At 44.7% G+C, this 72,089-nt stretch overlaps 3 pseudogenes; 2 read left to right on the forward strand and 1 right to left on the reverse strand.

Annotated features, from left to right (window-relative positions):
• Window positions 1-31,232: 31,232 nt before the first annotated feature.
• LOC123481300 lies at window positions 31,233-38,884 on the forward strand (annotated as a pseudogene).
• Window positions 38,885-39,439: 555 nt separating this feature from the next.
• Window positions 39,440-53,188, reverse strand: LOC123480994 (annotated as a pseudogene).
• Window positions 53,189-61,062: 7,874 nt separating this feature from the next.
• Window positions 61,063-70,448, forward strand: LOC123485812 (annotated as a pseudogene).
• The last annotated feature ends 1,641 nt before the right edge of the window (window positions 70,449-72,089 follow it).

Raw genomic sequence — 72,089 nt, forward strand, 5'->3', positions numbered from 1 at the left:
CAGCATCATGCTGTGGGGGGTGCTTTGCTGCAGGAGGGACTGGTGCACTTCACAAAACAGAGTGGCATCATGAGGAAGGAAAATTATGTGGAAATATTGAAGAAACATCTCAATACATCAGTCAGGGAAGTTAAAGCTTGGTTAGGAAATGGGCTCCAAGCATGCTTCAAAGTTGTGGCAAAATGGCTTAAGTGACAACAAAGTCAAGGTATTGGAGGACCATGACAAAGCCCTGACCTCAATCCTATAGAAAATTTGGGGGGCAGAACTGGAAAAGCGGCCACAAACCACAAACCTAAAACCTACAAACCTGACCAGTTACACCAGTCTGTCAGGAGGAATGGGCCAAAATTCACCCAATCCCTATTGTGGGAAGCTTGGGGAAGGTATGGAACGCTTGACCCAAGGGTTAAACAATTTAAAGGCAATGCTACCAAATATAATTGAGTGTATGTAAATTCTGACCCACTGGGGAATGTGATGAAATAAATAAAAGCTGAAATAAAATCATTTCTCACTATATTTGACATTAATTTTAAAATAAAGTGGAGATCTAATGACCTATGATAGGGAATATTTATAGGATTAAATGTAAAAACTGAGTTTAAATGTATTTGGCTAAGGGGTATGTAAACTTCCGACTTCAACGTATGTTCCCTTATTTTGGTTTTCTTTACAGATAGTTAAAGTCAGACTGTTGGAAAAGGTAATATACTTTTTATGTATAGTGGCAATTAACCTTTATGCCTACTGATCAAGAATGCTGTAGGTGGGTGTAGTGGTGGAATTGGGTGCAGGACATCAAAGTATAGGTCAAAAGATTTTAGTTCACAAGAAATAGAAGAATAACGGAGGCTGCATGACAAAAACAAAATTGACTAAACATGTGGTAGTAACGTCAACAAAAGTAGTTAACTGAGGATAAGCAAATAATATGACAACACAATTAGTGAAATAAATATCACACACAACACTAGACAGAAACACAACGAGAAACTTATAGGATGTACAATACGTAAACGAGAACAGGTAATATCACAACAAACAGACCAAAGTAAACTAACATGAAAACATACAACGGTGTGGAAGAAGTAGTGAACGGAGACAACGATAACGAAGTGCCCAACAAGGAAGAGAAGCAGCTCGGCACGTAAACGACAGTACCAGGAGGATTGCTCGGGACGAGGAGTGGAGAGGGTGCGCGGGTGCCCACGAGAATTCCGCCAGGAGAGAGGTAAACAGTCTCTCGGCACTCCAGCAATCGTCTCCTCCAGGGACCATATTCTCCCACTTCACTCAGATATTGGAGACCCCAACGAGCTCCTGAATCAAGATGGACTCACGGAGGTACGCCGGTGCCCCCTCGATGTCCAATGGGAAGGGGAGGAGTCCCTGATCTCACTTTCTTGGAGTGGGGCTAGTTACCAATGCCTGAGAAGGGAGACATGGAACGAGGGGTTAATACTTTTATATTAATAGGAGTGGATTTGTAACAACCAACTGTCAACTTCTCCAGGATTTAAATGAGCTATAAAACTTCGGCCTAGCCGACAGTGGGGAAAGGAGAAGGAGGGCAGGTTAGAGAGCCAGACTTCCCGATACAGTGGAGTACCGGTCCTCTATGCGGGGAGATAGGGGTATGACGCCGGAGGGCCGCATGCAGGTGGACGGTGATGGAGTCCGAGCCACGCCACTCATCCACCTCTGCAGGAGCTCGATCTGGCTGCTGCTAAGGTGCCAGAACCGGCTGGTAACTCTAATTACACACTGAAAGGGGTTAGGTTAGTGGAGGAAAATGGGTAGGGGAATTTGGGCATCTGGCCAGGAACGTACCTTGCCCACTTCTCCGAGGTCCTGGCAGATGTTTAAGAAACCCAACCACATCCTGTTACGTGCTCCACCTGCCCAACTCTCCGGGGTGGTAACCCGAGAGAGAGGCTTCACCGAGACCCCCAACTGCTCCATAAATGCTGCTCCAGACCCCTGGAGTGTAAATGTCCGATAGACACAATATCAGAAGCGGAAACATGGGTGAATAGTGTTGGGCAGTGAGGGAGAGGAAGCGCAGGGGGAGAAATGGATAGGCCTTTAGGAAAACTCGGGTCACAAATACTAGGCAGTGTAGTGTTATTCGTGAAGGATTTGAAGGTCAGTAAGGAAATCACGAAGGAGACATGGTGTTGTGGGAACGGGCAGGGTAGTAACTTACTCCAGGATGTTTAGGCGCCACACTGAAGGCGCACACCAGTAGGAGGAAACATAAACCCTCACATCCCAAAAGGGTTACTCAGTATTGGGCACTAAGACAGTGTAACTGTCCGGCCGATACAGGGTGTCAGAGGAGGGTGACGCGTGAGCCCAATAGATCAATCGATCTCGAACTTCGAGCGTGAACGTACCACCGGAGTGTGATAAGGTGGTGGAACGCCCGCGAGCTCAGCATCACCCACACTAGGTGAGCACCAGATAGACCCGGCAGTATGGGGATGTGGGTAGGACCCTCCGTGGCATACGCCGAGACAGGATCTACCTTACCGCCTGGTGACCCAGGGATGTAGGATCTTGTAAACCGGGTAAAAACATATTCATTTAGCCTGACGAGGGTAGCGCTTGCCCGGATGTAGAAATAAGAAAGGGGACAGGTTACGGGTGGTCGTGCAAACTGAGGAAAGGGTGCTGAGCCCCAAGCCAGTGCCTCCACACCTTAGGTGTATACGGAACGTAAAATTATTGCGTGGATGAGGGAATAAAAAGATTAGGGGGGGAGGTTTAGGTGGACGGATCAGACGTTGGCCCACCTCTACCTGAAATGGCAAAGAGGGATCCGGATGGGCAGCAGCCGAGGTAAAACAGGTCAGCCTCCCAAACGCCTGTCACTGGCAGACCACTGCAGATGCACCAGACCCTTTTCAAAAGAGACGTGATGGAGCCTGTCCAAAACTCCGATAAACCTCCAGTGAATTTTTTGCAAACCCCAAAACTGCTGCACCTTCTTCACAGTGGTTGGTGTTTGCCTATTACGGCACTGGTTGACACCGGCAAATCTTTACCCTGACGCAGACAATTGATAACCAAAAAGGAGACTCGACCTGGGAAAACAGACACTTCTCAGCTGTAACATACAGGTATTACACCTCCGCAACACTTCATGCGCATTTTAGGGCACACATGCTCGACACGTAGGCGATACACGAGAATGTATATGCAGTACACAACTACCCCCTGCCCCCGCATGTCCCTGGAAGATCTCATCCACGAATGATTGGAAAACTGGACGGAGCAACATCAAGTATGGTATGACAAGATACCCGTAATGGCCCGAGGCATGTTATAAAGGGTTTTCATTCATCGCCCTCTGATGCTAAGCACTTGGTAATGGCGAGATTTAATAGTGAAGAAAAACCTCATGCAATGAATCAGTATGGTGAATAGTGGAGGGATAATTGTATTACATGAATCTGATTTTGAGACCACGGTAATCATGGTGCACTGTGGGCAAGTAAACCACCATTCCTTTTTTCACAAAAAAGAAATTGAGGACGCAGGGGAAGTGGGAATCAATGTATCCTTGTCTGAGAGATCGCATGAAGCATAGCTTTTTTTCCTGAGACAGAGGATACACATGGCTCCGGGGATTGAGCTCCTGCCTGGGAGGTCTATCGACAATCTCCCCTGCCCATAAGCGCGGCAAACGCGCCGCCTCGACTTACTAAACGCAATAGCCAAATCCCTACAAAGGGGAATGAATGCGTGGCACCTGGTTTGGACTTCCACCGAGGTAGCCCCCAGGAAACGCCAAACATCGACAAACTGGAGACCACTCATCGGAGCTCCGCAATGAAATAGATGGGTTATGGGTATCAACTAGGGCATGCCGTTTACAGATAGAGGATAATAGAAATAGGTGAATCATCTCAGATGACCCCTGCGCAACATCTAAGTGGGGCATGTGAGGACTTCTCCTGACTCGGCACCAACGGATATTAGGATGAACGGGGAGAATCAACAGAAGAAGGGACCAAGCTAAACAAAACTTCTTATCAACAAAATTTAAAAAACAGAGAATCTATAGAACTATGGGGAATGAGGGTAGGAAAACGACAGTATACAGGAAACAGGCAACAGAGAGCTCTGGGTGAGGGGGCGCCTACTCACTCTGGAAGGAATCTCAGGCGGGGACTTGTGCTCTCTAGAGGCCACATCTCAGCACTTGAAGCGGGGGCCGACTCACAGTTGGTGCAGTGAGATGACCCCTCGTAGGAGGATTGGGAGGAAGCGGATGACGGAACGGTAAGCAGGTTATTCAGGCCTGATGGACATGTTTGACCAACTGGTGAATGAGAGGCCGGGTGCCCTACAGGCAGCTCTGAGGAGCCGGAAGACTACATTTAGATTATTTGAAAGCCGTATTCCCACCCTGATCTGGGCGCTAGAGTAGGAATAGGGAACCTGGGCAAAGAGTGAAGACTAGACGCTCGGGGAAACACCGCCCTGAAGGGGAGGAATGCCGAGTGATGGTATTGGTAATCCAACGCCTTTCCCGGAAAGGCAGGAGATCAGGGGGAATAGCCTAGGAGGGGCCGGGGCATTGCGGTTGGGGTACAGTTCCACCTGGAGCATGAATCCCGAACGGCGCGGTCCATCAGGGTGGTCTCGGGAGCGAGAGTGAACTCCTGGGTCCGGAACGGGAATGGGCAGATCACTGGCCGATGGTGCTGGTAGGGAGGATGGCGGGGAGGAGTCCTTGTGGCCTCGGATGGTGGTGATCACCTCCCTGCAGAGCGGACTTCATCTGCAGGATCTGGTCACTTTGTTCACGGACCTTGTCCTCCAGCTGTGCTTTGGGCATGCTGGGGCTCCTGCTGATTCCATTCTTGATGGTGTGGTGATTCTGGGAGGAATGCTGTAGGTGGGGTGTAGTGGGTGAATGCTGAGGACACGGAGCATAGTCAAAAGACTTTAGTTAAATAAACAAGGAAAATATTTAAAAAATTCTTGCCCGAAGGCGAAACTACTTTCATGGTAAGGATACACAAACAAAAGGCAGACGAAACATGTGCGTAAACGTCCAACAAAGGGAGGAACAACCGAGCGAATAAAATAGAAGCACAATACACGACAGAAATAAATAATAACACAACACTAGACAAACATAACGAGAAAACTGAAGAATGTTACGCGAAACGAGAACAGGGTCACAACAAACAGACTAAATAAAACGAACATGAAAACATACAACGGTGGTGCAGAATCGGAGGACAATCAAACGAATAAGGAAGAGAGGCAGCTGGGCGAAATCAGTGACACCTACTAGTAAAAGAGATGTTTAACAAAATAATGAAACTGCGAAGAAAAAACTAGCCTACATGTAACAGAAATGACTAACTGTAAAGAAAAACCACTAGTACAGTAACAGAAAATGACTAATCATGTAAAGAAAAATCATTAGCTACAGTAACAGAAATGACTAATCAGTAAAGAAAAACCACTAGCCTACAGTAAGGAATTGGAAACTGACACACCTGAAAGATTGGACAACAGGTGTTTATCTGGCGGATGGCAAATTAACAACAGTGTAGGTAAATCATTCACTTCGAGGTATAAATCAATATATTTAATCAAAATGTTTAAAAATATTAGGATGAAGTACAGCAACCAATGAATAGTACAACCAATGCTACTTTCTGATATCAGAACATTCTCAAGTGTTTTTTTGGATTAAGTAAAAGGATTTTAAATTAGGTGAGAGTGTGATATAGTATGGTATAATGTAGGCATTGGCATGGTTTGAATGTTTGACCAACTTAGAATGCTTGGTTCAAACGATACATTTATTAATTTAACAAAAAGATAATAACCGAATGGTCTCCTTAACGTGTCTGCATTGTGCTTCCTCTAATACCTGGTATCTGTCCTGAACTATGGTGATAGAAAGACACCTGGTAGGAAAGATGTAAGCATTAAATGAGCATATAAGGCTACATTCTACTGGTTTTAATACAGAGAGAGAAACTCCTGCTTTGAAATAGACTAGAGGAAAAACCTGGGGCCCCTAGTTCTGAGACAGAAAAGACAGAAAGAAATATCATATTGGGACAGAAAAGACAGAAAAAAACTCTGGGCCCTAGTTTGGGACAGAAAAGACTGAAAAGCAAAGCTGGAACAATCAGTATTGCATGAGGTCGAAATGGTCCAATTCTTAACCTTTGTGCCTGGTATGAGAAATAGGTTTAGATGGTGATTTGTAGGTAAAATGACTAAATGAGTCAAATACTATCCTACAGTAACGGGAATTGGAAACTGAGTACTGCAGTTGCAACTGATGTGTGGTGTGTTGTACACTGTCGAGGCAAACAACAACAACACTGTCAGCATAAATTAGGATAGGCTACATGACAGTGACTGTCAGAAAAATCTTGGCAGGTATGGATTCTAAGACATATAAGTATGGGTATAAGCTAATATAGTTACTAATAATTATGGTATTCAAAGTGATTAGGCATGAAATCCACCAACAACCAACGAACATCAGTAAATATTGGATTAGTCTCAATGGATATTAGGTAGGTGTTGATATTTGAAAAGAATCTGTTTAGACAAATAGAACACACACACACACACACACACACACACACACACACACAAAAGTACACATGCACAAATGCCAACAATATGCTGTTTTCATATCTGACTTATCTTTTATTTTCTAGTGTTGACTACTTTGGTGGTGCTGGCACTGGCTGCAAAGGTTAACTTTTAAAGGCCCAGTGCAGTCAATATTCAGCTTTTTCGTGTTTTATATATAAATGGGTGAACTTTCACTGGGGGATAAAGCCAATTGTCCCCCCCCAGTTTTATCATTGGAATGTGATACGAAACGAGGCTGGGTGTGCTTTGGACCATGTGGACGCCTCCGAGCGGTCGAGTAGGCTGTTTGGAGTAGTTTATCAGACTTGATAAAAACACAAATATAAGAATATTATTATTATGTCCCATTTCTAAAACCAAAGTTGCGCTCCTGTATTGTACAACAACAGCTGATGAAACGATCAGCGTTATTTCCTGGCATAGTTGCTGGTTGAAAAATATAATCTACACAGGACCTTCTAATCAGCAGGTTTGCATGGAAGCGGGAGTTTCAGCTTTCCATGGTGACATCACAATGCAGTAAATTGATTAATAGACAAAGAGAGTTCCAAACTTCTCTGCGCAATAACAGCTAAGTTTTTCAGTTTTCCCCTCCCCACTTAAACCACTCCCAAGCAGAATTCTTGCTGAGAAATAGTCTTGTGTGTGTGCGTGTGCGTGTGCAAAGTGCGAGAGAGAGAGAGAGCGAGAGAGAGAGGAGAGAGAGAGAGAGAGAGAGAGAGAGGAGAGAGAGAGAGAGAGAGAGAGAGATGCGTGGGTTCTTTTTCAGTGGTCTGGTGAGATTAGCCTGTGATGTAGAGTCTCAGGCCTGCTCACGTGTGTACACAGAGTATCCTAGACCAAATGACCAAATGAGAGGTTAGGCATACACACACACCCAAGAGGAATTGGATGCTGATTAAAGATTGGTCTCAACAGCCAGGGGCTGTGACCTGTGATTATTGGAAAAGAGGTGAACAGAGGTGTTCTATCAGACAACGCCTCCCCATCACATCATCCTCTGGCGCGTGTATGTGCGTGTGACGCTTCCGCAGTGGTTACCTCTGTCGCTCGGCTCATGTCGTGGTCGTACATATTACAGTGGTCAACATATTACAGTAGCTGCATGATGTCAGCAAACTCTAAATCAAGCCCCCGCGTCTATCACCCCGAATTATAGCCCACTTCACCCGCCCAGTAGTTCCACAAGCCCCCGGGAACCACCTGCAGAGGCTCGGCTGTATCTCCATCCCTTCTGATTGTTTCAGCACCATGGCCAGCGTTCTACTGACTCTTCCTCGCCGCCCTCCCTGCTGCACGTGTCTCTGTCTCGCTGAAGGGCGACACCTCATTGGAGTTTGAGACTGCGCTCTAGAGTTTCCCCACAAATCGCAAAGAAGAGAAGGATCTGGTAAGTTTTAATTTTTTATGTTTGTGAAGTTGATTTGGTTTGTGCGTTTGTCAGTGTGTTAGTTTAGCTATGCATCCCTCTCTTTTACTTGTTTTCTAGCTATATCTATATCTGCCCATCGTTTTGTTTTCTCTTTCATGTAGATTGAAGCTTTGCAAGAGGTTCTGGAGAAACTGAAGAACAAACAGATGCCGTTATCAGAGAAGAAGCTCGGCTGGCTGCCGTCGGTAAGAATAGACCATGGTCCCAACCATTTTAAAGTGGTTAAAGTCCCATATTATCAACCGTTTTTGAAGTAGTTAACCTGTCTGTGTCAGGCATTTTATTTCTTCATTGAGTCTAGCCTTATATTGCGTGTTTTTCTATATAGTTTAGGGAGTTGCTAGGATTAATCTGGTTCTGGGAAGTCCATCGGAGATGTGTCAGAATCAAATAGTAGTGGAGACAGATGCCACACCATCATCATCATCATCATCATCATCATCAAATTAAAAAAATTAACTGTTGCTGTTTGTTTTCAGTGTGACGCGGGCGAGCAGTGCGCTGTCCGCAAGGGTGCACGTGTCGGAACGCTGTGCGGGTGTCCGCATGGGACGACCTGCAACTTCTATGTTCTTAAGTGTTTGTAAGAAGAGGAGAGGAGAAGGAAGGATAAAACAGCGAAATAGGAGAGAGAGAACAGAAGCTTTTGCCTCATTCAGCGGAGCAACATTTTTCCAGATTGTGGAACGTTGTATTGTATGATGAACAAACATGTTCTATCTGACATGTAGAGTAAATAGGAATCGTGTCAGCTTTACTTTCAGTATGTTGCCCCCTCCTGTCCTGAACGTGACCCTGGTGTGTGTAATGGGGGGTTTGTTGTCTAACATAGTAGTAGTATCCCAAATAACAATCTATTCCCTTATAATGCACTATTTTGTGCCAGAAGCCCTGTGTCAGTCCTACGTTGCTCTGGTCAAAAAGTATTGCACATAGGGAATAGAGTGTCATTGAAGACGCAGCTCAACTTGTTCCCTTCATCTGTGCATTCTGTCTCGTCTATTTTGACTAAGTACAAAAGAAATTCAATGTGATTAATGAAAGTCCTTGTTTATAAGATGATTTACAGGTTTATTTATCGCTTTGGTGCAATTTCCACAAGTAGGCAATGTGGTACATTTTTACTACTCTTTGTACAAAACTCAAAACAGATCATCAAAAAGGCAGTTGTTTCAAAACTTTAAGTAGATTTTTCAATTGACTAAGTATAACACACAAAATCATACAGTCTCATTTTCACCAAACTTAATCAGTGTTTCATCTAGAAATATGTTTCACATTGCAATACATGTTCGTATAACGTAAATTGCCTTTCACAATATAATGCTAACTTTTTATATGATTTCTTCTCTTTGTTAACATACATTTTACTATTACTTGATATTATATTTCTTATTATTATTATTATATTATTATTACTTAATCAGACTGATCTAAATTGATGATCAGTTGAGTGTTTGGCAAAACCTATACCTTACACAACTAGCTCTCACAGTCTCACTTCAGATTTAGACGTTCATCCATGTTTCACAAACGTCAAATTTCGGTTGTTTGCGAACCATCAAATTTCAAGGACTTACAGGTTAAGTTTAGGCATTAACTCACGGAAATATTAAGGTTAGGCATGAACTCCAAAATGGTTAAGGTAAGGGTTAGGGGTTTGGGACAGGCTGGAAACAATCTCAAAAACAACTTTCTATTGCTGGATTTTGAACTTCAACCTTTGGAATCAGAGTGGCAGAGTTGCTTACGAAAACCGAAACCTACTTGAAGGTAACAGTGTCACTGTTGCCCCTAGTGGCCGGTTCACGTCACTCACGACATCCTCAGACATGGATGGATGTCGAATACTGACTGGTATCACGGGTGACCTGGCTGACTTTACATGAACTTTTTTGTCTACTACAGATTTCCGAGAACTACTTAATGAAAATGTATGTCTGTAAAAGTAGAAACATAAAAAGTATGATATATACTTTCGAATGTACTACTAATGATGATGACTATTATGATTTTACTTCACAGTAAGATTGAAAAATATCTGATATTGACAAGATCAGAGGACGATACTATTAGTGTAACAAATCAAATCACAATCAAATCAAAACATGTATTTACAAAAAGGAAAGGTTTTGAATGTAAGACTGGAGTGCATTAAAAGTGTTAACAGTTTGGAGTTTTTGTTCACAAGAGTTTAGAAAAATTCACCACATTTTTCACGTGTCTGTCTGGAAGTTGGTGTGTGTGTGTTTGCATTTGCAGTGTGTGTGCATGCAGAAAGGAGTGTTAGCACTGGAAAGTAGCAGTTTGATAATTGGATTCAGTTATTCACACGTTTTATGAAAGAGACAACCCAACGCAGCCAAAAGTAATACATAAAACACATAATACTCCTGTACAAGAAAAGATTGGAAAGTAAAAAGGTATGACAAATAAAACCAAAATAGGGACTAGAATGCAGAAACAAACAGTCACCAAGAGACATATAGTAATCATTCCAATACATATATGTATACCCTTGCAATGATGTAATGTCATAGTATTGTGACAGGACAGAGGGAGAGTCACGAGATAAGTGGTTTGGGGTCATGAAGTCTCATTCCTTATGTCAAGGTAGATTAGTGATGTTTAGGATAGCATGAGTGATGAGCAGGAGTAGTGACTTGGGGGTAAAGAGTAATGAACATCAAAGACAGGGAGTGCCCATGGGAGACTTACCAGATGTATGCCAGGAAGAGGGAATGTGGAAGGTATATAAGGTAGAGTGTTTCCTTTGTTCAAGTTAGTTCAACTGACGAAGGGCAAAGCCATGTCCGTTGTTAGATGAACCTACGAGCTCATGATCCAATAAATACTTGGTATAAAATCTCCACAGAATGTCTAAGTAAATTCTTGCATCTTGAACTTCTCAACATCATAATAACCCTCAATCTGTCCTCTTTGCTGTCTCTCCCTCCCTTCCACTCTCTGTCAGACGTCTCCCCCGGGCCTCCTGGGGGGCCCATGACAGTCTCCTGGAACTCCAGGCTGAGAGGGAAGGCCATGGAGAGAACGCCCATCGCGAGGCTCTCCCCCTGGGTAGGCTGCTGCTCTCTGCAGGCCTCCGGCTGACCAGTATGGAGCTCACAGTCTTACTGAGCCAGCTGTTCCTAGCTGTCTGGAGATCACGTTAGCAGCACCCCTTCTGGGTGACTCTAGCTCCTACACAGGGGACAACACAACACATCATATATCACTTTATGGAGTGTGTACTGTGCACATAAACGTGTGTACTGTGTGCATGAAGGAGTATGTACTATGAAGTACAGTGGGGAGAACAAGTATTTGATACACTGCCGATTTTGCAGGTTCTCCTACTTACAAAGCATGTAGAGGTCTGTATTTTTATCATAGGTACACTTCAACTGCGGAGAGACGGAATCAAGAAAGCAGAAAATCACATTGTATGATTTTTAAGTAATTAATTTGCATTTATTGCATGAAGTATTTGATACATCAGAAAAGCAGAACTTAATATCTGGTACAGAAACCTTTGTTGCAATTACAGAGGATCATATGTTTCCTGTAGGTCTTGTCCAGGTTTGCACACACACTGCAGCAGGGATTTGGCCCACTCCTCCACACAGACCTTCTCCAGATCCTTCAGAGTTTTGGGGCTGTCGCTGGGCAATACAGACCTTCAGCTCCCTCCAAAGATGTTCTATTGGGTTCAGGTCTGGAGACTGGCTAGGCCACTCCAGGACCTTGAGATGCTTCTTACTCCTTTGTTGCCCTGACTGTGTGTTTCGGGGTCGTTGTCATGCTGGAAGACCCAGCCACACCCCATCTTCAATGCTCTTACTGAGGGAAGGAGGTTGTTGGCCAAGATCTCGCGATACATGGCCCCATCCATCCTCCCCTCAATACGGTGCAGTCGTCCTGTCCCCCTTTGCAGAAAAAGCATCCCCAAAGAATGATGTTTCCACCTCCATGCTTCACGGTTGGGATGGTGTTCTTGGGTTGTACTCATCCTTCTTCTTCCTCCAAACACAGCGAGTGGAGTTTAGACCAAAAAGCTCTATTTTTGTCTCATCAGACCACATGACCTTCTCCATTCCTCCTCTGATCATCCAGATGGTCATTGGCAAACTTCAGACGGGCCTGAGACATGGCTGGCTTGAGCAGGGGACATGCGTGCGCTGCAGGATTTTAATCCATGATCGGCGTAGTGTGTGTTACTAATGGTTTTCTTTTGAGACTGTGGTCCCAGCTCTTCAGGTCATTGACCAGGTCCTGCCGTGTAGTTCTGGGGCTGATCCTCACCTTCCTCATGATCATTGGATGTCCCACGAGGTGAGATCTTGCATGGAGTCCCCAGACCGAGGGTGATTAACTGGTCATCTTAGAACTTCTTCCATTTTCTAATTATTGCGCCAACAGTTGTTGCCTTCTCACCAAGCTGCTTGCCTATTGTCCTGTAGGCCCATCCCAGCCTTGTGCAGGTCTAACAATTTTTATCCCTGATGTCCTTACACATCTCTCTGGTCTTGGCTATTGTGGAGAGGTTGGAGTCTGTTTGATTGAGTGTTGGACAGGTGCATCTTTTATACAGGTAACAAGTTCAAACAGGTGACAGTTAACAGCAGGTAATGAGTGGAGAACAAGAGGGCTTCTTAAAGAAAAACTAACAGGTCTGTGAGTTTGCGAATTCTTACTGGTTGGTAGGTGATCAAATACTCATGTCATGCAATAAAATGCAAAATGAATTACTTAGCAAATCAGTACAATGGATTTTCTGGATTTTTGTTTTAGATTCCGTCTCTCACAGTTGAAGTCGTACAGACAACAATTACAGACCTCTACATGCTTTGTAAGTAGGAAAACCTGCAAATCGGCAGTGTATCAAATACTTGTTCTCCCCACTGTATGCCACTGTGAACATGTGCAATATGAAGTGTGTAGTGTACACTCTGAAGTGTGTAGTGTGCACTCTGAAGTGTGTAGTGTACACTCTGAAGTGTGTAGTGTGCACTTATGATGTGTAATGTACACTCTGAAGTTGTAGTGTGCACTATGAAGTGTGTTGTGTGCACTAAGAAGTGTGTAATGTCACTCTGAAGTGTGTAGTGTACACTATGAAGTGTGTAGTGTACACTCTGAAGTGTGCAGTGTACACTCTGAAGTGTGTAGTGTACACTATGAAGTGTGTAGTGTACACTCTGAAGTGTGTAGATGTACGCTATAAGCTGACCTGGATCTTGCACTTGGCCTCCACCATCTGTAGTTTAGTCTGGGCCAGCTCCTTCTCCAGCTCTGTGACCTGGCCACTCAGACACACCTTCTCCTGGTCTTGTTCCTGCTACCAGTAGTCTGCTGGTCTTGTTCTGTTTCCTGGTCTCTCTGCTGGTCTGGTTCTCTGGTGCTGATACTTCTCTGGTCCGGGGCTGTGGAACCGGAGCCCTTCATGATAGGAGAATCTAGAGCCTGTCGGCAGCGAGAACACGCCAGCACAGCATTCTGAGAGAGGAAGGGAGAGGGGTGGGAGGGGTGTGACAAGAGAGAGTTCAAAAGTGTTTTATCATGAACATGCAGAGGAGGGGTGATATCCATACAGAACCAATTAATCATTAAACTTCTGCGGTGTGATTGTCAAACTGTGACATCATCAGATGGTGCCATACAGTATTCATCCTCACCCTGAGTTTGTCCAGGTCCTCTTGATGTGCTGCCTGCTGTCTCTCCACCTGACTCGGTCAGCTGGGAACAGATCTGACAGACAGAGGAAACAACATAGTATTAGGATTGTGTGTGTTTGTGTGTGTGTGTGTGTGTGTGTGTGTGTGGGTGCGTGCGTGTTGTACCTGTTTGTAGTCTGAGATGATGCCTGAGCTCCTCTTCACCTCTGGATCGGCTTTGTCCAGCTCTTTCCCTTAACACCTCCTTCAACTGTGAAACGGTAAATAGATGTCCATACATGGAATTAAATATTTCATTATTACCCATAAATAGAATACAATATTACATTATTACCCATAAATAGAATACAATATTACATTATTACCATAAATAGAATACAATATTACCATAAATAGAATGCAATATTACATTATTACCATAAATAGAATGCAATATTACATTATTACCATAAATAGAATACAATATTACATTATTACCATACATGGAAGTAGTAAACATACAGGACGGATGGATAGAATAGAAGAGATTACCTGAGCAGCCTCCTCCTCCTTCCCTCCCTCTTCTCTACCTGCTCCTTCAATCTCTTTCTGGTCTTCAGCCGCTCTTTGGTCTCATCCCTCTGCCCTCCGCCTGTGGGTACACCTGCCAACACTCAGAGGCAAGGTATGTCTCTCTCTCTCTCTCTCTCTCTCTCTCTCTCTCTCTCTCTCTCTCTCTCTCTCTCTCTGTCTGTCTGTCTGTCTGTCTGTCTCTCTGTCTGTCTGTCTGTCTGTCTGTCTGTCTGTCTGTCTGTCTGTCTACACAATTGCCTATGGAGATAGGGGGCCAGGGAGTATCTAGAGGTAGGCGCTAGATTAGATTACATTCTTAGTAAAAAGGGTGCTATCTAGAACATTAAACAGGAGAAGCCTTTGAATAACTATTTTGGTCCAGGTAGAACCCTTCGTGGTTTCCATGTAAAACCCTTTTCACCTGGAGCCAAAAGGTTCTCCTGTGGGACAAACGAAAACGTTTTTGGAACTCTTTTTCTAAGAGTGTGGAAAATGTTATTGTCCATAGGGAAAGTGCAAATGAGGTAGGAGGCTAGGGGAAGTGCCTACAGTTAGAGGGCTGGGGGAGTGCCAAAAGATAGGGGCTAGGGGAGTGACTAGACGTATGGGAGCTAGGGGGAGTGACTAGGTAGGGGGCTAAGGGTTAATGTGGGGTTGATGTGGGTAGTTGAGTGGTGTACCTGGTCCAGTTCGGTCCTCAGGAGATCTTGCTGGTGATCAGTCTGTAGGGCCAGAACATCATTCTCCTTGCTCAGACGGACACTGGCCAGCTGCAGCTGACAGTTCTCCCTCTGCAGAAACACACAGAACGAGAACACAAAGTTAGGTTCTACCTCCATAGAACGCAACAGAACATGGAACACAGTTAGGTTCTCCTATAGATTGCTCTAGAAGTGTGGAACAAACAGTCCGGTGGATTTGAGGGTAAAGAGAGAGATGTTTGGGGTGTAAGGGAGGTGCTGGTGGTGCTACCTGTTTAGGTTGGGGGAGGGGGGAGGAGAGTGGGTGGGGTTCTGCTGCACCTGGTATCTGTGTATTGTTGGGTGGTGTGGGGTAGAGGTGGGAGGGAGGGAGTTAGGTTTGACACGTATCATAGTGCTAACGGTTTGGTCCTACCTGGTATCTGTCTATGTGGTCATTCTGTTGTTGCTGGTTCTCTCTCAGCTTGGCCTTCTTACTGGGAACCTGTAGAACAGCAACAGTCAAGGTTAGTGAAAGAAAGGTCCACAGGCTCATCATACATAAACAGAACCAAGTTTGATTGAGAGAAAGTTATATCACACAAACAGAGATGGAGTGGATATGAAGTCTGAGTGACAGGAATCTAACTGGTTCAGACAGAGAGAGAGAGAGAAAAAACAAATATACACTAACAGTCAAAAGTTTGGACACACCTACTCATTCAAGGATTTTTTCTTTTTTTTTTACTATTTACATTTAGAATAATAGTGAAGACATCAAAACTAATGAAATAACACATATGGAATCGTCGTGGTAACCCAAAAAGTGTTAAACCAATCAAAATATATTTAGTAGCCACCCTTTGCCTTGATGACAGCTTTGCACACTCTTGGCATTCTCTCGTAACCAGCTTCATAAGGTAGTCACCTGGAATGCATTTCAATTAACAGGTGTGCCTTATTAAAGTTAATTTGTGGAATTTCATTACTTCTTAATGCGTTTGAGCCAATCAGTTGTGTTGTGACAAGGTGGGGGGTAAATGAAGATAGTCCCTATTTGGTAAATACTTGACCATATTATGGCAAGAACAGCTCAAATAAGCAAAGAGAAAGACAGTCCATCATTACTTTAAGACATGAAGGTCCCGTCAATATGGAAACTTTCAAGAACTTTGAAAGATTCTTCCAAGTGCAGTCGCAAAGCCATCAAGCACTATGATCAAACTGGCTCTCATGAGGACCGCCACAGGAATGGAAGACCCAGAATTACCTCTGCTGCAGAGGATAAGTTCATTAGAGTTACCAGCCTCCAGAAATTGCAGCCCAAATAAATGCTTCACAGAGTTCGGTAACAGACACATCTCAACATCAACTGTTCAGAGGGGACTGTGTGAATCAGGCCTTCATGGTCAAATTGCTGCAAAAGAACCACTACTAAAGGACATCAATAAGAAGAAGAAACCTGCATGGGACAAGAAAAAGCGAGCAATGGACATTAGACCGGTAGAAATTTGTCCTTTGATCTGTAGTCCAAATTTGATTTTTGGTTCCAACCGCCGTGTCTTTGTGAGACGCTTTGTGGGTGAACGGATGATCTCTGCATGTGTAGTTCCCACTGTAAATCATGGAGGAGGAGGTGTTATGGTGTGGGGGTGCTTTTGCTGGTGACACTGTCTTTCGATTTATTTAGAATTCAGGCACACTTAACCAGCATGGGCTACCACAGGCATTCTGCAGCGTCGCCATCCCATCTGGTTTGGGGTTAAGTAGGACAATCATTTGTTTTTCAACAGACAGTGTACCCAACACACCTCCAGGCTGTGTAGCAGGGCTTTACCAAGAAGGAGTGATGGAGTGCTACATCAGATGACCTGGCCTCCACAATCCCGACCTCAACCCCGTTGAGAGTGGTTTGGAGATGGTCGGACCGCAGAGTGAAGGAAATGCAGACAACAAATGCTCAGCATATGTTGGAACTCCTTCAAGACTGTTGGAAAGCATTCCAGGTGAAGCTGGTTGAGGAGAATGCTAAGAGTGTGAAAAGCTATCATCAAGGGCAAGGTGGCTATTTAAAGAATCTCAATTATAAAATATATTTTGATTTGTTTAACACTTTTTTGTTTTCTTACATGATTCCATATGTGTTATTTCATAGTTTTGATTTCTTACTATTATTCTACAATGTGCGCAAAAATAAAGAAAAACTCTTGAATGAGTAGGTGTGTCCAACAACTTTGACTGGTAGTGTAATTATTTGCACATTGGAATAATTTACAAAAAAACAGGCAAACTAGAATTATATTTGGCCCTAAACAGAGAGTACAGAGTGGCAGAATACCTGACCCAAAGTGAAATCTTTGACTATGTACAGACTCAGTAGAGCATTGCCTGCTATTGAGAGAAGAAAAGACACCTCCTAAAAGCTCCTTCCAAATATATGACCAAATTAGAACCACGTACTTCCCTCAGATTACGTGACAGACACACAAAGAATTCGAAAACAAATCCAATTTGATAAACTCCCATATCTATTTGGTGAAAAAACACAGTGTGCAATCACAGCAGCAAGATTTGTGACCTGTTTCCACAAGAAAAGGGAGCAACCAGTGAAGAACAAGTCCATCGTAAATACAACCCATATTTATGTTGATTTATTTTCCCTTTTGTACTTCTAACTATTTGCACTTTGTTCCAACACTGTATATAGACATAATATGACATTTAAAATGTCTCTGTTATTTTGGAACTTGTGTGAGTGTAATATTTACTTTTATTGTTTATTTCACTTTTGTTCATCTGTTTCAATGTAAACATATGTTTCCCATGCCAAGAAAGGCCCTTTGAATTGAATTAAGAGAGAGAGAGAGAAGAGCTAGAGAGAAGAGCGAGAGAGAGAGAACGCATGGAAGGAAAATCATTTTTCATATGTAACAGTCACACCTCCTAAAAAAGATAACAACAGGTTCAATCTTTACACCTGGTGCAAATGCTTGGTAACCCTGGTCCTTGTTGTGAATGTCATCCTTTAGAGCAGGGAGATGGTACAAGAGTTTAGTCTGCATCCAACAGAGGGCTGTCCTATAGATACTGCAGTAGAGGATTGTTCTTATTGTTGTTGTTGTTGTATGACCACATGCTCTACGACACAGCAGCAATTGTGTTGTGGTTGTGTAATGGTTGTGGTCTTACCATGTGTTTGGGTATGGTTGTGTTATGGTTGTGGTCTTACCATGTGTTTGGGTATGGTTGTGTTATGGTTGTGGTCTTACCATGTGTTTGGGTATGGTTGTGTTATGGTTGTGGTCTTACCGTGTGTTTGGCGTATGGTTGTGTTATGGTTGTATATGCTTGTGGTCTTCCCGTGTGTTTGGGTATAGACTCGGCCATCAGGCAGGCGAGTATCTCCTCTCGGCCATCTGTTCTACGATGTGGGCGTCAAACGCCACCCCGTGATAGACACTTCTTCCATCATCTGGACACACGCCACACAACACACACAGCTGGAGGATGCAGGTCTCTACTCTCAGGTAAGTGAACCAGTAGGAGAGAGAAGCTTCAATTAATTAGTTGGTCAGAATTCCAACAGGTGTTCCAGTCAGACAGGTAAACTCCTTCACACAGGTAAACTCCGTGCAGAGAGAAGCGCTTGTTGATACACAGCTGAGCTCCCTCTGACAGGTACTGAGCTCCCCTAACATAGTACTGAGCTTCAAGCCTCTAACAGGTTCGCTGAGCTCCCCTCAACAGGTACTGAGCTCCGGCTCTAACAGGTGCTGAGCTCCCTCTAACAGGTGCTGAGCTCCCTCTAACAGGTACTAGAGCTCGCTCTAACAGGGCTGCTGAGGCTCCTCTAACAGGTAATGAGCTCAAAGCCTCTAACAGGTACTGAGCTCTCTAACAGGTACTGAGCTCCCTCTAACAGGTACTGAGCTCCCTCTAACAGGTGCTGAGCTCCTCTAAATTTCAGGTGCTGAGCCCTCTAACAGGTGAGCCTGAGCTCCTCTAACAGGTGCTGAGCTCCTCAAAGTAACAGGTGCTGAGCTCCCTCTACAAGACAGGCATTGAATTCAACAGAAAGAGTTGAGAAAGAAATAGAGGTAGTAACCAGTCGGTCAGATGAGAAGAGGCCTAACACCGGAGACAGCTTAACTCAGCAGGTATGAGACGGTACCTTTGAAAACCTGGTGAGCCAGAAGACAGTGGTGAAAGCCAGGTAAATCTACCTCAGGTAAGAAGCAGGGAAAGTCTGCTAGCTAAAACCCAGGTACGTCCAAAGGTAGAAAGTCAGGTCATAGTCCAACATGTGTATGAAACCACATAGCACAAACACACTCCAGCTAGCAGGCAGGTACAGCAGTGGACTACACACACAGAAATACATATGAAGAGTGGAGGTTTGCAGGGTTAAGAAGAGTGAGAGGTGTGTGTGCAGTGAGGCAGACACCTGCTTCTGTCCTCCCCGCTCTCATTCTCTCACCCTCCTCTCGGTCCCTCTCTATTGCTCCCTGTAAAAGAGATTCACACTTCTCCACCCTGAAACCCCCCAACCCAGTCAGCACACACATATTCAAGATGTCCTGGTTCGTTGTCAACTGAGAGGTTTGCTGTTCTACTGCCTGGTTTTAGGATATTTACCCGGGTTGTGAGGTTGTGTCGTGTGTGGGGGGGGGGGGTGTGTGTGTGTGTGTGTGTGTGGTGCCTCTCCTCACAGTGTGCTACTTGTCCTCCAGAAGGAAGGGAAAGGGGTTTGTCAGGAGTTCTAAACTGGTCCTGCCAGTCAGTAGTACTTACAATATTATATTTCAACACAACACAGAGAAGATGCAAACCAAAAGCTCTCTTCTCTCTTCTCTCTCTCTTTCTCTCTCTTCTCTCTCCCTCTCTCTTCTCTCTCTCTCTCTTCTCTCTCTCTCTCTCTCTCTCTCTCTCTCTCTCTCTCTCTCTCTCTCTCTCTCTCTCTCTCTCTCTCTCTCTCTCTCTCTCTCTCTCTCTCTCCTCTCTCTCTCTAATTTTCAATTTGATTTACTTTATTGGCATGAAAATGAGGTATGTTTACATTGCCAAAGCAAGTAAAGTAGAGAATAAACAAAAGTGAAATAACAATAGAATATTAACAGTAAACATTACACTCGAAGTTTCAAGAATAAAAGACATTTCAAATGTCATATTATGTATAATAAGAAATGTGTAAATAATGCAAGTAGTTAAAGGTACAAATGGGAAAAAAAATAAACATAAATATGGGTTGTATTTAAATGGTGTTTGATTGGTTGCCACTATTCTTGTGGGTCACAATTTTGCAGCTGTGATGGCAGACACGGTTTTTCACCCAGTAGATAAGTGGATTTATCGAAATTGGGTTTGTTTTCCCAATTCTCTTGTGGATCACTGTAATCTGGAGGAAATATCGTGTCTCTATCGTCACATTTGGCAGGAGGTTAGGGAGTGCAGTTCAGTTTCCACCTCATTTTCTGGCGAGTGTAAACATAGCCTGTCTTCTCTTGAGTTTGGCCGGTTCTGCCTGACGGCCTTTCTCAATAGCAAGGCTTATGCTCACTTGAGTCTGTACATAGTCAAAGCTTTCCTTAAGTTTGGGTCCAGTAACAGTGGTCAGGTATTCTGCACATGTGTACTCTGTTAGGGCCAAACTAGCATTTTGAGGTTTGCTCTGTTTTTTGTTTGTTCTTTCCAATGTGTAAAGTGAGAATTCTCTTTAGTGTTTTCTCTGATTTGGTCTGGGTCTAATTGTAAGTTGTTGTTGTTGTTGTTCCTAGGCTGTGTGGGGTCTGTTTGTGTTTGTGAAGAGAGGCCCAGGACAGCTTACTTAGGAGACTCTTCTTCCGTTCATCTCTCTTGGTGATCTTTGTTATGGAAGGTTTGGGAATCTGCTTTTTAAGTGAGTTATAGAATTTAACGGCTTCTTTCTCTGGATTTTGATAATGTAACGGGTATTGGCCTAATTCTGCTCTACATGCATTATTTGGTGTTTTCGTTGTACAGTTCAGGGATGTTTTTTAGCAGAATTCTCTCTTCATCTCACTCTCTCTCTCTCTCCTTTTGTCAGTGTGCAGGGTAGTGAACTGCGGTCCAACAGGTAGTGGAACTAGTCCACAGGTAGTGAACTAATCAACAGGTAGTGAAACTAGTCCAACAGGTAGTGAACGGTAGTCCAACAGGTAGTGAAACTAGTCCAACAGGTGCAGTAACACAACAAACACAGAGATGCAGAATGTTAGACTCTACAACCTAGCCCTTCTGCTCTTTCTGATCATTCTCTCTCTCCTCCTCTCCTCAATTCTCTCCCTTCTCATTATTTTCCATTGTCTCATTCTCTCTTCTCCAGCTCTGCCCACCCTGTTCTCTTACTGTCGATATCTCAACACAGTAAACGACTTGTAGTCTACAGAGCGTTGTATAGATTGATCACATCTCTAAACTACAACACAGGGACGGCTCTCCAGACTAACCATAGAGCCTCTGAACAACAGAGAAACAAAGACAAACATATGGAAATTGTCTTTACTTATTTTTTAATCCATTTGCGATCCTTTGTTCTTACTGTTGTTCGACATTACCAGTTTTAAAACTGCCTATTCTGACTCCGGGTTGCAGTAAGGTCTTTGGTGACCCATCTCACAACAGAGGAGACAGGATGATCGCGAACAAGTCTTGTTCACACCCTAACTCGCTGGACACTACACCATATTACAACTACTTTAGAAGAAAACCCACTGGATATCGGTGGTTTTGTCAATGCATCAAGTAACACTGGCATCAGATTAGCATTGTGTTGTTGTTCATTTCAGAGACGGAAGTAGGAAGACCCGCTTTGCGTCAGAAGACGTATATGTATTGAATCATATTACACTGCTGTTACTCGGCTGTTTATTATCTTATAAAAGCATGGTCACTTTACAAATTAACTCCACTAACCTGGGTACCCCCGTATATGACTGTTACTTCTTGTATATAGCCTCGTTGTTATATAGCAGTTATTGGTTGCACTTGTTTTATTGTTTTTTTTTTTTTACTTTTGTTTTTTTAGCAAATTTTCTTTTTAACTCTGTTCTTGAAACTGCATTGTTGGTTAAGGGCTCGTAATCGACTTATTTCACGTAAGGTCTTACACCTATTGATCCAAAATGATGACATATAGAATTTGATTTTTTGATTTGACGATTTCTTGAGTCTGCTTTTATTTGTAGAGTCTCAGTTGGTAGAGCAAGTCTTTCAACGGCAGAGTAGTTGGTTCGATTCCGGGGATAATAAAGTGATGCACACAAGCATGACTGGGAATCGCTTTGATAAAAGTTGTCAAGGAATACTAGATGGCGATAAATAAGGCCAGAGGGATTTGGGAGCAGGGCCCCATTATACTGCAGGCTAGCTTTGAACAGACAAATGATTACAGTGGAAATAGTATGCAGCATCATTCCAGATATGTGCACAGAAAAGTTCAGCATTCACCTTCTGCCCATTTCTGTCAACCCGTTTACTGAAGTTCGACCCATCCGGTCGATAATGAACGATACCACGACAGAACGGACGGCAACTGACTCTGCAACGGTAATGCTGCAAGTGGAAATTGGCGTGTCAATGTACTTCTTGTGTACAAAATGCAATGACGCTTGGGTGTGAATATCAAAGCGTAAAGAACTGTTTCTCCTCTTGGAGTGCTGGGAGGACATCCCCTTAGCCGTGAGATATGTAGCTTACATATACCACAAACCCCCAGGTGCCTTATTTATATATAAGATGGTTACAAAAACAATTAGAGCAGTGAATATTTGTTTACCCAGTAGTATACGGTCTGATAGCACTATGACTGTCAAGCTAATTCAGTACATTCAGGGATCAACCACCCAGTTTAGATGGTTAATTGTTGGGTGAAGAGACACAGACGGAGTCCAAGCTGATATAAATATTTATTTATCTTCCAAAAGGAATACATTGTGTGTTAGATCGGAATTTATCTTCAGAGCATTTTTGGGTAGACTTAATTCCACTTGACAAGTCATCATACACTACAGGACAACTTCTGTTTAGAGACATCATCAAACAGCAAAATGCTAATCTCGTCACTGGCTCTTCCCAATATGGGCATGTGCCCTCAATGTAGCGAAAGTGCAGAATATCTCTGTAAGCAGGAACTTGCCCTGCTGTGTATGATGAACATTTTAGTCCACTTTTAGTATAAAAATATACACAGTACCAAAGAAAAGGTTGGACACACCTACTCATTCAAGGGGTTTCTTAATATTTTAAATATTTTCACATTGCTTAGAATAATAGTGAAGACATCAAAACTATGAAATAACACTTATGGAATCATGCCAGAAACTGCAGAAAGTGTTAAACAAATCCAAATATATTTTATATTTGAGATTCTTCAAAGTAGCCACCCTTTGTCTTGGCTGAGACAGCTTTGCACACTCTTGGCATTCTCTCAACCTAGCTTCACCTGGAATGCCTTTCAACCCAGTCTTGAAGGAGTTCTGCCATAGCTGAGCACTTGTTGGCTGCTCCTTTCCTCTGCAGTCCAACTCATCCCAAACCATCTCAATTGGGTTGAGATCAGGGAATTGGGGAGGCTACAGGGCTATCTGATGCAGCACTCATCACTCTCCTTCTTGGTCAAATATCCCTTAAAGCCTTTGAGGTGTGTAAGGTCATTGTTCTGTTGAAAAACAAATGATTGTCCCACCTAAGCCCAAACCAGATGGGATGGTGTATCGCTGCAGAGTCGCTGTGTGCGATAGCTCATGCTGGTTAAGTGTGCCTTAATTCTAAACAAATACTACAGACAGTGTCACCAGCAAAGCACCCCCACACCATCACACCTCTTCTCCAGTGCTTGCACGGTGGGAACTAGCAACATGCGGAGATCATCTGGTTCACTCCACTACGTCTCCAAAGACACAGTGGTTTAGTTGTGAACCCAACTCCAATTCAGACCAAAGGACAGATTTCACGTCGAATGTCCATTGCTCGTGTTCACATTGGCAATGGAAGTCTCTTCTTCTTATTGGTGTCCTTTGCAGGTGGTTTCTTTGCAGCAATTCAACCATGAAGGCCTGATTCACGCAGTCTCCTCTGAACAGATGATGTTGAGATGTGTCTGTTACTTGAACTCTGTGAAGCACTTATTTTGGCTGCAATTCAGAACAGGTGGCTCTAGTGAACTTATCCTCTAGCAGCAGAGGTAACTCCGGGTCTTCCTTTCCTGTGGGCGGTCCTCATGTGAGACAGTTCCATCATAGTGCTTGATGGTTTTAAACAGCACTTGGAAGAAATGTTCAAAGTTCTTGACCGACCATGTCTTAAGTAATAATGGGCTGTCGTTTCTCTTTGCTTACTTGAGCTGTTCTTGCCATAATATGGACTTGGTCTTTTACCAAATAGGACTATCTTCTGTATACCCCCCTACCTTGTCACAACACAACTGATTGGCTCAAACGCATTAAGAAGGAAAGAAATTCCACAAATTAACTTTAACAAGCACACCTGTTAATTGAAATGTATTCCAGGTGACTACCTCATGAAGTTAATAGAGAATTGCCAAGTGTGCAAAAGCTCGTCGTCAAGGCAAAGGGTGGCTATAGTTTGAAGAATCTCGAAATAGAAAATATATACTGATTTGTTTAATATTTTTTTTGGTAACTACACTGATTCCATATGTGTTATTTCATAGTTTTGATGTTCTTCACTATTATTTTTACAATGTAAAATAAAGAAAAACCTGTGGAATGTGAGTAGGTATGTCCAAACTTCGACGGGACTGTATATTATAGTAGAATTAGTGAATTTAATATGAAAGTTATCTTCATTGCCAGACTACAGGCAGCAGTGTCTTTGTGTGAATATCTGACTAGAAACATAGCAGTGAACACAAACTTTGGAGTGGTCTTTTACAGTAAACCAACACATGAACAGATAGATGTCCATTTCCCCAAACTCTCTAACAAAGAATCGCAAAAGGACGAGAAGTGAGGAAGATTAAGATGTGAGGACTAGGACCCAAATGACGCACCTCATTCTAGATAGTGCACTATTTTTGACCAGACCCATATGGGCCCTGGTCAAAGTAGTGCACTTATAGGGAACTAAAGTGCCATTTGGGATAAAACCTGTGGTAGAAAAGGGGAAAGTGCATTGTGTGAAAACAGAAAACATCATCTTTTTTATCAATACTAGTCTCTATATTATCAACAGTGTCACCAATTAACAACTTTTAGTAAGTGGTACAGTAACTCTGTTTTTTGTTTGAAGGACTGAAGGGTAAGCGCTAGTGGAAACATGATTGAATTGGACAAACAGATGCTCCTGGATTGAGAAAAATGTTAGTGTGTTTTTGTATTGTTGTAGCCAGGATGATACATAATGCATCCTTACAAAAAAAAACATGAAAAAAATCAAATGTGAAACTTCAAATTTGACATGTTTTTTTTCCTAAAGGGTCGTAAGGAGCAAACAAGGGAAGATATTTCAAACTCTTTCTGCTTTTAAAAAGACATATTTGCGCTTTAGTGCCGTTGAGAGTGTACTGATTAATTAGACATTCCAGACGAAACCAAACCTACAATGACATATAGCCCTCATGGTTGAGTCACCTCTTTCACATTATCAGGTTTCAGGCAGAGGGAGAGAGATGGAGAGAACAATATGGAAAAGGAGGGAGAAAGACATTGAGAAAGAGAAAGAGAGAGAGAAACAACAGTGTTGTGTTCCAGTCTACCTTCTCACATCATCTGTAGTAATCTCCCATAGTTAAAACCAACATCTCCTCCACTGTAGGGTTACCAGATGGCCTACAGACTTCCACACCGCTGCACCAGACAAGGGTCCGTCTGAGGTTCCCATGTCCCACATCAGGAGGCTCTTTGTCCGTGGGTTCAGTGTGTGGCTCTCTCCCTGGATCGTGTGCTCTTTCCCCTGGGAGAAGGAGTGTGTTTGTATGAGTGTGTGTGTGTGGCGTCGTGTGTGTGTGTCAAACCGGTGTGCTGTAGGGGCGTTGTTAGTGCAGGGTGTGTTAGGGTAAGTGTCAACAGGGCTACCGTAGTAGCTCGAAGGGATTGGCCGGGCTGGGTCAAAGAAGGCCTGGGCGGCGGTCTGACAGGGGCAGTGATTGACACACTCGGGGGTTGTCATAGTGATACGTATGGAATCCCAGCCGCTCTGTTCCGTTGTGCAGCTCGTCACTAAGTCCCCCAAGTGGCGTGCCGTTGGGAGCAGGTGGGGCAGTAGGCTGGGGGAGGCCCAACTGGAAACACAAGGCACAATCACCATAGAAATAGAATGATTGAAAATAGAAGGAGTCATTCCAATTCGATGTAAGCATCAACTCGACTACTGTAGCTCAAGGTTTAGGTCTAGGGGTTTTGTGTTAGTGCTGTACTCCTAACCTCCAGGGGCCCAGGCAGAGAGGGGTGACACAGCCAGGGTGTCCATCCCAGGGGTGCTGCACGCATTGCAGGCAAAGTGAGCCTGAACCTCCCCTTGAGTCTCCTCTCCATCTCCTCCAGCCAAACGGAGGCCAAGTCCACTTCCGACTCATTTTTCTTACAGCATAGTACTTTGGAATTAGTGAAGGGGGTGAGGGTTTTTGTTCTGATCATTTATTGTTCATGAAAGAATGTGCAGATAAAAACACGCACACACAAACACACACACCACACACACATACATATACACAGTCACATGGACAGACAACACACACACAAGTTAAGCCTGGAGCCTGAGTAGCGAAAGTACGGCTAAGCAATACAGAGCAGGATGACTGTGGCGAGAAGTCTCTCGCTTATTACTACTCGTTCCTGCTGACATTAAACTGGTTATAACTCTCCATCAAACCCTGAGAGAAGAGAGAGGGGGAGAGAGAGAGGCAGAGAGAGAGAGAGAGAGAGAGAGAGAGAATATGAGAGAGAGAGAGAGCAGAGAGAGAGAGAGGGATTAGAGAGAGAGAGAGGAAAGAGAGAGGGGAGAGAGAGAGAGAGAGAGAGCGAGAGAGAGAGTTTAAGAGAGAGAGAGAGAGAGAGAGAGAGAGAGAGAGAGAGAGAGAGAGAGAGAAGGTGGGGGGAAACTACAGGGTGGTTAGTTATGTACTGTATGTTCTTAGCTACAACTTCGACAGCGCATTAAAGGGAGTGTAATACTTACGTTCAGCAATGGGTTCTATACCTGCAAGGACAAAGACAAATCAAAGGACCTAAATTAGTTTGGTTGGGAAAGAACAATGATCTAAATGAACTGGCAGGCCAGGCCCCCATATCTACCATGTGCTAAGGGGTAGAGTGCTGATCAGGATCTGTCCATACACAATCTTATTCATCATGAACTAAAGGCCATAAACTGACCCTAGATCAGCACTCTCCGAGGCTCTTTTGTGGATAACAGGCCCCAGAACTCACATCAGGAGACAGGTAGAGGTGAGAGGAGGGGGCAGAGAAGGGGAGCGTGGGGTCCTGTGAGGTCTTGGGGGTGGCAGCCTCAAAACCTCTTCTGGTTGGATCTCCTGCAGGAAGAAGAGTTAGAAGATAAAAACATGGATCTCTTCATCAATTTCCATCCCATTAGTCTCCTATCAGTAGGTGAGAGAGAAAGAGAGAGAGAGAGATTAGCATACACATAACAGTTTGAAAATGTCTTTTATTATTTTGGAACTTTTTTTGAGTGAATAATGTTTACTGTACATTTTTTGATTGTTTATTTCACTTTTGTTTATTATCTATTTCACTTGCTTTGGCAATGTAAACATATGTTTCCCATGCCAATAAAGCCCTTAAATTGAAATTGAAATTGAATTGTTTAAAGCAGAGAGAAAGGGAGACAGAGAGAGAGAGAGAGAGAGAGAGAGAGAAAAAGAAAGAGAAGAGAAGAAGAGAAGAGAGAGAGAAGAGAGAGAGAGAGAGAGAGAGAGAGAGAGAGAGAGAGAGAAAGAGAAAGAAAGAAAGAGAGAGAGAAAAAAAAGAGTGAGAGAGAGAGAGAGAGAGACAGAGAGAGAGAGAGAGAGAGAGAGAGAGAGAGAGAGAGAGAGAGAGAGAGAGAGAGGAGAGAGATAGAAGGGGCATTCTACAAATCAGCGTGCGTACGTGCATCTGTGTCCATCAGACAGCTCCTCCTCTATGTCACCACTGCTCTAAAATTATATACAGCCAGACGTGGCAGGTTAATGCCCTTAAAAGCAATGTGAAGTCTCCATTTCTCTTTCTCTCTCTTTCCCCCTCTCTCTCTCTCCTTCTCCCAACCTTCTACTCTCTCTGACCCCTCTCCTCACCCCTTCTCTCTCTATGGACCATGTCAACAGTTCCATCACACAACAGGGTAAACAATGGAGAGAGAGAGAAGAGAAGAGAAGAGGAGAGAGAGAGAGAGGAGAAGAGGAGGAGAGAGAAGAGAAGAGAAGAGAAGAGAAGAGAAGAGAAGAGAAGAGAAGAGAAGAGAAGAAAATAGAGAAGGAAGAGAAGAGAAGAGAAGAGAAGAGGGGAAGGGAGAAGAGAAGAGAAGAGAAGAGAAGAGAGAGGAGAGGAGAAGAGAGGAGAAGAGAGGAGAAGAGAGGAGAAGAGAGGAGAGAGAGAAGAGATAGAGAAGAGACTTGTTAAGATCATTGTAGATCCTAGCTATATCTTCTTTGAAATATAAAATATTAATATTTCGTTGCGGTGTGTGTGTGTGTGTGTGTGTGTGTGTGTGTGTGTGTGTGTGTGCGGTTTCTAACTTTTTCACAGGGAATAAATCTCCCGTGAGCCTGCAATTTTAAAGCCCTAGGCGTCAATTATTCAAAAATCATTCCTGCAACAATATTTTCCATCAGGGGACAATTTAGCCAGGTAGTCGAGGATGCGAGACTCTCCCTCTCTCCTCTCTCCTCTCTCCCTCTCTTCTCCTCTTCTGAAAGCACTCTTCTCTCCGTGTAAGTAGGATACACATCTCGTTCCTCGTCTCTCTCTCTCTCTCTCTCTCTCTCTCGTGTGTGTGTGTGTGTGTGTGTGTGTGTCTGAGCACAGCGCACCACCTGCAGAAATGAACAATGGCAGACAGGAGGGAGGAAAGAGAAAAGTCTACAGAAATTCCACTCATACCAGGTGTTGTATGGCTGCCAATAGACTCTAACTATATGTCCCAGTGTTTGGAGTTGACATTTTATTGCGTTAAAGGTGCTATATGCCTTAATTTTAGTGATATGAACCACTTTTAAATATCACCTGTGTCAATCTCAGCACTAGGAGGATGGCATCCTGTAGGTCAGGAGTGGATAGCACTGCACAGGCCCCTAGGAAGAGGAAACATGACATCTTCAGGCTGCTTACAGGTCAATGTAAACATTGTCAGAACAGTTGAGACATGGGCTAAACATACTGGACCACTGCCTTCTTCAACAGTCTTGAAACATTGCCTTTGAATTAATGATGCATTCAAAACAGTGTTTCTGTTCGTTTTACCATTCCTATAACATTAATTGGCTTTACACAATGCCATTATGTACATGTAGTAGTTTCCTGGGTATGAGACCTGCTACCTTTGGAAGCTGTGCTTCATATTACTCATCTCAGGACAAAAACTGAGACAGTTGGGTCAGTGATGCAGGATATTCATGAACATAATATCAGCTTCTGGTGAAATTATAGGTAAAGTGTTAAGAATAATAACAGCTAATAATAGTAATAATTAATGTAATCTGCACATACACACACACACATATTAGAGACACCCAGGACCAATTATTGTGTTATTATTATTTTTTACGTACCTGTCAGATAAACCCCGTATCTGGTATTTCCCAAACCTGTGGTTGGGTTATTCCCCTAGGACACTGTCGGTGTGATGGTGAGATGGTCAATAATTGCTATCAAGCCTGCTGTATTACACCGTACGATAGCACAAATCGTTTCCACCGTTCGCTCCAGCAGCTTGCCTTAGTCAATTCGCGCTATAACCGAACTCTCGTATTATCCTTCTTTTCCGTTATCCTTGTTCACACTCTCACTGTACTGAACGGCGAAGGCGTTGAAATAACCCACCTGATAGCTCGCATCTCGATGTGTCTGCAGGAACCTGAAGACTGTTGATCAGGCGGTGTCTGTGGTCGGGGAGGCTTTATCCATCACACCGCTGAGACTGTGGGGTTGGGAGAATGGCTACTGTTACGCTAAATATCTTTCTCCCTTGGCTTTAACTAGACTGCGATATCCTACTGTATGGATGTCTAACGCTCTGGTGGTTTTTGCTGATCTAAATCAAATCAAATCAAATGTTATTTGTCACATAACGTGTTTAGCAGATATTGTGTATGGAGTGAATCCGAAATGCTTCTGCTTCACAAGCTCCATTGATGCAGTAATATCTAACAAGTAATATCTAAAAATGTCACAACATATGTACAGATCTAGTGAGAATGAATTTAAAGAAGAATATATCTAAGAATCCAGATTCCCTCTTTCTGTTCTAACTTTAAACCTCTCATTCAACTTCATTAACTCAGATCACACCAGGGCAACCATATCATCACCACACCCAAAGATTGTGAGGTGCAAGCCCTTCTGTAACCATTAATCATAAACTGGGCTTACGTCACTGACCTTGTACTTAAGGCCCAGAACCCAGCAGAAGCTCAATTATATTACAAGAAAAAGTAAATGAACTTCTGTTGGCCTACCATCACTGAACTTACGACCCAAACATGATAGGTTAGTAAGGTATTTTATTACAGTGTCAAAGACAGTCAACATTAACTTTCAATTCAAAATGTCTAACTGCGTGCACCTAGTTATCTAGTCCCAGGCCTATTACAAATGAGCTATATCCCTCAGAACGTCGGGTAAAAGACAAATCCTAAGTGCTCGCCTGGGCTGAGCCGATGAACCACCAGTAGTATGCCTACGTGTGCATTTTTATTTACAGCTGATTTTAGGCATTCAATCCTGCCAGGCCAATTAGCAGCCCAGCTGTGTTATTGTTTGCTTTATTTGGCCGAAAGGACAAAAAAAAGCGAAACGTGCTACCAGCAGAAGATAGGTTGTGTTATGAGGTGAAAGTTCAAAACGGACAACCAGTAGGTCTAACAAGCAATATGTAGCACCAACGTCAATTTGTTTTCCTAACATCTATTAAGTCTCGAGATGTCTTGGTGCTAATTAAATTAACTGGAGGCCGATGCTATTTGTGTCTGTGGGCACGTCTGTATTGTGCTAACGGTAACCTTAGGGATGACTGTAAGGACATGAAGGTGTGACATTTCTCCCAGAGTGAATGGGCCAGTTTGGCTAAATGGGAGAAAAAGCGCTACAGAAACATGAAGAGGAACCACTTGGCCATGCTGGCTATAGGTACTATATATCTCTATGAGGCCATGACTATTGTGATGAAGAATGATGCTCTCTGTTGTTCCTCAGGGGCCTGTTTCAGGACATTAGCCTCAGATAGAAATGTGTTGTGTAGAACAGATATAATTGTCTATAAGGTAGATCAGGGAATCGTGACCGCTCTATTAATTATATTTCTATGTGCAAAGTTCGATTGTTCCACCTCTCTGAATACACCCCAGGTCTGCAGCCGCTGGTCCCTGTGTTTCTGAGGCGTTGCCGGGGAGGAGAGGGGAGAAAGCACATAGACCACCCCCAACAGGACCTAGTGACACAGTGGAGGAAGAGGAGAGAGGAAGAATGGACCCCTCACCTATAGAGACAACAGCAGGGTAAAACTCTCAAAGGAGAAGGGAGAAGTCCAGAACACCTTCTACAGCCTCCACTTCTAAACCCCCTCAGTCCAGAACACCTTCTACAGCCTCCACTTCTAAACCCCCTCAGTCCAGAACACCTTCTAAGCTATTCTAAAACCCCTCAGTCCAGAACACCTTCTACAGCCTCCACTTCTAAACCCCCTCAGTCCAGAACACTTCTACAGCCTCACTTCTAAACCCCTAGTAACTTCTACAGCCTCCACTTCTAAACAGAACACCACACCTCACCAAACCCCCTCAGTCCAGAACACCTTCTACAGCCTCCACTTCTAAACCCCCTCAGTCCAGAACACCTTCTACAGCCTCCACTTCTAAACCCTCAGTCCAGAACACCTTCTACAGCCTCCACTTCTAAACCCAGTCCAGAACACCTTCTACAGCCTCCACTTCTAAACCCCCTCGTTTTACAGAACACTCTAAACCACCCCTCAGTCCAGAACACCTTCTACAGCCTCCACTTCTAAACCCCCTCAGTCCAGAACACCTTCTACAGCCTCCACTTCTAAACCCCCTCAGTCCAGAACACCTTCTACAGCCTCCACATCAAAACTCCCTCAGTCCAGAACACCTAAAACATCTGTGACTACAGGGTCCTGTATCTCCCTGCTATCTCAGCCTCAACCAAAACCCTCAACACGAGACCTTAACCCCCTACTGTGACACAGACCTTAACCTCATCCCCAACCAAACCAAACGTTCTGACACCTCAGCCACACCTAAAACCTCGACTAGCTCAGAAATGACCAGAACATCTAACAAACAGGTGACCCCAACCTTAGCCACGCCCACTGCTACACAGGTGACCACAAGGTGGTCCTCTGTAGCTCAGCTGGTAGAGCACGGCGCTTGTAACGCCAAGGTAGTGGGTTCGATCCCCGGGACCACCCATACACCAAAATGTATGCACGCATGACTGTAAGTTGCTTTGGAGAAAAGCGTCTGCTAAATGGCATTATATTATATGATATATTATAAGGTCTGACCCCTCGACCCCGGCCAGACCACAGCTGAGCAGAGGGCCAGTGGTGACACGTATTTACACCTGGATGTGGACTGATTGGGACAGTTACAAAATGGGAGGAGAACCTTCAATACAACCTCACCTGGATGAGCTGACTGGAGAGACAGAAGGAGAGGAGAGAGAGAGAGTAGGGACGAGACGGAGCGGAAGACAAAGAAAGAGGAGGAAAGAGAGGGAGAAGAGGAGAAACAGGAGCCGCTGAACGAAGAGAGAGAAGGAGAAAAGGAGAAGGAGAGAGCGAAGGAGAGATGGAGTCAGAGTGGAAGAGAGGAGGAGAGGAGGAGAGCGAAGGAGAGATGGAGTGGAACAGTGGGGGAGAGGAGGAGAGCGGGAGCGAAGGAGAGATGGAGTGGAACAGTGGGGGGAGAAGGAGGGAGAGCGAAAGGAGAGATGGAGTGGAACAGTGGGGGAGAGGAGGAGAGCGGGAGCGAAGGAGAGATGGAGTGGAACAGTGGGGGAGAGGAGGAGAGGGGAGCGAAGGAGAGATGGAGTGGAACAGTGGGGAGAGGAGGAGAGCGAAGGAGAGATGGAGTGGAACAGTGGGGGAGAGGAGGAGAGCGGGAGCGAAGGAGAGATGGAGTGGAACAGTGGGGGAGAGGAGGAGAGCGGGAGCGAAGGAGAGAGGATATTTTATTAATGTTGGCTAATTCCATGAACATATCCTATTTAGTAATCCGCAGTAACACATGGATCTGAGTAATAACAACTCCACTCAGGTGTGAGCCACACCACTGTTGTTACTCTGTAACGATTTCCTCCTCTCCTCGTCCTTACAGGACCCAGGGTGTGTGTCAGAGCAGATGAAGAGGGCATGGCTAAGGCAGCAGATGTCAGAGGTGAAGAGATACACTCGAGGTGTGAACCTCCGCAGCAGAGCCAGAGTCAGCTATACTGAGGAAGAGGAGCTGAGAGACGAAGATCACCTCTGTGAGTCTCAATCTAAATACAGTGTATCTCTATGTGAAACCTTCATGAACCCATTTTAAGGTCTTTATAGATGCAGTATTTTTGTGATCTTTGGTTAAATTGCCCCTAATGTCTTGTTTTATCTACTGGTTAGCATACACATGATACAATCCTGTAACTAATGGTTAGTGTGTATATTGTGTAGAGAATCTGCTTCTCATCTCTATCAGTCTGTGAGGAGTGCAAGTCTTTCTTCATCGAGGAGTGTGAGCTCCACGGTCCCCCCTCTTCATCCCAGACACCCCTGCCCCCCTGGGGGCCCAGACAGGCCTGACTCACCCTGATGCCCGGCCTGGAGGTCAGGACATCAGCCATCCCTGGAGCTGGTCTGGGGGTCTTCAACCACGGACACACCGTGCCCCAAGGGACGCACTCACGGACCTTATGAAGGAGAACTAACAGACAAGGAGCTGGCCATGGAGAGTGGATACTCCTGGGTGGTGAGAGGGAGTGTGTGTGTCTGTCTGTCTGACTATCTGTCTGATTAAAAGCGCAACACCAAGTTCTGATTGGCTGGGTGAAATAACTGCTGAGATGCAATTGGTCCTCAGATCTACAAAAACAAGCAGAGTGACGAGTGCATTGATGCCAAGAGAGACACTCACTCCCAACTGGATGAGGTGTGTCTTTTCTCCAGCCATCCATCCCTCTCTCCATCTCTCCATCCATCCCTCTCTCCATCTCTCCATCTGTCCCTCTCTCCATCTCTCCATCCATCCCTCTCTCCATCTCTCCATCCGTCCCTCTCTCCATCTCTCCATCTGTCCCTCTCTCCATCTCTCCATCCATCCCTCTCTCCATCTCTCCATCCGTCCCTCTCTCCATCTCTCCATCCATCCCTCTCTCCATCTCTCCATCCGTCCCTCTCTCCATCTCTCCATCCATCCCTCTCTCCATCTCTCCATCCGTCCCTCTCTCCATCTCTCCATCCATCCCTCTCTCCATCTCTACATCTGTCCCTCTCTCCATCTCTCCATCAATCACTCTCTCCATCCATCCCTCTCTCCATCTCTCCATCTGTCCCTCTCTCCATCTCTCCATCCATCCCTCTCTCCATCCATCCCTCTCTCCATCTCTCCATCTGTCCCTCTCTCCATCTCTCCATCCATCCCTCTCTCCATCCATCCCTCTCTCCATCTCTCCATCTGTCCCTCTCTCCATCTCTCCATCCATCCCTTTCTCCATCTCTCCATCCATCCCTCTCTCCATCTCTCCATCCATCCCTCTCTCCATCTCCATCCATCCCTCTCTCCATTTCTCCATCCATCCCTCTCTCCATCTCTCCATCTCTCCATCCATCCCTCTCTCCATCCATCCCTCTCTCCATCCATCCCTCTCTCCATCTCTCCATCCATCCCTCTCTCCATCTCTCCATCTATCCATCTATCCCTCTCTCCATCTCTCCATCTATCCCTCTCTCCATCTCTCCATCCATCCATCTCTCCATCTATCCCTCTCTCCATCTCTCCATCCATCTCTCCATCTGTCCTCTCTCCATCTCTCCATCCATCCCTCTCTCCATCTCTCCATCCATCCCTCTCTCCATCTCTCCATCCATCCCTCTCTCCATCTCTCCATCCATCCCTCTCTCCATCTCTCCATCCATCCCTCTCTCATCTCTCCATCCATCCCTCTCTCCATCTGTCCCTCTCTCCATCTCTCCATCTATCCCTCTCTCCATCTCCATCATCCCTCTCTCCATCTCTCCCTGTCCCTCTCTCCATCTCTCCATCCATCCCTCTCTCCATCTCTCCATCCACCTCCCTCTCTCCATCTCTCCATCCATCCCTCTCTCCATCCATCCTCTCTCCATCCATCCCTCTCTCCATCTCTCCATCCATCCCTCTCTCCATCTCTCTATCCATCCCTCTCTCCATCTCTCCATCTCTCCATCCATCCCTCTCTCCATCTCTCCATCTATCCCTCTCTCCATCTCTCCATCCGTCCCTCTCTCCATCTCTCCATCTGTCCCTCTCTCCATCTCTCCATCCATCCCTCTCTCCATCTCTCCATCTGTCCCTCTCTCCATCTCTCCATATCCCTCTCTCCATCTCTCCATCTATCCCTCTCTCCATCATCTCTCCATCTGTCCCTCTCTCCATCTCTCCATCCATCTCTCCATCCATCCCTCTCTCCATCTCTCCATCTGTCCCTCTCTCCATCTCTCCATCCATCCCTCTCTCCATCTCTCCATCCATCCCTCTCTCCATCTCTCCATCCATCCCTCTCTCCATCTCATCCCTCTCTCCATCTCTCCATCATCCCTCTCTCCATCTCTCCATCTCTCCATCCTTCCCTCTCTCCATCTCTCCATCCATCCCTCTCTCCATCTCTCCATCCATCCCTCTCTCCATCTCTCCATCCACCCTCTCTCCATCTCTCCATCTCTCCATCCGTCCCTCTCTCCATCTCTCCATCCATCCCCTCTCTCCTCTCTCCATCCTCCCTCTCTCCATCTCTCCCTCTCTCCATCTCTCCATCTTCCCTCTCTCCATCTCTCCATCATCCCTCTCTCCATCTCTCCATCCATCCCTCTCTCCATCTCTCCATCCATCCCTCTCTCCATCTCTCCATCCGTCCCTCTCTCCATCTCTCCATCTGTCCCTCTCTCCATCTCTCCATCCATTCCTCTCCCATCTCTACATCTGTCCCTCTCTCCATCTCTCCATCCGTCCCTCTCTCCATCTCTCCATCTATCCCTCTCTCCATCTCTCCATCTGTCCCTCTCTCCATCTCTCCCTCTCCATCCGTCCCTCTCTCCATCTCTCCATCTATCCCTCTCCCATCTCTCCATCCATCCCTCTCTCCATCTCTCCATCCATCCCTCTCTCCATCTCTTCTCCCTCTCTCCATCTCCCTCTCTCCATCTCTCCATCCATCCCCCTCTCTCCATCTCTCCCTCTCTCCATCTGTCCCTCTCTCCATCTCTCCATCATCCCTCTCTCCATCTCTCCATCCATTCCTCTCTCCATCTCTCCATCCATCCCTCTCTCCATCTCTCCATCTGTCCCTCTCTCCATCCATCCCTCTCTCCATCTCTCCATCTGTCCCTCTCTCCATCCATCCCTCTCTCCATCTCTCCCATCTTATTTTCTCCCAATCTCTACATCTTTCTATCCTTCTGTGTTTTCATCTTGTTCGATGATGTTGAGTTGGCCTAAATCTGATTTAATTCTTATTGTCTCTCCCACTTAAAAAAAAAAATGTATGTAGTTCTGTCCTTGAGCTGTTCTTGTCTATTAATGTTCTGTATTATGTAATGTTTAATGTTTTGTGTGGACCCTAGGGAAGAGTAGCTGCTGCTTTTTGCAACAGCTATGGGGATCCTAATAAAATACCTTCCCTCTCTCTTACCACTCCTCCTCTCTCTGTCAGGTATGTGAACTGTGCCCGTAGTGAAGAAGAGCAGAGTCTGGTGGCCTTCCAGTACAGAGGAGGGATTCTGTACCGCTGCTGTAAGCATATAGCTGTTGGAAGAGGAGATGTTGGTGTGGTACGGAGAGGAGTACGCCAGAGACCTGGGCATCATCTTCCACTTCCTCTGGGACAAAAAGAGCTCAGCTAGAGGTACTTTTGAGCTTTCTCTCTCTACCTCTCTGCTTATTCCCTTTCCTCAACCCTCTAGAACATTCATTGTGCAATAATCTGAAGGAATGTGTTTTCCTCAGTCAGCTGAATGCACCACTTACTTCATAGAACCGTGGTTACGTGAGTAATCTCTGATATCCGCTATAGCGGCTGGGGCAAACGGAGAGGTAACAGCGGTTTCTAGCGCGTCTTGAAATAGTTTTCTCCCGACAAATGTGGCTCTAGCTTTTGAACGGTTGGCGCTATTAGCAACTATGACCCCATGCCTGAAAGCTAAGACACTCAGGAACACGTATCGTCTGTTTCCATCTACGACGCACACAGGCTGTGCAGGCCTTGTTAGAAGGCAGAGTGATGTGAATGTATCTGCACTGAATGACTAGTGGAAGTAAATGGATTATCCACAGAAGACCATACACACAGATTGCTTGATGAGCATCCCTAATGTTTTCCTGAACTTTCCAATACCTTTGTGATGCATTTCAATCACCCCAAAACATACTTCCTTCAGACTGAAATTTGGCATTATCTGATTTGACATATTTGTGTGCTATTATTGAGATAATGATACCCCCAAGTGTATAGAAATTGTGAATCAAATAGCTTCATGGTCCATGTTAATAGTATTCTAAATAGCATGTAATATATATGTATCAATTTGACTTTGTGACCCCCCAACTCCCATTCTCCGATGAGTTGGCTATGGCGGCTTACCCAGTGAGTTTGTTTCAGAAAAGTGTCTCCCCCAGAAATATTAGTGACTACCACTGCTCTAGAACTACCTGTTCAATTTTCCCTCTCTTGCCATCTCTCTATTCAAGTGAAGTGGAATATAATGATATCATCAGTCTTTCTTTTTCTTTCAGTATTTGCTTCAGTTCTCTATCAAGCTTGCTATTCTCTTTGACCTCTCTCAACACCCCTTCAGTTCTCTGTCAAGCTTGCTATTCTCTTTGACCTCTCTGAACACCCCTTCCGTTTCTCTCCTTCCCTCCCTCCCTCTTCCTTTCAGGTGTGAATGAGTCGTTCCAGTCTCAGATCTTTTCCTGCTCTGGTTGTCTGTTCTCCTTCACGGCTCAGATCTCCCTCTACAAGCACATAAAGAGATGCCACAGGGAAGAGTACGTCAGGCTGCTGAGGAGTGGAGGGATTAGATCACAGACACTAGCACCACCCAGTGGCTCTCAGCTGTGTTCAACAACTTCAGATCGCACCCCATCACACTTCCCACCCAGAAACAGAGACACAGGGAAGCCAAGACTTCACCACTGCTCTCAGTGTGGAAGAGTTTCCGTCGATCAGGAGACTTAAAGGTACACCAACATACTCACACAGGAGAGAGGCCATATCACTGCACCCAGTGTGGGAAGAGTTTCACACAGATATGTAATTTGAAGACACACAAGCGTACTCACACAGGAGAGAGGCCATATCACTGTTCCCAGTGTGGGAAGAGTTTCAGTCAGTCAGGACATTTAAAGATACACCAGCGTACTCACACAGGAGAGAGGCCATATCACTGTCCCCAGTGTGGGAAGTTTCAGTCGGTCAGGGCACTTAAAGGAACACCAGCGTACTCACACCTGACTCTATGAGTCAATAGCACCAACTGATTTACCAGTGGCATTCCAAACACAAAATAGTTTGTTTGGCTGAATACAAATCTAATGTAACTGTGTGTAGACCATCTTTGATTCCTAGTGTGTTGTGTGAGAGGAGGGTGACTGCAGTGAGAGACATGTTGAATATGACAGGCCAGGACACGTCCATGTTTGACCCTTACCTGAATGTTGCAGGGAGCTGGTTGCTGACTGCCAATAAGCTGTTATGAATGCTTATAACAAGTCTACATAAGCTATACATTATGCAGAGATAGGACATCCCATTAAAGCATTCTCCATTAGAGGTATACTACATACTGTATTCATAGAAAGTGTTGTAACCCTACTAAATGCACTTGTGAAGTGTTACATTGCCTGATAAACATGCATAGCACCTTATAGAGGTGCAGTTTTAAAGCCTTATGAGATATTATAGTAATGAACAAGAAGCTGTGATATATTGCAATTTCAGAATGTGTGTGGGACATGTGAAAGTTGCGCCCCTGTGTGTGATAAAGAGAGTCAGCCCCAAAGACAGTGATAGTGTATCTCATTGAGTTTATTAGATGATGTTATGGTCAGGCAATGAAGGAGAGAGAGTTTGAAAGAAATATTGAGAAAATAGATATTGGTAGTCTATAGGATGATCTTGTGGTATGGGAAGAGGGTAAGGCTCTGGGTAAATGAAGGAATGTCCATGATGGATGTAGCGGCCATCTTGGGCGAGGCGGGGAGGAAGGTCAGTTTGGACACTTCTCCGTAGGACGAACTGCCACACTCTTCCTCATCCCTCTCTCCGTTGCCATGACGACTCTGCTTGTCATCTCCAGGGGGGTCGCCCTCCTCCGGCCCAAAACCCACCACCTAGGTCGATGTTAGAGTACACACACACACAGCTCTTAAACATGGATTACATTGCTCACACACACACACACACACACACACACACACACACACACACACACACACACACACACACACACACACACACACACACACACACACACACACACACACACACACAACACTTACATGTACACTGAGTTTTCTGCAGTTGTGTCCGCGGTGCTCCAGATACCAGGATACCAGCTCTGCTCTGGTCATCTGCTTCAGGGCCTCAATCTACTCACACACACACATAAGCACACACACACACAGTCACACATGAAATACATGAAACGTCTGCAGCAACTACAGAAAATGTCAAATTCTGCACACACCAGAAAAACTGAAAAACGGAATTGTCCGGTGTGTGTGTGTGTGTATCTCACCTCTCTGTGAAGCCTGTTGAAAACATACTGCTGTGTAGCCACCTCGGCCCAGTTCCTGTCCACCTCCTCTCCCAGGTGTGTGTCCTCACACTCCTTTAGCTTGACCAGCGCAGTCACCTGTACACACACACACACCTTCAGCTTAACAAGTAAACTCATCTGTGTAAGACATATATACTCAGACACACACACACACACACACACCTGTGTGTTGAAGGCTTCCTCAGTCAGAGCACTCAACTTCTCTCCAAAGGAAGACAGAAACTCCTCTATCTTCAACTCTACCAGCTCAGTACTGAAAGAGAGATGGAGAAAAGAGATGGAAAGGAGAGAGAGAGAAGAGAGAGAAGAGAGAGAGACAGAGAGGGGGACAGAGAGAGACAGAGAGAGAGAGACAGAGAGGGAAGAGAGAGAAGAGAGAGAGACAGAGAGGAGAAGAGAGGAGAGAGAGGCAGAGAGAGAGACAGAGAGAGCCCACTGTCATTGCTATAAGAGACAAGGCATTTACAGGTCCTAAGATATAGTACTTACAGCCTCAGGAAGGCCACATCAAAATCACTGCAGTGCACTATGTCATTGGTTCATACAGTAAGTATGAGGATCTCACTTGAACTTGGTGGCCTGTGTTTCCACGGTGACGGAGAAGCCCAGGACTCCAGACGTGTTTCTGCAGGTTGGATAAACATGATACCTGGAGGAGAGAGAAGGAGAGAGAGGGTTAAGTTGACAGAGCCAATTGGAAGCTGGAGAGGGTTGAGACACTGGGAAGGTTGGGACACTGAGGAAGGTTGGGACACTGAGGAAGGTTGGGACACTGAGGAAGGGGGTTAACACTCCTACTCTTTCCATAGGTTCCATGGGCTATTTAGTCACCAGAGAGAGAGAGAAGAGTGAAAGACAGACACTGACCCTAGAGTCTCTTTGGTCCTGAGGAAGTCAAAGCAGGGCTCCTCCATGTGCATCTGGAACGACAACAATATCAACAACACAGAGGTCAGAGGAAGAAGGGATGAGGGGTTAGGGGATGAAAGGATGAATGGTTGTTGGTGTACTCACCACCAACAGCTCCATCAGTGTGTGTTCTCTGAGGTTCTTAGGACCAGACTGGAGAAAGAGAATAGAGTGAATGAATGACAGGCGAGTCATGAACAGATGAATTGTACCAGTGTGTGACTGTGTGTACCTGGTAGTAGACTGTGACCTCGGAGTTGGCGTCTCCCTTGTTCAGTGCTTTGACCTTACAGAGGTGCTGTTTCAGAGGCAGCTCTACCACTCTGAACAACACAGGGACCTTTGCTGGCAGCTTGGAGAACTGCAGCTTACTGACAGAGGACAGGGAGAGAGGACAGTAAAGATAGTTGTGTGTGTGTGTGTGTGTGTGTGTGTGTGTGTGTGTGTGTGTATGCCTGCACGTGCGTGTATGTGTGTATAAACTTACTCAGTGACGTACTGCAGGAACTGGATTGACTCCTGTAGAGAAAACAGATCACAACATCAGAAATTATACAAGAGGGTTTGGTGGAAAGGGTGTGTAATGTGTGTGTGTTCATGGTCCAGTCACCTGGCTAGTGAAGTTCCCCTGCACCAGTCCCTCTGCATAGAGCTGGGTCTTGAAGGTTCTGCTGAACTCCATCAGTTCTTCTACAGTCAGACCACCGTCTGTCAGCGCCTGGTACTTCTCTATCATGGACCAGCGACCATGCTCCAGGACCAACAACCGCACGTCCCTGAGAGTGTGTGTTTGGTGTGGAGAGAGAGAGAGGGAGAGAGAAAGGAGAGAGAGAGGGAGGGGAGGGAGGAGGAGGGAGGGAGGGAGGGAGAGAGACGGAGATAGGAGGGGGAGAGAGAGAGAGGGAGGAGAGAGAGAGAGAGGAGGGAGGGAGAGAGAGAGAGAGAGAGAGAGAGAGAGAGGAGGGAGGGGGTGTGTGGGGGGTGGAGAGAGAAGAAAATGATGAGTTGGGACACACACATACAAACAGACCCCCACCCCGCTGCACACACACGTGACGTACTTGCCCAGTTTTCTCAGGTCGTATGAGGATGTTGAAGTAGGTCTTTTTGAGCTGCTCAGAGAACATACTGAAGACATCTTGACAGGCAGAGAAGTCAGCTAGATGGTCCAGGATCAGATGGAACAGGAGCTACAGAGGAGGAAGATACCAACACCACCATCATCATCATCGTGTGAGTGTGGTGCAGTGTGTGTGGTGTGGCGTGCGGTGCAGTGTGTCTGTGTCTAACTCACAGGCAGTTTGTGGTTGAAGCCTTTGACCTTGATAACCAGTCCGTGTTCTCCTACTGACAGCTTGTACTCCAGCTGGGCCACGTCAGCCTCGTAGGCTGGCTCTGCTAGGTTATGACCTAGTATGTTCACTAGCAGGTCAAATAACACCAGGCTAGGGAGGGGAGAGAGAGAGAGAGAGGGAGTGGGTAAAAGAGAGAGAAAGGGGTGGGAGGGGAGTGAGAGAGGGGGAAGGGGGTTGGGGATGAGAGAGAGAGAGTGGAGAGAGAGAGATAAGCAGAGAGAAACAGGATTAAAATACTGTGAAAAACTGTTCCTAGCTATGGCTGCATTCTCGAGAGGCTAACGATTTTAGAACAATCTCTACCTGGGAAACAATTGTTGGCTAATGGCTAACTAAACCCTGGACTTACTTCTTGGCTGACTGCTGGATGACCGGAGAGATGAGATGGAAGCGGATGTACGCTGAAGGAGAGAGAGGGAGACGTCAGATCAACGGAGAGAGAGAGACGTCAGATCAACGGAGGGAGAGTAGAAACGACAGATCAATGGAGGAGAGAGAGAATAAATGAAAGATCAATGTAATAGTATAGCTATTGACCATTTTAATTGTTCACTGTTAAAGCAAAACTCAACCCAAAAACTATCTTCTGGTATTTGTTTCATTAGTCCTTTGTCGATATAGTCCCAAAATGTTTTGCATGTCAGCAATCATGTTTTCAAGATATATAATCAAAATACAGAAATACAGCCGGTATGATGCATTTTGCCTGCTGTATTCTCTATTTTGAAAGCTATAAACTGCTGACATGGAAAACATTTTGAACTATATCAACAATGGACTAATGAAAAAACGTTTTGGGGGTGGAATTTTCCTTTAAGAGAACATGTGGACATTGAGGCAAGATTGTTTAAAAAACGAACTACTTTATAAAAAACAACACACACACACACACACACACTAGGGCTGGCACAATTACCATATGGATGAAAACCATCACGAAAATAAAATAACCGTGATACATTTTGTTTTGGGGAACGAACAGCTGACTGAAGAAGGGACGGCCTGGAATTTGTGCGGTTAAGTCAATTTCTGCGGTAACATGTACTCTAAACAACATGATGAAACTTTGTTGCTCCTAGTTGAAACAAGCAAGGTGTTGGTTGTAGCAAATGAGTCTTCGGTTGCCTAGGCAGCAGCAGGACACATGAATAGAACGGGCTTGGAACCATAGAATTATGAATTAGAATAATAATTTTATAGGATCTCTATACTTGGAACCTCTAACTCTGGCAATTTGACTGGTAAACTCATGGGTACATTCGCAATGGCTGTATTGTGATGTAATAATGTCCATGGTAATGTAGAATGTTGATTCAAATGATAACTGATGTGGCTCTTGTAATGACATTTATTTTTTGTAATGTCAGTTGAGTTGAATCAAAGATTTTTTATTATATTGACAAGATAGTGGAGTGGCCGCTCTAACAATGGAAATACATGTCCTCAAAGATGGAAGGCGTTCAGGTGGGACCATTCTAGCCAATGAGAGGGCAGATACGTGTGTGAACAACAGGCACAACTCTGATATAAAGTTGTTCCTGCTTTTAATTCCTGCTTTGCTCCTGTGGGTACTCTCGCAATGGCTGCCAGTCCACCCATTATGCCATCAGTGACTTGAATGGGGACACCCATTCTATTTTTAAAATTACTATTCCAACGGTTATTACGGAGACTGCGTCATTTGGCTGGCCAATTACAGTCATCCAAAATTCCATGACCGTCACAGCTCCTAACACACACACACCTTTGGGTATGTTGAACTTGTTGTCCTTCTTGTACCAGAGACATCCTCGGTCACTGGCAGCTACTCTGACTGGCAACTCAGTATCAGGACAGTCAGACTGCTTCAGGCTGAAATCAGTCGCTGGAAGGAAGACACAAAAAATAAACACATTAGGAAGGTTCACAACACACACACACACACACACACACACACATACACACACACACACACACTCACCGATGAACTTGTTCTCAACAGGGAGGTGCAGGTCAGAGTTGTGCTCAAAGTCTCCGTTCCAGCGCTCTCTCCACTCCTGCTGGATTTCTGGACAGAGAGTAGACACCTATCAGGACACTCTCTTTCTCTACATGTTGGGACCATGTTGATATGATCTGGTCCTCGAATAATGCAAACACAAACAGTGCCTTCAGAAAGTATAGAAACAGCAGAGGGAGTACCCCCCTATCCACATCGACGGGACAGCAGTGGAGAAGGTGGAACGTTTTAAGTTCCTCGGCGTACATATCACTGACAAACTGAAATGGTTCACCCACAAAACAGTGTGGTGAAGAAGGCGCAACAGCGTCTCTTCAACCTCAGGAGGCTGAAGAAATTTGGCCTGTCACCTAAAACCCTCACAAACTTTTACAGATTCACAATTGAGAGCATCCTGTCGGGTTGTATCACCGCCTGGTACGGCAACTGCACCGCCCACAACCGCAGGGCTCTCCAGAGCGTGGTGCGGTCTGCACAACGCATCACTGGGGGCAAACTCCCTGCCCTCCAGGACACCTACAGCACCCGATGTCACAGGAAGGCCAAAAAGTTAATCAAGGACAACTACCACCCGAGCCACGACCTGTTCACCCCACTATCATCCAGAAGGCGAGGTCAGTACAGGTGCATCAAAGCTGGGACCGAGAGACTGAAAAACAGCTTATATGTCAATTAGCCTATCAGAAGCTTCTAAAGCCATGACATCATTTTCTGGAATTTTCCAAGCTGTTTAAAGGCACAGTCAACTTAGTGTATGTAAACTTCTGACCCACTGGAATTATTGTGATATAGTGAATTATAAGTGAAATAATCTGTCTGTAAACAATTGTTGGAAAAATTACTTGTGTCATGCACAAAGTAGATGTTCTAACCGACTTGCCAAAACTATAGTTTTTTAACAAGACATTTTTGGAGTGGTTGAAACACAAGTTTTAATGACTCCAACCCTAAGTGTATGTAAACTTCCAACTTCAACTGTATCTGTAAGGTCCCTCAGTCGAGCAGTACATTTCAAGCACAGATTCAACCACAAAGCCCAGGAAGGTTTTCCAATGCCTCGCAAAGAAGGGCACCATTGGTTAAAAATATAAATAAACAGAGTTTAATGGCTGTGATAGGAGAAAACTGAGGATGGATCAACAACATTGTAGTTACTCCACAATACTAACCTAAATGACAGAGTGAAAAGAAGGAAGCCTGTACAGAATACAGAATATTCTAAAACATGCATCCTGTTTCCAGTAAGGCATTAAAGTAAAACTGCAATGTGGCAATGAAATAAACGTTATGTCCTGAATACAAAGTGTTATGTTTGGGCCGAATCCAACACATCACTGAGTACCACTCTTCATATTTTCAAGCATGGTGGTGGCTGCAACATGTTATTGGTATGCTTGTCATCGGCATGACTAGGATAAAAGTAACGGAATAGAGCTAAGCACAGGCAAATTCACCTTTCAGCAGGACAATAACCTAAAACACAAGGCCAAATATACACTGGAGTTGCTTACCAAGACGACATTGAATGTTCCTGAGTGGCCTAGTTACAGTTTTGACTTAAATCGGCTTGAAAATCTGTGGCAAGACTTGAAAATGGCTGTCTAGCAATGATCAACAAACAACTTGACAGAGCTTGAAGAATTTAAAAAAGAATAATGTGCAAATATTGTACAATCCACGTGTACAAAGCTCTTAGAGACTTACCCAGAAAGACTCACAGCTGTAATCGCTGCTAGAGTTGATTCTAACATGTATTGACTCAGGGGTGTGAATACTTCTGTAAATTAGATATTTCTGTACTTCATTTTCAATACATTTCTAAAATTTCTAAAAACATGTTTTCAGTTTGTCATTATGGGGTATTGTGTGTAGATGGGTGAGATGTTTTATGTATTTAATCCATTTTGAATTCAGGCTGTAACACAACAAAATGTGGAATAAATCAAGGGGTATGAATACTTTCTGAAGCCACTGTAGTAGGCCCGTGTAAGTGTGTGTGTGTGTGTGTGTGTGTGTGTGTGTGTGTGTGTGTGTGTCTCACCCTCTACGCTGTAGTGTGTCCCAAACCATTTCTCCCTGAGGGGACAGTGGCCTTCATGGTCTGGAGAGAGCAGCAACAGGTTGGATCTGTCTGGAGTCAGCAAGGACAGGGCCGCACTGATCACCTACACACACACACACACACACACACACACACACACACACACACTATAAATACTTTATTTGAATCAACAAATCACATTACATTCAAGAAGGATTCAAACATTTCAAAGGTCTTTGTATGCATGGACACTTAAGGACACAGAAAGCACCTTCTCTAAACAGCACACACACACACCAGGTTAGCTTAGTAAGCAGGGTTAAGGGCCGCAACGATCACCTAAACACACACACACCGTACCTCAGGTGAATACTGGAACATGAGCTGGTCTCCGGTGAGGAAGTCTTCTTTAGGAAACAGCTGCATGTTCTCACAGATATCCTCCACGTACTCTATAGGGTCAGTCTGAAACACACAGGAGTGCATCGGTTGGTTGGGTGCATTCATTCCTGTACTTGTAGATAGGAGGAGAATGCATTAAAAACAGAGGACCTATAGAACCTAGTATTTACCTGTTCCTGGTAGTGAAACTCATTGGCTTCAATCTTTTGAATCTCCTCGTAGATCCTACAAACATAGAGCGAGAGAGTGATAGGCATAGAGGCAGAGAGAGGGAGGGAGAGCGAGAGAGATACTCATATACTGTATAAATAGACAACATATTCTGCATTTCACATGCCTATAGTGAAGCCCGTGTAGCTCAGTTGGTAGAGAATGGCGCTTGCAACGCCAGGGTTGTGGGTTTGATTCCCACGGGGGGCCAGTATGAAAAAAAAAAAAAAGATGTAAGTCGCTCTGGATAAGAGCGTCTGCTAAATGACTAAAATGTAAAGTACCTTTGTTGGGCCCAGGCTCTGCAGCATCTTGAGGTACTGGAAGACCAGGTGAGCCACCTGTAGAGAAACACAGATAATGTGTGTGTACGTTTTACTATATATTGTGAGTACCAGAAGTGCTCACAAGAATAGTAAGCCAACTAAAATTCAGAGAAGTGAGGACATTTTGCCAGTACTCACTTGTAAAAATACTATTTTAGGCTTAGGGGTTAGGTTTATAATTAGGGTTAGGGTTATAATTAGGGTAAGGGTTAGGTTTAGGAAAAATAAGATTTTGAATGGGAATCAATTGTTGCTCCCCAAAAAGATATACTCACAAGTATAGTAAGACATAGCTGTGTGTGTGTGTGTGTGTGTGTGTGTGTGTGTGTGTGTGTGTGTGTGTGTGTGTGTGTTTGCGTGTACCAACCTGGTAGAAGTTTTGGAATCCTTCGTCAGTGAGTGTGATGGAGATGGAGAAGATGGAGTAGGTAGAGTTCTGGTCAAAGCCTGTTTCACTGTTCCCTCCAAACAGAGCCATGGCCCAGCACCTACACACACGCACACGCACACAGCTCAGCACCTAAGTACAGTTACCACATTAACATAGCTGTAAAGCGGTGCATTATGGGTTATGTAGTCCTGTCTGCTGTAGTTCTGACTCACTTCCTCCTGAGAATTGATAGGATGCTGCCTGTGCCCTCATGACCAATCAGCCAAGAGATGTAGTGGAGAGGCTTCACCCTGAGAGAGACAGAGACAGAGAGAGAGCGGGATGTGGTGGGGCAGCGAGAGAGAGAGACGGAGAGAGGCAGAGACAGAGAGGCTGAGAGAGAGGTGCATCATCAACTGTAGTATCTCTCAACTGTAGTTCCTGTGGATGTAGCAGCTGAGGGTCAACCACCTGTAGCAGTGTATATGTGGTACCTAGAGTATTTAGAACCTAGTTATCTGTAGTAGCTGTATTATCTGTAGTAGCTGTATTATGTGTAGTAGCTATATTATCTGTAATAGCTGTATTATCTGTAGTAGCTGTTTCTGTAGTAGCTGTATTATCTGTAGTAGCTGTATTATCAGTAGCTGTATTATCTGTAGTAGCTGTATTATCAGTAGCTGTACTATCTGTAGTAGCTGTATTACATAGCTGTATTATCTGTAGTAGCTGTATTATCTGTAGTAGCTGTATTATCAGTAGCTGTATTATCTGTAGTAGCTGTATTATCTGTAGTAGCTGTATTATCTGTAGTAGCTGTATTACATAGCTGTATTATATGTAGTAGCTGTATTATATGTAGTAGTGTATTATCTGTATAGCTGTATTATCTGTAGTAGCTATATTAATATCTGTAATAGCTGTAATAGCTGTATTATCTGTAGTAGCTATATTACATAGCTGTATTATCTGTAGTAGCTGTATTATCTGTAGTAGATGTATTATCTGTAGTAGCTATATTATCTGTATTATCTGTATTATCTGTAGTAGATGTATTATCTGTAGTAGCTGTATTATCTGTAGTAGCTGTATTATCTGTAGTAGCTGTATTATCTGTAGTAGCTGTATTATCTGTAGTAGCTGTATTATATTTAGTAGCTGTGTTATATGTAGTAGCTGTACTATCTGTAGTAGCTGTTATCTGTAGCTGTGTTTCTTACCTGTAGTGTTTCTCCTGAGGAGGCAGGGACCAGGTGATGGTCAGAGCATGGACCTTCCTCACAGGAACCACTGAAACACACACACACACAGCATTGAGATGAATTGAACTGAAGCTGTACGGTGCTAATGGAGATCAGGAGATAATTCTGTACAAGTCAGCTCAATGGAGCAGGTGTTCCTACCTCTGTAGAGCTTGTTGAAGGCTGGAGTATCAAAGGGATCCAGCAATTCAGAGAAGTCCGGCTTGGGCTGAGCACTGAGGAACAGGGTTCAGTAAGTGTTTGCTAAATGGCCATATTATAATATGAATGGTTGAATGGTGAGGATTTATGTACAGCTGAGACTCACTTGTTGGGCACTCCACTGAAGATCTCCCTCACCCACTCCTCCAGAGTGTCCAGCTTCTCTACACACACACACAAACCGACAGAGGACAACAGAGTTACATGTGTGACTGCACGGCCGGGTCGTGTGTGTGTGTGTGTGTGTGTGTGTGTGTGTGTGTGTGTGTGTGTGTGTGTGTGTGTGCGTCACCTTTAGACTGCACAGCCAGGGTCATGTAGTGGGCAGAGTAATGTCTCTTCCAGAAGGAGCGGAGCCTCTTGTAAACGTTGATCTTCTTTTTCCTGGGCTCTGTCTTCAGAGTCTGGGCGTTACCTGGGGAAACCATGACAACAGCTCAGTCACATACCACCATAACACAACATCTGTCTCGTTTACACATGGCAACACAGTAGTCAGAGTAGTTAGTCTGTGTGTGTATTTGTGTGGCGTGTGTGTGCCTCTCCTCACAGTGCTATTGTCTCCAGAAGGCCAGGGCTGAAAGGGGTTTGTCAGGAGTCTAAACTGGTCCTGCCAGTACAGTAATACTTACAATATATTTCAACACAACACAGAAGATGCAACCCAAAAGCTCTCTCTCTCTGGGTAGTGAACTAGTCCAACAGGTAGTGAACTAGTCCAACAGGTAGTGAACTAGTCCAACAGGTAGTGAACTAGTCCAACAGGTGCAGTAACATAACAACACAGAGGATGCAACCTGAATGTTACGACTCTACAGCCCCCCTTCTCTGTTCCTCCCTAGCCCTTCTGCCTCTTTCTAATCATTCTCTCTCCTCCTCTCCTCAATTCGCTCCCTTTCCCCTCAATATTCCATTGTCTCATTCTCTCTTCTCCAGCTCTACACACCCTGTCTCTTACTGCCGATATCTCAACCACAGTAAACGACTTGTAGTCCTACAGAGCGTTGTATAGATTGATCACATCTCTAAACTACAACACAGGGACGGCTCTCCAGACTAACCAGGAGCCTCTAATTAACAGAAGGTAAACAAAGACAAACATATGAAATTGTGTGTATGTGTCTGTCCTCACCCCAGCAGAACTTCCCCATGGGGTGACCTGGTTTCGCTAGACTCCCAAACAACATCTCTTTCCTGTGAGAGTCAGACGGCTTGGCCAGTTGGTACTCTGAGAAAGTGAGAAGGGGGAACAGGATACTACATAACCAGTGCATAAGGTCTGAATAAGGTCAACAACAACAGCAACAATTTCCCAGAATGCTTCTCACCGGAGTCGACAGCTTCCACCTCCCTGTCGATGGCATCTCGGATCATCAGAGGACAGATGAAGAACTGGGCCCATCTGGAGAGAGCCAATCACAGACAGGTACAGAGACAGAGGGACCAATCAGAGACATGGATAGAATCAGATAGACCAATCCGAATCAAGAGACAAGACACAGAGACTATAATGATGGTGTGTTGCTGACCTGTCCAGAGCCTCTCTGAATTTCTTTCTCTGGACGTCGAACTGGAAGACGGTTCTCTCACAGTCCGTGGAGGCGTTGTCGCTGCCCCCATGTTTCTTCAGGAAGGCATCGAAACCATTCTCTGACGGGTACTTCTCACTGCCCATGAACACCACTACAGGAGGAGGAGAGGAGAGAGGGAGGAGAGGAAAGTATTTTGATATCCCCTCGTGTCACAAACACAGCATTGCATCAGATTTATCACAACAAAACAAACAATCTCATCCTTAAGGGTCAGGGGTCATCATACTCACTGTGTTCCAGGAAGTGGGCAAGGCCTGGGAGGTCATTGGGGTCACTGAAGCTGCCAACACCCACACACAGCGCTGCTGCAGCACTGACACACACAACACACACACACACACACACACACACATAAACAAACACACACATAAACAAACAATCAAACAATAATCAATATCCTTATTACTATTGCTGCTAATGCGCTATTATTTCCTGTTCAGGTCACTCTGGGCCCTAATCTCCAGCTCTCCCTCTCACCTGTTTCTCTGAGTGTCCCTTCTTCCTCTTCCCTCCATCCTCGTCATCCTCAAAGTCACTGTCCTTGTCATCCTCCTCTTACTCTTCCTCTGTTCCCTCTCCTGAGTCTTCTTCCTCCTCTTCCTCCTCCCCCCAGTTCCTCCTCCTCCTCTTCCTCTGATTCGTCATCTCCAGAGGAGGCGGGACCAGTGAAATCTGAAATGAGCAGAACTCGAAGCCCATTGGTCAGCTCGATGTACCTGTGGGAGGGGTTAGACAGAGGTAAACACTATTCTCTTATTCTAAGATGCTGACACAACCACACACACACAGTTTGGCCCTCCAGCTGTTTGCTGTTTACTGTTTACTGTGTGCTTCAGTTGGTTTTAAATGACAGCAGGATGTCCTGTTTACACCGCTCCTTGGCCTACATGTGACCTGTTACGCCCGAGACACCCCACAGAGTCTCACAGACAGACAGAAATTCAGATGGAAAGAGAGAGCCAGAAAGACAAACACAGTCTCACACACACACACAGTCTCTCTCACACACACACGTTGGTGTGTAAGGTAAACTTTGATGTTACCTGTACTGTTTGGGGTCACTAGGGGACTTGATGATCTCTGGGTCTCCAGTGTTCTCCTCTCCTCCTCCATCCCCTGCTTCCTGTACTTGGACCCTTGGCTCTTGCTCAGCCTCTCTTTCTCCTCCTCTTTCCTCCCCTCGGCCCGGTCCGGTATTAGAGCCACTGGCCGAGGAACTTCTGGACTTGTTGGTCTGTGGCATTCTGAACAGCGATGACACTCTGGTACTGTGGGGCGACAACAGCGAGCCACGGTGAATGGGACACTGGGGAAACCAATAGGCCTACTCTATAGACAGGTTATTCAACTCCAGGTCTGGAGGGACTATTCTCTGCTTGGAAGTTAATTGACTGATTCATGTGACTGATTGGGCAGAGTCCACTCACCTTGTGTGCCAGGTCTGACTCAGTCCCTGATTAGCAGGGAAGGATGACAACCAAAGGGCTTTGGGCCCTGCAGGTCTGGAGCTGAATAGCCCTGCTCTACTGGCCAACACTGTGACACAGCGCGTCACTCTAAGGACAGCAATGGTGATGGGCTGGATTTAAATTAATTTAAAAGGATTGCTTAAGCCAGGCTACCCTGCGAATATTTTATTTTAATGACATGTCTGTCAAGAAGTGCAATAAATGACAGTGATTGAAAGTAAGACTCTGTGAAGCAAACATCTATTTATTAGTTTGATCAGCTGTCAAAATCTTATGATCATGCCAGTCAACAGATGCAATGACCAGTTCACGCCCAAGCAGAGGGAGATAGAGAGGGAGGGATGAGAGAGGGAGGGATGAGGCGACAATACATCTATTCACCCAACGCCTGCCTGGTTTGTTCGCCCGTATTCAGCTGTGTGTCAGCAAAAAAAAAAAAAATAACTGTCCCCCAGTGCCTTACACTACACCTTCCCCGGCTCGACTCACTGCGGGCTTTATATAGGCTCAGTCAGCACTGCAAGTCAGACAACTTATACCGCTAGTAGCAAACTATAGCAAGCGAGACATCGGTTACAAAATGGCAATAAAATGTAAGATACAGTAACACACAGCTGGCAGGCTACAGGCTACTTCACCATGATCGACCGACAACAGTCTATCAAAAAGCCTTAGACTTTTCTAGGCTAGCGACTCACAAAATACGCGTCAAACCCCGCCCAACTTTTCTACTGCAGGAACGTATACTTCAAATTGGCTCTATGTCCTAGAAATGACACGTATGCTTGGTCAAATTTGACAGCTAAAGAAATAGCGTTGGCCCCGGCGATGTTTCCATACCTTGCTTCTTGTAATCAGGAGGGCACCTAATGTTTCCCGTAGGGTGATCCTTTTGCAATAAGGAGCGCCTTGATTCGTCGAAAACTAAGAGCATTTCAACATTACAATATTTGATTGCTCCGAAAAAAGGCAGACACACCCAGGGGCGTGATTACGGGAACTTTGAACCATCGTGATTGGGCAGAAATACGCGACATGTGGGAACTTCTCTACTCTTCACATTGTGGTTACATTGTAGCAGCAACACGCGACTGTTTGTTACATTGTAACTAACAAGTACTGTAGCACTACCAGCAACAACCAAATGGAAAATGTCGCCAAGTTGTCTGGAAGGACCGACACTTACCACAGTCCTGCGCTACAGCAATCCATAATGAGTTTATATTTTTCAGCACTCATTCATTGCACCGTAATAAAAACAACATCGAGGTAGTTACAGTCGCTTGTTGGCTTGTCCATGGATAGGCTTGAGATAGGCTACTGTACATTGTGATGCAGATACAGTAGAATACAAGTGATACGTTCTATTGAATTGCTTCCTAAATTCCAAACCTTCCAGAGGTAGTGTTTAGCCGCTAGGGGGTAGGCGACTACAGGGCAGATATTGATAGAGCTTGTCTGTTGATGGTCTGTAGGCTTACAGTTTAATGAGTGACTGCTTAAGACATGACCTTGCTTTTGGGCCGTTTTCAGAGACACAGATTACACTCTCATTCTCCTGAACAGACTGAAGACTAATGATAATGTGCTGAATATCCTGATAATGACTAATGAAACCACAGACTTCAGTCTGTTTAATGCAGGACCAGGCCAGGGAGGATTCAACAATACTTTAAAAAATACAGCCTACTCTATTCTACTCTATGTAATTCTATGCTATTTATTTATATTATATTTGTCTCTCTGCCTGCGTGTGCTTGTGTGTGCGTGCGTACGTGTGTACATGTGTGTGTACTTAGTCTGACTTTAGATTCTAAAGGGCCAAGGTTCCCATGGCAACTGATTAAAACCCCTAACTAAAGCAGGAGGTTTAATTAATTAGCTGGTGTGTGTGTGTGTGTTTGTGTGTGTGTGTGTGTGTGTGTGTGTGTGTGTGTGTGTGTGTGTGTGTGTGTTCCAGAACCAAATGCAAGAGACTAGAGGTGAGTACAAGCCAGAGCAGGGTGTGTTGTCTCTGGCTGGGTACAGTCCACAGAAGAGGAGAGTATGGTAAGAAAGAAAGAAGAGGTATTTGTCAGGGTTAACAGTGCAGAGGAAAGGACAAAAAGAGGAAGAGAAGAGAGGGACGTAATGCACTCCATTTCAGTGCTGGACAGCTCTTAACATAGATAGCAGCTGAGTATAAATAGACTACCTATTTTAGATGCTCCTCCAACAGTCTAAAAAGTACACTCACACACACAGTGCACAGCTCTACCCCCAGAGAATAGACGGAGGTATCTGATTAGCATCTCTGTTGGCTTCCCCTTTATGATTTATGATTTTTATTAGGATCCCCATTGGCGACGCCAATGGCGACAGCTAGTCTTCCTGGGGTCTGACACATAACAAAAAAGACATTACAGACAAAAATACTTTACAATTTACATATATTTAAAACATGAACATAGACATTACAGACTTATAAATAAATAAATATTTAAAAAACGACAACTAAAGTGTGCGTTTGTCTATCAGTTATACATACATGTCAGTACATACACATAAACATTTGGTCACATGGGGAGTGGTGTTGTGATGTGAGGAGTTGCTTTATTAGTTTTTGAAATCAGGTTTGCTGTTCAGTTGCGCTATATGAGAAAAAAGAATCTCTCCTCTGCTTTTGAGCCAAGAGAGACCGACATGCATACTGTTGACATTGACATCTGGGTACATTGAAGGGCATGACGTGTTGCTCTGTTCTGGGCCAGCTGCAGCTTTTCTAGGTCCTTCTTTGCAGCATTTGACCATCTCACTGGGCAATAGTCAAGATTAAATCAAACTAGAGGCTGCAGAACTTGTTTGGTCGACTGTGTTGTTGAAAATGCTGATCATCTCTTTATCACAGACATACCTCTCCACATCTTTACAACAATTGAATCAATATGCCTTGACATTGACAATTTACAGTCTAACTCTTTGTTTAGGGTTGCAGTGATTTCACTAGCTGTGGTTGCTGACAATATAATGTTGAATCATCAGCATACATAGACCCACAGGTTTTGTTTAATGCCATTAGTAAATATAGAGAACAGTAAAGGAACAAGACAGCTGCCTTGCGGAATACCACACTACATGTTTTACATTAGAGAAGCTTCCATTAAAGAAGCCCCTCTGTGTTATATTGGATAGATAGCTCTCAACCCATGATATGGTAGGATGTAAAGCCATGACAATTTCTTTCAGCCGATCATCAGTCATTTGTGTTAGTGCAGTACACGTTGAGTGCCCTTCTGTTGAGTGCCCTGTATTGTAATAGAGTAGTGGCCGGAGGGCACACAGTTAATGTATTGTGAAATCCGTTGTAAAATGTATTTTAATGTTTAAAAATGGTATTATAATGTACAGTTGAAGTCGGAGGTTTACATACACTTAGGTTGGAGTCATTAAAACTCGTTTTTCAACCACTCCACAAATGTCTTGTTAACAAACTATAGTTTTGGCAAGTCGGTTAGGACATCTACTTTGTGCATGACACAAGTCATTTTTCCAACAATTGTTTACAGACAGATTATTTCACTTATAATTCACTGTATCACAATTCCAGTGCATCAGAAGTTTACATACACTAAGTTGACTGTGCCTTTAAACAGCTTGGAAAATTCCACAAAATGATGTCATGGCATTAGAAGCTTCTGATAGGCTAATTGACATACTTTGAGTCAATTGGAGGTGTACCTGTGGATGTATTTCAAGGCCTACCTTCAAACTCAGTGCCTCTTTGCTTGACATCATGGGAAAATCAAAATAAATCAGCCAAGACCTCAGATAAAAAATTGTAGACCTCCACAAGTCTAGTTCATCCTTGGGAGCAATTTCCCAAACGCCTGAAGGTACCACGTTCATCTGTACAAACAATAGTACGCAAGTATAAACACCATGGGACCACGCTGCCGTCATACCGCTCAGAAAGGAGAAGCGTTCTGTCTCCTAGAGATGAACATACTTTGGTGCGAAAAGTGCAAATCAATCCCAGAACAACAGCAAAGGACCTTGTGAAGATGCTGGAGGAAACAGGTACACAAGTATCTATATTCACAGTAAAACAAGTCCTATATCGACATAACCTGAAAGACCGCTCAGCAAGGAAGAAGCCACTGCTCCAAAACCACAATGAAAAAGCCAGACTACGGTTTGCAACTGCACATGGGGACAAAGATCAAACTTTTTTGGAGAAATGTCCTCTGGTCTGATAAAACAAAAATAGAACTGTTTAGCCATAATGACCATCGTTATGTTTGGAGGAAAAAAGGTGGTTGCTTGCAAGCCGAAGAACACCATCCCAACCGTGAAGCACGGGGGTGGCAGCATCATGCTTTGGGGGTGCTTTGCTGCAGGAGGGACTGGTGCACTTCACAAAATAGATGGCATCACGAGGAAGGAAAATTATGTGGATATATTGAAGCAACATCTCAAGACATCAGTCAGGAAGTTAAAAGCTTGGTCGCAAATGGGTCTTCCAAATGGACAATGACCCCAAGCATACTCCAAAGTTGTGGCAAAATGGCTTAAGGACAACAAAAGCAAGGAATTGGAGTGGCCATCACAAAGCCCCGACCTCAATCCTATAGAATCCTATTTGGGCAGAAATGAAAAAGCGTGTGCGAGGAAGGAGGCCTACAAATCTGACTCAGTTACACCAGCTCTGTCAGGCGGAATGGGACAAAATTCACCCAACTTATTGTGGGAAGCTTGTGGAAGGCTACCCAAAATGTTTGACCCAAGTTAAACAATTTAAAGGCAACGCTACCAAATACTAATTGAGTGTATGTAAACTTCTGACCCACTGGGAATGTGATGAAAGAAATACAAGCTGAAATAAATCATTATCTCTACTATTATTCTGACATTTCACATTCTTAAAATAAAGTGGTGATCATAACTGACCTAAGACAGGGAAATTGTACTAGGATTAAATGTCAGGAATTGTGAAAAACTGAGTTTAAATGTATTTGGCTAAAGTGAATGTAAACTTCTGATTTCAACTGTATACTACTGCCTTCATTTTTGCTGGACCCCAGGAAGAGTAGTTGCTGCCTTGGCAGCAGATAATGGGGGATCCATAATAAATACAAATACATATAAGCATGCTGAAAGTCTGTTGTTCAATTGGTCACATTGAAGTAGCATTGTATCTGGTCAAACACAATTTTTCCAAAGGTTTGTTAAGAGCCAGCAGCAAGCTGATTGGTCGGCTTTTAGAACCAGTAAATGGCACTTTGTCCTTAATTTGGGGACACTGAGTGTTATAAAAAAAAAGGATTCTGTCTTACAATTTGCCCCCTAACCACAGATCTAGGATCAGATTACTGTGTACTCCAATCGTAACCTGAACCACCTGGGGATCAATGCATACAGTTCATTTGGAAAGTATTCAGACCCCTTGACTTTTTCCACATTTTGTTATGTTACAGCCTTATTCTAAAATGTATTAAATTGTTTTTCCCTCCCTCATCAATCTACACAATACCCCATAATGACAATTCAAAAACTGTTTTTGAATTGTTTGCAAATGTTCTGTAAATAAAATAAAACAACTGAAATATAACATTTACATAAGTATTCAGACCCTTTACTCAGTACTTTGTTGAAGCACCTTTGGCAGCGATTACAGCCTCGGAGTCTTCTTGGGTATGACACTACAAGCTTGGCACACCTGCATTTGGGGAGTTTCTCCCATTCTTCTCTGCAGATCCTCTCAAGCTTTGTCAGGTTGGATGGGGAGCGTTGCTGCACAGCTATTGTCAGGTCTCTCCAGAGATGTTCAATCGGGTTCAAGTCCGGGCTCTGGCTGGGCCACTCAAGGACATTCAGAGACTTGTCCCGAAGCCACTCCTGCGTTTTCTTGTCTGTGTGCTTAGGGTCGTTGTCCTGTTGGAAGGCGAACCTTCACCCCCAGTCTGAGGTCCTGGTGCAGGTTTTCATCAAGGATCTCTCTGTACATTTCTCAGTTCATCTTTCCCTCAATCCTGACTAGTCTCCCAGTCCCTGCCGCTGAAAAACATCCAACAGCATGATGCTGCCACCGTCATGTTTCACCAAAGGAATGGGTGCCAGGTTTCCTCCAGACGTGACGCTTGGCATGCAGGCCAAAGAGTTCAATCTTGGTTTCATGGTCTGAGTGTCCTTTAGGTGCCTTTTGGCAAACTCCAGGCGGGCTGTCATGTGCCTTTTACTGAGGAGTGGCTTCCGTCAGCCACTCTACCATAAAGGCCTGATTGGTGGAGTGCTGCAGGGATAGTTGTCCTCCTGGAAGGTTCTCCCATCTTTTTTTTTATTTAACCTTTATTTAACTAGGCAAGTCAGTTAAGAACAAATTCTTATTTACAATGACGGCCTACCCCGGCCAAACCGGTAACCCCGGACGAGGCTGGGCCAATTGTGCGCCGCCCTCACGGGACTCCCAATCACGGCCGGTTGTGATAGAGCCTGGAAACAAACCAGGGTCTGTAGTGACGCCTCTAGTACTGAGATGCAGTGCCTTAGACCACTGCGTCACTCGGGAGCCATCTCCACAGAGGAACTCTGGAGCTCATTCAGAGGGACCATCGGGTTCTTGGTCACCTCCCTGACAAAGGACTTTTCCCCCGATTGCTCAGTTTGGCCAGGCGGCCAACTCTAGGAAGAGTCTTGGTGGTTCCAAACTTCTTCCATTTAAGAATGATGGAGGCCACTGTGTTTTTGGGGACCTTCAATGCTGCAGAAATGTTTTGGTACCCTTCCCCAGATCTGTGCCTCGACACAATCCTGTCTTGGAGCTCTACGGACAATTCCTTCGACCTCGTGGCTTGGTTTTTGCTCTGACATGCACTGTCAACTGTGGGACCTTATACAGACAGATGTGTGCCTTTCCAAATCATGTCCAATCAATTGAATTTACCACAGGTGGACTCCAATCAAGTTGTAGAAACATCTCAAGGATGATCAATGGAAACAGGATCCACCTTCGAGTCTCATAGCAAAGGGTCTGAATACTTATGTAAATAAGATATCTGTTTTTTATTTTTTATAAATTCGCAATCGCTTTGTCATTTTGGGGTATTGTGTGTAGATTGATGAGGAAAAAATTAATTTAATCCATTTTAGAATAAGGCTGTAATGTAACAAAATGTGGAACAATTTGAGTGGTCTGAATACTTTCCGAATGCACTGTATCTGGCCCTATACCGTGTGTGCGTACACGTGCGTGTGCGCGTGCGTATACGTGTGTGTGTTTCCATTGTTTGTGCATTATAGCTTTGTGGGAAAACTGTTATCATACTCTAATGCACCTGAGAGCTCTGAAATCTATAACCATAATCTAACACACACACACACACAAACACACACACACACACACACATTGACATTACTGGAAGTGCCTCAGTCTCTCCCTCTCTCTCTCTGATAAACATCTACGAGGAAAGAGTCCCCTTTTTTAAATCTCTGTCAGGAGATTGAGAGAGAGACATAGAGAAAGAGCGAGAGAGAGAGAAAGAGAGAGAAAGAGAGATGTGAGTACTACTCCATTACCCGTAGGTAATTCACATTAATGTAAGCTGAGATCAATGTGAAATTGAACTGGAAATGGTTGTAATGGTATGTAGGCCAGGTCTGCATGTACATGTTGTGATGTGCTGTTAGACCCACACTGTAAAAGAAAACTGTAATTTATACAGTAATTTTGGACATTATCAACAGTAAAATACATTTTTACTGCAGCATACTGTGAAATTATGGTTCATAGTGGGAAATGTTGTGGCCAGGGAAAGAATTGCTGTATTTCAAATGGTTGTGTAATTCCATTCCACAGAATACAGCACCATACCATATTTTCGGAGCACAAATTTTTGGGGGGACCACTAGTGGGTGCATGGTATTTTTGTTCTGGCTCATTAACATATTTTAGGCGTGCCTTGTCAGAGGCTATGTTTGTTGCACCCAAGGTCTTCATCAATTTAAAATGTATAGGGAGCAAATTGGAGTGGCAGCAGCTCTTATTAAACCATTAATGGTTGAGCATTCTGCCATGTCCTGTTGGTCTGTTTGGCCTTTTAGTCACTGCCACTTTGGAAGCCTTGTTAATAAGGCCTCCAGAAGCGTAAGTAATAAAAAACAGCATATATTCATTGACGTGCTATAACCTGCTTGCACCAATTATATGTAATTACAATAGAATACTGTGAATTAGAAACCCCATCTCCCTCAATGAATTTCATTAATTCACTCATTCATTACGATTACAGTAGCATTTACTTTATTACTGTATAGTAAATTCTACAGTATTGTACTGTGTCATTACACAGTTCTTGCTTTGATTCTGTATTTAGATTACAGTAGGTGTACTGCTATATGAAATAAGGTAACTTACTTGCCAATGAGCTGCTTTGAAGTTACTGTTAAATTAATGGCAACCCCTTTACAGTGCAGGGTGGTGGCTCTCCTCCTGGGGATAGCTCATCAGCATCTGGGAGGGAAGAGTGCACTCAGGCCTTGCCCTACCATGGGTAGCATTGATCTATGTTGGCTACTATGGCCAGTCTTTCTCCATGCATTCCTGCACATTACTGTTCTAGCCCGATTCCACTTTTTATTATTAACTTGTGTGTGTTTGTGTGTACAACCGGTCTACTAGATTATGTGTATACAGTACAGTAGAACAGCAGAAGATAAGTCAGTCTACCGAGGTGTGCAAGGATGCTGCAAGGATACCGGCTGGCGCGGGTCGCCATGGTAACTAAACACCGGTTCTCTAGAAATCTGTTGTTGGTGCTTAAGGGCATGAGCAGAGATGAATAAAGTAATGAGATGATGAATTATTGTCGGTAAAGCTGAATGCCTGGGTAGGGTGCTTTTCATCTGTGCATGTGAAGATACACATGGCCTACAGGTTAGGTAGCCTAATGTATGCGTAGCGTCATCTGTCAACAGCCGTCGATTGAGGAATAATTCAAAACGAATAATATTTTGTCACTTTTACAGACCTACCCTACTTTGACGTTTAAACCCTTATTTACAAATAGCCCAATGGATACCGATTACATGTACATTGCATGCAGGATCCACCGCTCTAGTACTGAACTATTTCTTAGCGGAGTAACCTAACCTATTGCCCAGCTTCTTCTTCGAATACTTCCCCAGTTACCCACTCCACTCATTCCTCCTTTATTTTCTTGTCCTTTAGGCTACTTCATTTTCTTTACTTTAATTAGGCTACCCGGTTATCAAAGATGGAGAGACAAGTCATCCTCCTTAATATAATCCGCGCAGCATCATGTGCGTGTTAGGTGGCAGTCCCGCGCCGCAGCTGAGTTCCCGCGGGCAGCACTGTTGAACGCTGGAGAGGGGACAGACCTGCATTCTAAAGCCGTTAAAGCCGTGCGTTCTCTCTCTCTCTCTCTCTCTCTCTCTCTCTCTCTCTCTCTCTCTGTCTCTCTCTCTCTCTCTCTCTCTCTCTCTCTCTCTCTCTCTCTTTTTTTTTTTTTTTTTTTTTTTTTTTTTTTTTTTTTTTTTCTTTCTCTCTCTCTCTCTCTCTCTCTCTCTCTCTCTCTCTCTCTCTCTCTCTCTCTCTCTCTCTCATCCACATTGCAGTCCTGTCACGTTCCCTCTGCTCCCCCATCCGCCTCAACCGCTCCTGGAGAGGAAAGGAGAGAGGGAAGGAAGAGTGCAGCTGAAAAGCAAACAGGCATGTCGACAGCCAACGGCATAAAGTCTCCCATCGGCTGTTCGTTGATTTCTTCGCGGGACCTGAGTGAGTAAAGACCGTGTCTCTGCAGTTCCACTGCCGCTGTATGGTTCTTAGCGCTAGTGGGAGGGGAAGTGGGAGGAAGACAAAGGCGAATATAAATGGTTTGCTTTAGTGCCAGCGATTTAGTGCCTTAATAGGTTATATTAATGACTATTTGGACACGCACTAATTATATAATTACAATTGTGCCCAGTAATGTTACTAATTGACATTATTGGATGGATGTAGCTATTTCCATAGTCTTGGTTTTGGATGGTGCGTTGTGTTTCTAGGGAAGAGGGCCGGGTTGCGCCAGGCAGGGAAGCTCTGTATCGGCCCTGGTTGGACAGTGGGCTCGTGAGCGAAGGTAGACGCTGGATTATGTGACATGAATATGTGTTGTAATAAGCAGCTGCCGCGATCATTGCTGGTTGGTTTGCGCCAGGGTCAGGGCCTTGGGATGGAGAACAGGGGAAGGAAGGAAACAAGGAAGGAAGGTCACGAACGAAAAACAAAGTAGGTCTAACCACACCTGTTCTGGATGCATAGATGAATGGATAGATGAGTGGATGGATGGATGAATAGATTTCTGTGAGAGAGAGAGATGAAAAATGAGAGCAGGAGACAGGAGAGAGAGAGGGGCTGAGTTATTAGCCAATCAAGTGGCTAGAGCAGGTAAACAGTGTTGTCTTGTAGGTCAGACAGTCATTCCCCAACGAGGACCAAATTGCAATACTTCAATAGTGGCTATTTAATTGTCGATCCAGCACAATATGTTTAATGTCAGAATTATAGTGTGAAAAGGATACTAGAGTCCACAAACCTGCAGGTATTTATCCACCCAATACAAACTTGCATGTATCTATCCACTGAATCTACAAACCCCCTCTCTCTCTCTCTCTCTCTCTCTCTCTCTCTCTCTCTCTCTCTCTCTCTCTCTCTCTCTCTCTTTCTCTCCAGCCAGGGAACACTGTGTGCAGGGAGAAGGAAGGCTTTGATACAATCAATATCAATAGATTTGAGCCATTTCACTTGGAGCTATCCTGTGTGTGTGTGTGTGTGTGTGTGTGTGTGTGTGTTGTGTGCGTGTGTATGAGAGAGAGAGAGAGTGAGATAGCGAGAGAGAAAGAGAGACACGATAGCCTTGACTGACTGACTCACGGTTTCTCATGGTTACGCAATCAATCCTCTCACTTCAGCATAACATTCTGCTCCTCCTCTCCTCTCCTCCTCTTCTCAGAAGACCCTCAGTCCTCTCTCTTATTTTCTCCTCTTCTTTTTCTCTCTCTTCTGCTCCCTCTCTTCCTCTGCTCATTTCCCCTTCCTCCAATCTTCTCTCCTCTTCTTTCCCTGCTCTCACTCTTCTTCTCATATCTATCATCCTCTCCTCGCCCCCTCTCTTTTCCACTCCCCTTCTCCTCTTCTCTCCCCTCATCCTCTTCCTCTCATCCCTCTGTCATAATCACCTCTCTGACATCTCATCTCAGGTTGTCTGTTTATCGTACTGCAGTATATTCCCACACTGATTCACGTCAACCTTATCATCACCTTTTATGACATTATCCTTATTGTTACATTATCATTACCCTTTATGACATGATCATTATTGTTACATTATCACTCGCCCTTTATTACATTATCCTTATTGTTACTCTATCATTGTTGTAATTGCTGTTATTGTTATTACATTTACATTTTAGTCATTTAGCAAACGCTCTTATCCATCATTGCATTATCAATATTATTACCTTGTCATTCTTTTTTTAAACCTTCATTATCATGGCGCTTTATGTGTGCTAGCTGCTTCTAAACTAATCTCGTCCACCAGCCAGCCGGCTCTCTTTGCCTGTCTATATGCAGGAGCAATTGAGCCTGGGGCCGGCTCTCTGTCTGTCTATATGCAGGAGCAATTGAGCCTGGGGACGAGGTTACTACTGAACTAGCTAGTACGCTTCTGATTGTTATTGATTTTTTATTAGTAGCCCATTACCTTCTGCATGGTGGCCTCCAAGTTACATGAGGCAGGCAAAGAGAGACTCCTGATTTAGATGTTATTTTCCTGGTGACAGCGTAGAATTAAATTGCAGCTCTTGTTTTCTAGTGCAGTCTTCTCCTCTCATCCATCCGGCCCGTGTTTCTAATATATTATTTGATTATCTTCATCAGCATCGCTCTGACTGTCATTATGATTTTAAAGCAGCCTCTTATGTCCCCGAAGAGGTCTTCAGATCCCCCTCTCATGCTATTTGCTGTATTATCATGGTAATCAACCTAATTTATTATAATGGATTTGGATTGCTGTTGAAGGTTCCTTGTTGATGAATGTAATGGGTGTTTTCTGAAGTCATTGTCTGGTATGGAACCTGGAGCGTTAGGTACCCTGAACCGCTGCTATACGCCTATATATAACTATATATACTATAAACTATAACTATATCATAATTAAGGGTGTGGTATAGGGCCAATATACCACGGCTAAGGGCTGTTCTTAAGCATGATGCAACGCGACGGGTGCCCTTATTGCTATTATAAACTGGGTACAAATATAATTCGAGCAGTAAAAATAAATGTTTTGTCATACCCGTGGTATACGGTCCCATATACCACGGCCAATCAGCATTCAGGGGCTCCGAACCACCCAGTTTATAATAATATATATAGCACTATAACTCATATATCTATATAATAAAACTATATAAAACTATATTTTCACTCATGTGAAGACCAGTTAATTCTGGTACCTGTCCAAGTGGTGGTTCCAGGATGTGAAACCAGAGTACTAGGTACAGTAACGTTAACCGCGATGGTGCCAGTAGTTCTTAAACAAAGGGACATGCATTAACATCACTCTGGTGGGTTTGGTAGAATTCCATTTAACAGTAGCCATGTGTGTGTGTGTGTTTCTGTATGCAGTGCGGTGAGGGTGGGTGTGCAGCTGCCCTGGGCTGGGCTGAAGGCAGAGGAGCAGGATGCTGTGGCTCTCCCTGCTGTCTGTGGTGGTCCTGGGGTGTGTGACCCCGAACACACACACACTCACACCCTGACGCCCACCTCCACACACACCCCTATGGTGGACAGCTCCGGAGGAGGAGGGTGGACGAACCGTGCTTCGAGCCGTGCACGTGCGAGGTCAAAGAGGGCGTGTTGCACGTGCACTGTGATGGGCGGGGGCTTCACTAACGCCAGCCAGGTGATTACCTTAATCTAATGTACTTCATATTATAATATACATACTGCAGTAGTATATTAATAAAGCCCTGTTCTGCACTGTACTGCATTTGTATATGATAAAATAATGTCCACCAACCAATCAATCAATCAGGTGTCCCAGTCCTGGCTCCGCCCCTTCAAGCTCAACCTGCAGAGGAACTCCTTGAGGCGTCTCTATAGAACGCTTCCTGCACCAAAGCAATGCCGTGGCGAAAACCTACAGCAAGGCTGCAGAAACCGCCGGGCGTTTCATGGTCTGGAGACACTGAGACGCCTTACCTCACGAGAACAAACTGGAGGTGTTCCGCAACGACACCTTCTCTGGCCTGGAGGCACTGGAGTACCTGCAGGTAGGCCTGCCATCATTACTACCCATCAGAACCATCAATAAACACTTGATCAATCCTCATCAATAATCACTGTGATCAGTCATCATCCATACTTACTGTGACAACGATAATAAGTTATGTGTGATCTCCTGAGCCGGATGAGTTCCTGTTTGTGTCATAATGTCATTTGACTTTACCTCTATCCCCCTCTACCTACAGGCTGACCACAATGTCATCAAACGCATCGACAGCGGGCGCTACGCTACCTGCATAAACTACGCGTTCTCATCCTCAACGACAACCTGATCCCTGCTCTACCTCCTCACCTCTTCAGGTATCTACCTGCTTATTAACCCTTCACTGTGTTACACGTGCCTTACCATGTCCACATGATGGGTCTGTTTCTCACTCTGACCAGGTACAGTGGGGGAACAAGTATTTGATACACTGCCGATTTTGCGGTTTTCCTACTTACAAAGCATGTAGAGGTCTGTAATTTTTATCATAGGTACACTTCAACTGTGAGAGATGGAATCTAAAACAAAAATCCAGAACATCACATTGTATGATTTTAAGTAATTAATTTGCATTTTATTGCATGACATAAGTATTTGATACATCAGAAAAGCAGAACTTAATATTTGGTACAGAAATCTTTGTTTGCAATTACAGAGATCATGCGTTTCCTGTAGGTCTTGACCAGGTTTGCACACACTGCAGCAGGGATTTTGGCCCACTCCTCCATACAGACTCCTTCTCCAGATCCTTCAGGTTTCGGGGGCTGTCGCTGAGCAATACGGACTTTCAGCTCCCTCCAAAGATTTTCTATTGGATTCAGGTCTGGAGACTTGCTAGGCCACTCCAGGACCTTGAGATGCTTCTTACGGAGCCACTCCTTAGTTGCCCTGGCTGTGTGTTTCTGGTCGTTGTCATGCTGGAAGACCCAGCCACGACCCATCTTCAAATGCTCTTACTGAGGGAAGGAGGTTGTTGGCCAAGATCTCGCGATACATGGCCCATCCATCCTCCCCTCAATACGGTGCAGTCGTCCTGTCCCCTTTGCAGAAAAGCATCCCCAAAGAATGATGTTTCCACCTCCATGCTTCACAATTGGGATGGTGTTCTTGGGGTTGTACTCATCCTTCTTCTTCCTCCAAACACGGCGAGTGGAGTTTAGACCAAAAAGCTATATTTTTGTCTCATCAGACCACATGATCTTCTCCCATTCCTCCTCTGGATCATCCAGATGGTCATTGGCAAACTTCAGACGGGCCTGGACATGCGCTGGCTTGAGCAGGGGGACCTTTGCACTGCAGGATTTTAATCCATGGCGGCGTAGTGTGTTACTAATGGTTTTCTTTGAGACTGTGGTTCCAGCTCTCTTCAGGTCATTGACCAGGTCCTGCCGTGTAGTTCTGGGCTGATCCCTCACCTTCCTCATGATCATTGATGCCCCTCGAGGTGAGATCTTGCATGGAGCCCCAGACTGAGGGTGATTGACCGTCATCTTGAACTTCTTCCATTTTCTAATAATTGCGCCAACAGTTGTTGCCTTCTCACCAAGCTGCTTGCCTATTGTCCTGTAGCCCATCCCAGCCTTGTGCAGGTCTACAATTTTATCCCTGATGTCCTTACACAGCTCTCTGGTCTTGGCCATTGTGGAGAGGTTGGAGTCTGTTTGATTGAGTGTGTGGACAGGTGTCTTTTATATAGTAAGAGTTCAAACAGGTGCAGTTAATACAGGTAATGAGTGGAGAACAGGATGGCTTCTTAAAGAAAAACTAACAGGTCTGTGAGAGCTGGAATTCTTACTGGTTGGTAGGTGATCAAATACTTATGTCATGCAATAAAATGCAAATTAATTACTTAAAAAATCATACAATGTGATTTTCTGGATTTTTTAGTTTTAGATTCCATCTCTCACAGTTGAAGTGTACCTATGATAAAAATGACAGACCTCTACATGCTTTGTAAGTAGGAAAACCGGCAAAATCGGCAGTGTGTCAATAATCTTGTTCTCCCCACTGTAACTGTCTGAAAAAGTTGTTTTCAATCACATTTATAACATTCCTTATTCTTCAACATGATCACCAATTCCAATTCCAATTTTTCGCAATGTGTGGAAATTGGAATTTCAGTTTCATTCCCTGAATTGAAATGGAATTGACCCCAGCCCTAATGATCCCTTCCACCCCCAGATCTGTGTCTCTGACCCACCTGGACCTGCGGGGGAACCGTCTGAAGAGCCTGGCCTACGCCGGGACCCTGGAGTACGTGGGCCGCAGCCTGATGGAGCTCCAGCTGGAGGAGAACCCCTGGATCTGTGGCTGTGGAGGCTGTCCAGCTGCAGACCTGGCTGGGACACATCCCCTACACTGCGGTGGTGGGGGACATCACCTGCGAATACCCCTTCCACCTGCACGGGGAAAGACCTGAGGGAGATACCACGCAAAGAGCTGTGTGCTGGAGAGGTGGAGGGAGATGGGGAAAAGGAGAAGGAGAAGGAGGGAGAGAGGGAGAAGCAAGGAGGGGTACAGCCTCCTCAGCATCCGCCCTCCAACCCCAAAGCGAACCCCAACCCTGGGATGCCCAGACCCACCAAGCCATCCTCCATGGTTCACCATCAGAACACACATACCTCATCTTCGTCCAACGTCTTCATCATCAGCGGAGCGGAGGGAGAGAGACAGGTCCCCTCGGCCACCAAGCGTCCCCGGCCCTCCAGGACGACCCCACCCAGCGCTAGCCTTCTCCTCAACCAGCCCCCTCCCATCGCGGGGTACCAGACTCGCCCCCCATCCCCATCATCTGTCCCTGGGGTGCACCTGTAACCTCCACATCTCAGGTACAGTTTGGATGGTACCTCTTTGGCTCAGCAGTGTGACATCATCACACACAGCGGGGTGACTTCCTGCTCATAGATATAAACAACAACAAAATGTGAATAGGCCAAGACTGCTACTATTGGGCTCTTCACAATGTGGCCATGCCACAAGGGACACAAACTACAGGGACAATCATGGCACTACGCACCAGCAGTGACAAATCTGAATGATGTTGTTGTCTGTAAACAGGAAGTCGCCCGCTGTGTCTGATGATGTCATACTGCTGAGACTACCTTTGCATATGTGCTCAATGCAAAACACTTTGGGCTGAAATGTTGTATGAAAAGAGCTGTACAAATAAAGTTGATTCACTATAATTGTTCCAGACCTAGGGTTGACAGTCAACTGTAAGGAGAGGGGCTTCCATAACTGTGTCCCAGCTCACGCCACGCCCCCCTCAACGGACGGAAGCTGTACCTCAGCGGCAACCTCATCCAGTGGATCTATAAGTCAGATTTCTGGAATTTTTCCAGTCTGGATCTACTTCACCTGGGAAACAACCGGATCTCCTTTATTCAGGTTGTTGTTAGCCAGAGGAAGGATCTCCTTTATTCAGGTTGTTGTTAGCCAGAGGATCTCCTTTATTCAGGGTTGTTATTATTCAGTGCCAGAGGATCGCCTTTATTCAGGTTGCGTTAGCCGAGGATCTCCTGTATTCAGGTTGTCATTAGCCAGAGGATCTCCTGTATTCAGGGTTGTCATTAGCCAGAGGATCTCCTGTATTCAGGTTGTAGCCAGTGGATCCTTTTGTCGGGATCTCCTTTATTCAGGTTGTGTTGAGAGGAGCTCCTTTATTCAGGTTGTCTTTAGCCAGAGGATCTCCTTTATTCAGGTTATCTTTAGCCAGAGGATCTCCTAGGGTTCAGATTATGTTTTGCCAGAGGCTTCATACACGGGGAGCACTAATGGCCACGTTTGATATCTATGATTTAATTATGCGTAAAAAATAAACAATAGGCCTATAACCTAGATTACAGCGTACACATGGATAAAATTGAGGGGCCCTGTAGCGCAATGGGCAAGACGCCCCTGTATTTACCTTCTCTTTTGCTCCCTCTCTGTTTCTCTCTCTCTCTTTCGCTCGCTCTCTCTCTCCCTCTCTGTCTGTCACGCTCTCTCTCTCTCTCCCCCCTCTCTCTCTCTCTCTTTGTCACTCTCTCTCCTTTCTCTCTCTCTTTCTCTCTGTCTGGTTCTCCAGGAGGGAGCGCTCTCCAGCCTGGCCGACCCTGAGGAGTCTCTACCTGAACGACAACAACCTGCAGAGGCTTAGCCCACACATGTTCCTGGGTCTTCTTAACCTCAGGTAGGACTGACAGCACACACATGCACACACACACACACAAACAAACACACACACGCTCCTGGCTTCTATATGATCATGTCTCCCTGTAGGTACCTGTACTTTGAGTACAATGAGATCAGTGTGGTGGAGGCGGGAGTGTTCAGCCCCATGCCGTCTCTCCAGCTGCTCTTCCTCAACGCTAACCTGCTGAGGTCACTTCCTGTTGGAGTGTTCCAGGGCATCTCCCTCTCCCGCCTCAACCTCCGCAACAACCACTTCCTCAGCCTGCCTGTAGAGGGGGTGTTAGAGCACCTCACTGGACTGGTGCAGGTATGGGGGAGGAAGGGATGGGGAAGGGTGTTTGTAGGGGGTTACGTGTGTGTGCAGACAGGGTGTGTGTTGTGGGGCGTGTGTGTATGGGTATAGGTGTTTGTGTGTAAAGTGTTAAGTGTATGGGCACAGATGTGTGTGTCAGTCTGTCTGTAAAGGGGATCCTAGAGCATCTAACTGGACAAGTCCAGATATGTATCATTTTGTCGGCACCAATCACATTCCTTTTGTCATTATCTCCTCCCAGGTGGACCTGCAAGCAGAACCCATGGGAGTGCAGGTGTGATGCGGCCCCTCTGAAGCATGGCTGGAGGGCCTGAGTGCGGTGGTGGTGGTGGGGGGAGGTGGTCTGTCACTCACCAGAAGAGACCACAGGTACTGGTGCTAAGTCTCATGGCAGCACAGTTCACATTACCATACCATTTACCATTCCCCCTTCCCCTTGCACTTCCCCAGGTGTAAAGGATTGTCTTTGTGAATTAATTAATCGGGCACCACTTGTTTGTTCTGAGTCATTAAGAAACTATCATTTAGCAACAAGGGATAAATACAACTTATCACATAATTCTATCTGAAGGCAATTTAGTACTTTTAAATGACAAGGCAATGCATTCATGGAGAACAGTAGATACTTTATAAACAACAGATTTATTAAGAAAATGTGCGGAATGTACAGGATGAATGAATAATAAAGATTTTGGCAAAATGCTAAATGGAATCAAACTAAGAAAGGAAGGAAAATATGAGGTATTTCCATATCATTTCATGAAATGGAAAAAAGAGAAGCAGTTTGAATGTCCTGAATACGAATAGAGACAGCAATTTTCAAGGGAAAGATATCCAATAATAACAGATACAAAAGTAACAAACACAGATTACACGCTCACATTAAAATCTGGGAAGATGAGATCGAGCTGGACAACTCTCTTACATATTTGTCTGGAACCAACGGTCTTCAGAGAACTCTCCAAGCACGCAGAGTCCAAAACAACGGATTTCAGAAGCAATGTTTCCTCTAAGCTGATTTATACAAGCCCGTGCAGAGTCACATGAGATTACTAGAGTTTGCCCCGTTAGTTTACACCAGGGGGTGTCAAACTCAATACATGTAGGGCCTAGTGTCTGCTAGTCAGGATAGTTCTTTACTAATCAGTGACCTTAATTAATCAATCAAGGGAGGGCGAAAACCAGCAGACACTCGGCGGAATGAGTTTGACACCTGTGGTTTATAATATCAACTTTCCCTGTACTGTGGGAATTGTGATCGAATCAACATAATATTAGCCGCTTTAATGAAACATACCAAAAACACAAGACTTAGTATGTGATTTTGTTTTTTAAGCAGAGCAGACCGGAGGAGGATTCTATTGCGCTTGTTTTGAGATCAATGTATGTAGGCGCGTGTGCACATTTGTGCATATTCTTTGCTAGTTAGTGAGTTGGGGGAGTGATTGATTCCTGCAAGAGCACAAAACATGTACATTTCTAGGCATCATTGATAAGCAAGTCAGGTAAACAGCATTTTTTATATCTTAAAGGGGCAGTGTTGTATTTTGAGACAGGCTTGAATAAGCTAAGCCAATAGGCAAAGGCTAGCTTATGTTTTTGTCTGACTCTCTTTAATGTTAATGGTATGGGAATAATAATGCATTTTATTTCGTCTTGTGGTTTCTTGCATCATACAACACAATACAACAACATTTTCAGTCACATACACTTCATGACCAAAAGTATGTGGACACCTGCTCTTCAAACATTTCATTCCAAAATCATGGGCATTAATATGGAGTTGGTCCCCTTTGCTGCTATAACAGCCTCCACTCATCTGGAAAGGCTTTCCACTAGATGGTGGGACATTGCTGCTGCGACTTGCTTCCATTCAGCAACAAGAGCATTAGTAAGGTCGGCCACTGATGTTGCGCGATTAGGCCTGGCTTGCAGTCGGCGTTCCAATTTATCCC

The sequence above is a fragment of the Coregonus clupeaformis genome, unplaced genomic scaffold (assembly GCF_020615455.1).
Source record: "Coregonus clupeaformis isolate EN_2021a unplaced genomic scaffold, ASM2061545v1 scaf0866, whole genome shotgun sequence".
NCBI lineage: Eukaryota > Metazoa > Chordata > Actinopteri > Salmoniformes > Salmonidae > Coregonus > Coregonus clupeaformis.